We start from the raw sequence: 68,962 nt of genomic DNA on the forward strand, positions 1-68,962 counted from the left end.
AGCATCTTCAATGGAAACTCAACCTCTAAATTCGAATAGAGTACATGTAGGATTCTTACAGTTTTTGTTGAAAAATCATCTCTGATGAGGTACAACAATTTGAACTCGAGACAATTATTTTAAAGATTTTTAAGACACTCTAAAAAGTACTAGTATTTACTAAAATAATCATGTCACTTAAATAAACGCAAAAATTAGAAGATTTTTATTTTGTCACTTACGAATGATAATCTATAGGAGACGTGACACTTGAAACAAATAGTAAATTTTTCTTGACTTTTGAATAAGAGACTATGGAAGTAGTAGTTACAATACAAAATTAGAAAGATTACAATCTCACCAAGATCCAAACTTAAAACTGAGTAATCATTGAGTTGGCTGGGTCTTCAATCCCCCCATCCTTTACAATATGCATAACAAGCTCAGATAACAAGGACTACAACATACCTGAGATTATTCCCCATTAATCTTCTTTTATTTGAATCTTCAAGAAGAATAGATCCTTAGAATCTGGTTAATCTTGGCACGACAAATAGGGCAACCGTCTCCTTGGCTTTGATTTCATTCAAACAAGACATACATCCAGCCATGTGACCACATGGATCACAGGCTCCTTCAACAGGCGCATCCAAACATATCTTACGCAAAGAAGAATCATCAACATCCTCTTCTTTTCTCATACCGATATTTGTTGACTTAGTTTCAGCATTGGCTTCTCTAGGTGCGTTACTAGAGCTTATATTGGCCGACGGGTAGTGAATTGGACCATAATCTGCACTTTCTGGAATAGGTGGAGCTGACGGAACAGGAAACGACCCCTCACTTGAACTACCAAAACAACCCTCGTGCTGTGGGTTATCCGTCGGATTACCCCAACTAGCTGTGTCGTTTGAACTAGAGCCTAGATGAGAATCATCTGGTTGAATTGATGCACTTACTGCAGTTCCTGAAACAACTTGAGGTACCACATTGTGTCGTCGCCACCCATGATTAACCTGAGAAATCCAATGACTTAATACTGAAAAATGAAGGAGATATAGTAGTGGTTTACTTCACATAATCTTATATTTAACCTACAGTTTTGGCTGAAAACAGTTCCTTTTTCCGTTTTAAAAATTCTGGTAGTCTTAGTTTTATGACATCAGAAATTCATGGCACTGAAGTCATATTAGAGTATAAAAGACTTAATTCTATATTGTACCTGTGGGCGTGCTTTGCATGCATCGTGAAACCTCTCAAGTTGTTGCTTGTCACCTTCGTTTGCAGATGCAAACATGTACCCATTTGTCACGTAAGTGCCACACAAATCTGAGGTATCACTAAAAAACTTTTAGAACAATATCATTAACAAAACAAGTTGTGGCTCAAGATTGAAGTTTCTTTTAGCCGTATTTTAGTTCTGTGGTTGAAGTACAACGAAGATCACACCTTATTCTTGTCAAGATATCTAGATGCACAAGTATGAAAACTCAAGTCCTAAATATGCCAATTAGGGTACGTTTTAAGAAATCAGAGGATTACACAAGTCCCACAGATATATTTCAGACGAAAATTTCTATTATCAAGTCTACCGAAGTAGTTTTTCTTTTCAAAAGAGCGAGGATACTGTTTTATAGTAGTGGTACTATGAGAAAAGCCCACATGGGAAAAGGGTGATTTATAATGTCTAGGTACTCTCCGCTCATTGGCAATTAGTTTGAGTTGGATGCCACAAATTTTAATGTGGTATCAGATGCCTGCACATGATAAGTTAAACAACCACATGTGCCCCATGTCAGCCACAAAGAAAAAAATAGAAGCGTGTTAGGCTCAATGAACGCCACACATGAGGAGGTGCATGAGAATAGGCGCACAAGGTAAAAGGGTGATCTAGCAACCAAGAGTATAATGTCTAAGTCCTCTTTACTCATTACTAGTTAGTTTTGAGTCGGGTGACCCCAAATTTAACAGGTAAATCCAATAATCTTCAGCGAAAATGTTGAACTTGGGACATACCCGTAAACTTCTTGTAAGAAAGGATTAACACTGGATCTGGTTCGTCAAACTTTGGCTCCTCAACCGTGACCTTTGGAAGTGAAACAACAATAGAAGGCCTGGCATCCTGTGAATTCAACAGGATGATCTTCATTAATCATCTTAAGCTATTTCAAAGGAAACAAAAATAGTGTGGTTCACATTTCCCGAAGTACAGAAGAGGACAGCCATAGACTCGTAAGCAATTCAATAGTGAAGATATAATGATAAAACTGGCATCTGCAATACCTGGGTGCTAGAATATATAGCAAGCGCAGACGTGGTAGGCTTCTCAATACACCTAAGCCCATAAGGACAAGGCGAAACCACAACCCAACTGCAAATAAAGCTACATTATCAGGTGAAACACCTAACCCCTGAGAAGAATAACTCTAAATAAATCTGCAGAAACAGATTTTAGTACAGTAAGGTAAATAGCATTGAGGATTAAGAAGGATGCATAAAGTACAAGCTCGGAGTACTAGATATACCACAATTTTCGAGATAAACATTCAGGAGCTAATGCTTCAAGTGGACCATGTAGTTCACGCAGCCAACCAGAGAAAAGGCATGTCTGGCTCTAATAGAACACCAATGAAAACATCGCTTTAGCTAAAGATCAATCTTCAAGGATGCATGAGAAAAAGTATAGTAATAAGCACACGACACTAGTAGAGTAATAACTTAATTAATTCTGCAAAAATCAAGAATACCTCAATTGTACGAACAACATTGGTATAACCCTCTGTTCTCGCAACATCAAGAGGGGTATCACCATCGCGATTTATTAAAAACGCATTTGCTGAGACAATGAATAGTTCATTCTTGGGACACTATCACGAAACAATCACATGAAAGAGTACATTTGAGCGAGCAACTTAAGGTTGACGCGCAAAAGTAGTTGAAAGACAAACCTCTGTGGGAGAGGAGTAACTTGACAGTCTGGTCAAGGCCTCTCTTCGCCGCTTGATGTAAAGGAGTGTTACCAAGATGATCTAAAGTACGAAGGAAGAAAATTAAACACCAAACATACTGTCCATGGGATTCGGTGCTATACAGTGATCAAGACAGAGGGAAGAAGAAATAACTTAGACGTGCGTAACTCAACAAAGAGGCAACCTAATAATGACACGAAGCGTAAGCTAAATAACGTCAATGTAAACAACTTTAAGCAATAAAATATTACTAAGGAAACTCCGCAATGGGGGTTGGGGGAGCGTCGTCTGGGCCATTAAGAGGGTCAAGGTCCTCATGAGATGGGTCCTCATCACAATACATGAAGAATTAGATGCAGAGATATAACGACTAAACCATTTCATGGCATAAAAGACTAGAAAAGATAAGCTGAATCAGGGTTTTGGGAGCATAGATACAAAATGCGGTTTCTTACCAGTCAACTCCAGAAGGACACCGAGCTCGATGAGAGTTCTGGCAACATTAATTAGTTCAGGTTTCATACATGCAACAGTCAAGGGATACCTTTCTTCTCTGTCCCTCCACTGCAGAAGCGATTAGCATAGGACATAACTTATTCCATAGTTCCATGCTTTGAAATTAAGGTAGTGTTTTTTGTCAGATCTGAAATCTTACTCGAGAAGATTTCGGAGTGTTTGTTTTAATCTGACTAGTCTAACTGTCTAAGTGACTGATTTGGGTTAGTTTTGGGTCCATTGTAGTAAGAAGATTCAGACAAGTTAGAGTCAAACATAGAAAAATAAAAAAGAACAAGAGTACCTAATTTCCGATTAGTAACAGAATTACAAGAAGAAAAAAAATCCATCGAACCCATAGAGATAAGGAGCAACTAAAATTTTTCAATACCGACAAGGCTGCTCCTTCATCATATAGATCTCTGATGCCTTGGATGTTTCCGCGGATAACCTGTGTGTAGAGTTTCTCGCCTTTTGATTGTTGTAGCCCCATCTCCTTTGCACCCGAATCCCAGCCCTCCCAGTCCTGCTTGAACAAAGATGAGATTCAGTCCTTCAAAATCCAAAATGAAGAAATTTCTACTTTTTGAAGATCCTGAAACTGTTGAAGAGTGAAGGAGCTTCCTCTCTCTCATGGAAACTTTTTAGGCTACTTTAAGTCTTTAAAGCTTAAATTTAAGAACTCCAATGATTTCTTATTGGAGAAGTCAACCTTTGAGCTAACTGCTACTGCCTATTGGTTCCACCAATGTACAAAACGAACAACAACCCTTTGACTTTTTCCATACTGACATACTCTTTATATGAAAAAAAAAAAAACAAGATATTTGAACAATAGAAGTAAATTACTCCTAAGGTCCTAAATTTGTCTAAATTGGAGTTTGCCTATATAGGCAAGTCAAAAATTAGGAAAAAGAACAGCGACAACGGGTTCTTGTTTCATTCAATACCCAAACAAAGGCTTTGGCCAGTATCCATCCAGACGTCGAGTAGTTCTAATGGCTGATCTATATTGCCTCCACTTGTGGTCAAAGTAGCATTTCTGAACCTAAATAATGTTACAAAATTTACAACCAATCCAAAAATGAAAATGATCTGTCACAACATCATTTCAGCTCTAGATCTTAACATGATACTGGGGAAAACAATATACTTTACCATATTCTGTGAAAATCTACAGTGTTATCCTTAGAGCTCAAATTATGTTGTGAGCTCCAACTTACTTAATTACAGCTCACTTAACACACGCATATATATATATATATATATATTCGATCACACGAAGTACACTCCGATGCCCCGAAAGTGATAAACTATTCATATGTAAAGTTGAAACTAACCACAAGAATAAACATATATATATAGAGCTTAATCAATTATTACAACAAACACTAGTCAATAATCAAAGGACATCACAAGGACTTCAACATACTCAGCACAAACGTAACTCCCCAAGATCATTCCCCATTTATCTGATTACCTGATATATAACTATAAACAATTGAACATTAACAATTACCTGATATAGAAGATATTATGCTTACCAAACCCCTGACTCTAAAACCAAGGCGATAACACCTCTAAATCATTTTTGTCGTCCATCAATCATCTGTACTATTTTCTTGTTTTGGATCTTCAAACAGCATATATCCTTACAATTTGGTTTATCTCGGCGCGACAAACAGGGCAACCCCACTTCTTGGCTTTGATACCATTCAAACATGACATACATCCAGCCATGTGACCACATGGAATGCAAGCCCCCTCGACAGGGGCGTCCAAACATATCACGCACGAAGAAGAATCAACTACCTCTTCTTTTCTGGCACCAGTTATTGCTGGTTTAGCTTCAGTGCTGTATTTTGTGGGAACATCAATAGGGCTTATGTCGATCGATGGGTAATGAATTGGACCATCATCTGCACCTTCTGGAATATGTGGAGCTGATGGAATTGATTCAGGAATTTCAGTACTCATAGGGACAACAGAGGGAAGGTTTTCTGAAATGGGCTTGCTACTTGAACTCAACCCACCTTCAGATGCACTCCAACCATTTTGTGAATCCTCAGGTGGTTTATCTAACCATCCACTGCTATTAGACTTTGAAGGAGGAAGATGAGAAGATCCTGTGGGTGAACTTGATTCACCCCAACCATTGTGTGAATTCTCTGGTGGTTTATCTAGCCATCCAGTGCTACTAGCTTTTGAAGGAGGGAGAGGAGACGACCCAGCAACTGAACTTGATGCACCCCAACCACTGTATGTATCCTTGGGTGGTTTATCGATCCATCCACTGCTACTTGCTTTTGAAGGAGGAACAGGAGAAGACTCTGCAACTGAACTACCCCATCGATTATAGGCCGGATTATCCGTCGAATTACCCCAACCAGCTGTGTTGCTTGAGCCAGAGCTAAGGTTAGAATGAGCAGATTGAATTGAGGCACTTAGAGCCATAGCTAAGTCTACATCTTCTGTAGTAGCTGATGGTGCAGTTGCTGAGACAACTTGTGGTGCGACATTATCTGGTGGTGGGGGATGCCTTACCTGCGAAATTCAATTAAGTTGATACTTATGCATCTGTGTATGTTAAGGGTACTTCACATAATCAACATTTGACCTATGCTTTTGGCTGAAACATTTTTCTTTTTGGCAGTCCTAGTAATCTTTGTTTATGACATAAGAAATTCATGCGCACTAAACGACAAGGTCAAATTAGAATCTGGAACACTGCAATCTATATAGTACCTGGGGAATTCCTCTGCATGCATCGAGAAACCCCTTAAGTTGTTGCTTGTCACCTTCGTTCGCAGATGCAAATTTGTACTTCTCTGTCATGTAAGCACCCGGTAGAGTTGCATAAGAACTTTTAGCAAAAAATCTTTAACAAAATAAAGGCAAACAAAAGCTGGATATTAACACCTCCAGAGCACGGTTTTGTTAAGAATATTGTCTAAGAGAAACATGTTTTCTTTCATATATTTCAATTGTCTATGCCCCCATGGTTAAAGAAAGAATAATTACCATTACATGCACCACAAAAATGGGATTCATGGACTTCTCACTAAAAGTTTGTATAAAAGAACGTACATTATTATGTCAGATTAGTATAAAAGAACGTACATTATTATGTCAGATTAGTAGTATCTATTGAGAAAATAGGGTATCAATGAAAGTAACTCTGGGTACATATGTCCATTTCATAAGACCCTTCTTTTAGAAAAGAAAAATGTTATCTTTGAAGGTCTCCAACTGTTCAAAATCAAATTAACCCAAATTTCGAAATCGACATGGTACATTAAACGTTTAAGTCAGAGAGTGATCCTTGTTATCGATATATTGAGATGCATACATATGAACTAACCCCAGGTTGCAAATTCATGTACTTGTCCAAAACCAAGAAAAATTACAGTAAAAACAGTTACTTCTTTTGCTTTTGTCTTTTATATAGAGTATATCATCTATACATTCCCTATATAACGTGGGCAAAGATATATCCTAGAAAGAAACTTTTCATTATTTTAACTCAGGAAAAGTAGTGTTTTTTCATCAGAGTAGGATCTTGTATAGAGTGTATTCAGTATGTTCATTAGAAATAAAAAAAAAAAAACTGTGGACATACTCGTAGCCTTGTCAATAAGGACTAATACTGGATCTGGTTGGTGAAATTTTGGCTCTTCAACTTTAGCCTTTGGAAGTGCAATAACAACAGAAGGTCTGGCATCCTGAGAATTTAGCATGATAATCTTCGTTAAGCATCATAAGCTACCTCAAAAGGAGACAAAAATATTATATTTCACACTTCATGAACATAAGACATTGAATACCACCAAACAAGAGCACCAGCTCAGATTACGTATGGTCCGTGTAAGATAGTAATATTTTCTAAGTTAACCAGCTCTAGAATACCTGTGGACTAGAATATATAGCAAGGTCCAACTTGGCAGGCTTCATATAATCACGAGAACCACAAGGTATAACCACAACCCAACTGCAGAGAGAACAACAGTATCAGGTGACAGACCTAGACCTTGAGAAAATACAGCTCCAAATTACCACGCAGAAAAAACTTGATTTAAAGAAAAAAAAAGGTATATAGCAATGGGCGATGAATAAGGAATGGAAAGAGGTGTAAACCTTATACTCACATTTTTCGAGATAACCATTGAGAAGCTAATGCTTCAAGGAAGCCTGGACCATGTAGTTCACGGAGCCAACCAGAGAAAAGACATATATGACTCTGAAAAAGAACCAATTAGGAACAAGGCTTTAGCTAAAGATCAATCCTCAAAGATGCAAGACAAAAGCTATCTATCTATCTATATAAGTATATATATATATATATATATATATATATATATATATTCAGAAGCAAACAACACTTGTAATCTAGTATTCAATTGACCCGCAAACATTAAGACTACCTCAATTGTACGAACGACATTGCTAAACCCCTTCGCTCTCGCAACATCAAGTGGTGTGTCACAATCATCATTTACCACAAAAACATTGGCTGAGACAATCAAAAGTTCATTCTTTAGGAACACTAACACAAAAAAGATCACATTGAAGAGTATATTTTAGCAAAGAACTTAAGGTTCAAGCTCGAAAGTAGTTAAAATACAAACCTCCATGTGACAGCAGTAACTTAACAGTCTGGTCAAGGCCTCTCTTTGCCGCATGATGTAAAGGAGTACCGGCATGACTTCCTAAAGTCCAACAGAAAAAAATTTAAACCATAAGTACACATACTGCTAATTCAAATCAAGTGACACGACAAAGGGAAGAAGAATGAGATTAGACAATAATAACTCAACAAAGAGATAATCCATGATGATTTTGGTGCGGAGATATTAAAAATAAATTTGGATACAGTAAGATTCGAACCCTGGTCTCACCATTAGAGAGACACAGGTTACCACCCAACTAAAGTGGGTTTCACAAGATATCATGACTTTAAAACAGTCCATGGGAATAAAGACTAGAAAAGGTAGAGCATTAGCATTTTCAAAAGATTAATAATAAAAAAAATCCATCTCATTTCATGCAAATAACTAATTGTAGATGCAAAATCATCTTACACAGGCAATAAATTTCAAAACTTGAAATGGGTAATCAAGTAGTAACATCAAATTGAGTAAGGGTTTTTGACAACATTGAAGAAGAAGAAGAAGAATATCTTACCAGGTCTATAAGCATTAACATCAGCCCCAAGCTCAATGAGAGTTTTAGCAACATTAATTAGTTCAGGATTCATACAAGCAACAATCAAAGGAGTTTTTCCTTCTCTATCAATCCACTACAAAATCAATCCCCCCAAAAAAAAGTAAAAAATTCATCAGAAATAGAACAAATAGAGAAAATTTAAACTGATTAAAAACAATTTGATCAGTTGGGTACCTCGAGGCCAGCTCCTTCATTACGAAGAGCTTTGATTCCTTCGATGTTAGCGTAATTGACTTGCTGAAAAAGGATCTCATCTTTTGATTGTTGTTGCCCCATTTTTCCTTTATAAAACCCTAATTGAATCTAAGTTGCCCAATAAGATGAAATTCAGCCCTTTAGAATCAAGAAAAAATCGTGCTTTATGAAGATCCTCAAAGCGTTCTAGACTATAAAAGGGATTTGAAAGCTGAAATTGAAGAAGAATTTCTTATGATTCCTTAATCGGAAAGTAAAATAATATCTGAGTCACTAATTTATTGGTACCACCTTGTTTACAAAATGAATCCCGCTCCGACACTAATTTTTCATTTTTCCTTGAACTGAAAGATTTCTCTGCACGTGACCGAATATGAGAAAAGAGACTGCACGTGACCGAATATGAGAAAAGAAATGGCATGGTTTTCAAGTAGGAGTCCAAAAAGAGGATTAAAGAGGATTGTCTTTACTTTTGTTTTATTTTAGTGGCCAGAATCTTATGTCTTTCTTGGTTTTTGTAGTTTCTTAATTTGACTCATCGACGTAGTAATGTACATGTATTTTACAAGGAGTGAGGTGGTAGAAGAAGCTTCAAGGAATAAATGTAATGATTGGAAGAAAATAAGTCAATACTCAACAACCATTCAAGTTGGATTATGGAGTTTTGAATATATTCAAACGTCCGACAAGACGTGTATTCTATTAGGTTAAGAAAAATATATATTCAAACATATAGTCCTTGTGGGCTTTATAGTACTTGGAATAAATGTTTCCAGGAGATGATTAACGTAATAAACGAAACAAATTTTACACTAACCCCAAAAGAGTGAAAGGCAAAAACTTTTAGGTGAAAACTTACAAGATCACATAACACCAAAATCGTTCAAAATCCCAAAGTACAAACAACATTTGTTTGATTTCTCAACCCTGGGAAAGTGAAAAGCATCAGCTACTGAAGATCTAAGACAAGGTAGTTGAGTTTTGAGATGTGAAATCTGGATAACAAAAAGATGTGAAAGTGAAAGTGAAAGAACAAATCAAACTCTAGCTTTGTTGATGAAGGAGGCGAGAACATCATTCTACCCTCTGCTGCTTCATGTGAATATGTAATCTTAGTCTCTGCCTAATAACGCGACCAGATCAGCTTTCTTCAACTTCGAGTACCCTTTCAGACCCCGTGATTTTGCAAGCTCCCTCAACTCTACGAGTTTTAGTTCACTCAAGTCGATGTGTTGAACCGATGACTCTGCTGCATCTACCATTTCATCAACATAAGCTTCATCAATATCCAAGGATTCAGACTCTAATATCTCAGGAATTACTTCATCATAAGTGGTAGAGGAAACCGCGAGTGACTCTAACTCAGATTCAAGCTCGATTTCAGGTTCAGGGGCAGGTTCAAAGTCTGGCTCTGGCTCATTCTTTTTTCTTCTTCCGTGCACCTTAGAGGATGAGACAGAACTGGTAGTGTCCTCCGGAGAATAAACAGGCTCGTACTTAACTCTTGGAATTGGAGATTTACGCCTGAAGTTTGATACTGGTCTTCTAAAAGGATTTGAATTTGGTTCTTGGGCTTCTTCTTGTCTCAAATTGTGATTTGGGTTTAAGTAGCTACTGCTTTGATCTTCAACGTACGTATTATTCTGTTCTGGTTCTAAACCGAAGTCTCTTGGACTGCTGTTGCTTCTTCTCTTTCCTTGATCAGTTGAGTGTTTTCTTAACAGTTTAAGAAGGGAATCAACTGTTTCAGTCTCCTTACCTTGTTCTTGTGAGGCTTCCATCTTCTGTTCTTCCTTTGCTTTTCCCCGTTCTCGGAGCTGGGCTTGAACCTTTCTGAATAGTTCGACGATCTCCTTTTCTCTTGGACCAGGTGCTGCAGTTGTCTGAAACCTCGGGCTAGTGGAGAGAGAAAGTAAAGGTCCATTTTTGGAGGACAATATCTCAGAGTCTTCAGGGTTTTCAGAGTTATCTCTGTCTACATTTTGTCTATTCCTGTTTCTGGGGAAAACATTATTTTGTTTGTTCTGCCTAGAGAAATCCGGGTTTCTTCTGTGATTGTTCGAGCTTGTAGCACAGACAAAAGGCAGACCTCTCTTTGAGGATATCACTGGGCTTTTCTTCAAAAGGACCTTGACATGGGGTAAGGGTTTGATTCCACCATGGCCAGAAAACGACGATGTAGTGACTGCTCTTCTTGGAACTCCTGAAGAAAGGAGACATTTACCTTCAACTGGTCCATAACCTTCACGAAAGTCAAAATCCGTAGCAGATATCAAGATATAGCAAAATCTATTTTTGGAAAAGAAAGTCATAACATTATTCAAGTATTTGGCAATAACCAAAAGCTTCAACACATGGAAACCAGATTAAGCTTTGAAGTTCTGTACCTGTCTACTTTGATTTTCCTTAAATCATGATATGCAAGTAAAACAGTATCAACTAGTCCTAGCCGAAAATTAGGTTCAATAAGTACATCATTTTAACAATTCCATCACCACATTGGAGACGAAAAAAGTGTCGGCCCTGCATCCTAGGAGAGGGTATTAGTTTAGTCGAAAATGATTCTTTACCATTTCCTATTTATAGCATTATCCAAGTTCAAAAACAAGTCAAGGGAAGTAGACTATTCATTGTTCAAATGATTCATATGTAAGATTTGGGCACTAACATCAAATAAAAACAGTTCTTAGCAACTAGGTGTATCAAATATTTCGCACGAAGTGCAAATTGCTCGATATCTTCCTTGGATTATAGGTAAATGTGTTTACCAATTCGGAAATTCCTGCAGCCAACTTAGAAGTTTCTACTGGAACTTGTAACCCAAACACATAAAAATTAAGAAAGTAAGGAACTCCAAGAAATGCATATCCAACTTAACAGCCGAGTAACAAAATACAGACAAATTGAAATACCTGCAAAGAAACATCTAAACCCTAATATCAAAGTATCAACAACATTGAACTCCTACAAAAACAAAACTACTAAAACTCTAAAACCCAACTTTATCTTCATCTCCAATAAGAATGGACATCAAAATAACCCTTATCTCTACTCTCTATGGTATCCACCTAAACGAGGTTTTTCTGGTGTCTAATCTCACAAAAAAAAACCTAAAATTTTCAACCACAGAACCCACTAAAAACTTACAGAAACAGGAAACCAATACCCACACAAGAGAACACAATCAAACTCCTCATGGCTCATTTGAGGGTGAAACCCACCATTAAAAAACCCTACTTTATTAAAAACCATTAAAATCTTCACGACCCGTATCAACAAAAACAGGCTATCCTCAATTCCTTATCGTTATCAAAGAAAAATTCAGTAAAAGAAACCCTAGACTGTGAAACACAAATTTAGAGAAGATAAAACGAAAAGAAGAAAAATGTGTACCTGGGATGTTACTAGAAACGAAATGAGACATTGCTCAGAGCATCAAAGTTGGTATTAATGGCGGTTACTTTGCATTTCTATATGGTATTTTCAGTTTTCGCTCCAACTTTCAGCTTTGTTTATGGGGTTTTTGATTTCACAAGTCTGTACCAGCTGAGGAGGGCACGTGTAGTGGTGTTTTTAGGGTTATGAATTTGTGATTAGGAAGGGGTACCTGTGTAAATTGGATGGTGTTACAAAGGTGTCAATGTAAACATCTGAAAATTTGATTCTTCACTTGCTCTCTCAGCCTTTCCTTTACCTTCATATTTATTCTTACACTTGACTTACACCTCTTTGTACGCCATAGATAGGGGTGAGAAATGGGCCGGCCTCAGCGAAGCAGCGGTTTAGAGGACGTTACATGCCGAACACCATAAACTACATTATTTGACGTTACAAGCCGAAAACCATAAACTACATTGAATGCAAACTAACGTGTTCAAGCGAATCAGATTAGATTTTGGTAATAGCGTTTCATTCTTTCGCACCAAACATGACCTTTATAGCTTAAAAGACAGAACGAAAATAAATATAACTATAATTTGTTCTCATGATAACAAATTTGACTCTCCGAGTGGCGATCTTCCCTTAAACGAAAGAAAAACGAAAACAAGATAAGACTTCATATCCCACAATCATTAGTCACAATTTACATATATCTATAGAACATCCAAAATGTATTTGAAGAAACTACAGTTTGTCTTTATTTCAGAAACCCTGAGAACATAAACTTTGAAAAAGAAATGAGAATTTCAAATTGGAAGGAATAGATTAAGATCGAAGTTGTCTAAGCCTTGTGATTCTTTGCCATCTCGTCGACATCCAATTCAACTGCAATCACTGGAGAATCCTTCTGCATACTTACTTGGCTGCAACAGATCAATAGCCAAAAAAAAAAAAGAACAGTTCTTTAGCTGTGATGTATCAATTTAAATCTCACAATGAGATGGGTCGTGAATCCAGTGATCAATCCGATCCGATGTGGTTTTCACTACTCACCTGTTTTGGATGGGGCCATGGTCTATGGCTGTTCGTAAACAATATATAACTCGGCCAACGATGTCTGTCATGGAAACAGGGCCGAATGTTCTACTGTCTTTGGCTTCCTGCAGAAGAGAAAAATTTAGTGGAGAAAAGACCAATAAATTGGACACCGAACAACTGGCACCAGCTCGAATGTGTCTAGTAGGTCGTTGGGCTAGCATGCAAGTCACAGGCCTGGAGTCGAGTTTCGTCGAGTTTTGGGAACTAGGCTAAGTCCCCACACTCTCGCCCTCTCCCCACCTTTCATTTTCTTTGTTTCTATGCCAAAGAAGTGGGCACATATGAACCTAATAGCTCATCAATGTGGGCCATTTATGAGGATTGAAAAAATGCTCAATCTATTGGATAAAAGATTAAGGAAGTTGGAACTGAAATCTCAACCAACTCGGGTTCCTGACAAAACCCGTCCGGTGATAAATAAATAAATTAAATTCACCTCAGGTTTCAGAGCTTCATTGTCAGATAGTACCCAACACTGATCCTGCTCAAGAAGGAAAGGTTCCTCTTTCTCGGCGGTGGACACCATTTCATAACCTTCTACTGCTGCCAGTCTTCTAACTAGATAGTTGTCTGAATTTACCGGGTCCTTAACGACGACAACATCTCCAACAAATACATGCCTGTAGAAGAAACGGCACGTATATTACGAAGACTTGAATATGGTATGATAAGCTCACAATTTATCTATAGACAGGCAACGGCAAAAGTTCCAAAGAACCCTAAATATCGAACTATGATTTATAACAAGACTCCACAGTAGAAAATTAGGGCTTCTCAATATACTTGTTAGGACGAGTCTGCAAGAAGAAGTGCTACAATCACTTAGAATTTTACTCAGACTCTTGCTTAATTCATTGATGGCACAATCTGTACATTTGATTTTAAAGCACTGAGATCTAAAAACAGTTTTCGAAAGTACGTGATTAAGAAAATGTTACATCAGCTTCTAAGGTTAAACTCAACAAACTAATAGACAATGCAAGCTAAATTACGTTGGATTTACAGTGGCTAGTTTCCGAACAAGAAGAGTCCCTCCTTGCTCCCATATTGTTGGGGCCATCTCATGTCCTTTATTCCAATGCAAGTATGTCAATTTCCCATGAAACACGTTCTTCCAAACGGCATCACTCACTTCTTTGTCACTGATTTGACCTATTTTATAGCTCTGCATCATAAAAATACTTGGTCAACATATCGCCCAAGTAAATGATCTTGTGACACCACATTTTGAATACTTCAAAAATAGACATAAATTCATCAACTCATCATCCGAACTTGCTAGAGGAGCAAAATAAAGAGTACACTTTACCTACACCAAACAGTCAAACACAGATGAAGGTGATACGAATCTAATTAACAACCTATTCTTTTGAACCACAAAATCACCCATAAATAACAAGTAGTGAACTAATTAAGGGTCTGGAAGCTTTATATGTATAGCTATAAGAATTACGAAAAGCTAAGGGAAAAGATTTGCGGCCCCAAAATCAAGAGTTTAAAATTGTGAATGAATGTGCAAGGAGTGCAAGATCCAAATGGTACTAAGGGTGGCAGAATTCCTGCTCTTCCAAGTAAAGGCAAGCAAAGCGGTGGTTGTGGTGGTGACGTGGGGGAGAGGTGGTGGTTCTCGGTTGAACCTGGCGGTTTGGGGTGATACTTTGAATAAGTTAACTCCCGTCACTCGTGGTTGCTACGAAAATTTACTACAAAAGTTGATTGATAAAGAATTTCCATATGAATTAAAAAAATGACAAATGTAGTTATTGACAAAATTAGTCACTTCTTGTGGACTTTCAAATACCCTTCAAGGGGTAGACGGTTTCTTGGATCTTGTGATCTTCCTAAGTCATGACGTCCATCTATGACATACGACAAAGCATGACGAGTGAGACTGGAACGGAATAGGAAAGGAATTTTATCATAAAATTCAATAGTACTTATTTTACACCCAGTTTCTCTAGGATTTTCTGTTTAGACGATCTTAACGAGATCGTCAACGTCAATTACCTGATTGATATAAATGATATAAATGATAAGTTTACACATAGATGGAGTAAGTTCCTATCCTAAACCCTCAATCTCAATACTACAGTGCCTGAGAATCTTATTCGGTTATCTCATATCGGCTCATTTTGGTCACTTCAAGCTACTTTTCAAGCAAAGTAAAGTGCAACCTAACCTGATTGGTACTTCAATTTTGGGGAATTTGAGAAGCTAAATCCTATAAACATAAAAAACTTCCAAGGACAGAATATCAGAAATAAAAATCTAACTGAACCCATCAAAATAAGACCAAACAATTCTAGGAGAAAATTTAAGTAACAAGACCAAGACAACTAGGTGAACAGATGATCCATTAATATGTTAGCAAAATATACCTGAAACATTGCCCATTTCGGAACTCAACCAAGTTCATAGAAACAACTCAACAAGAACATGTAGAGGAAATATGGAAAACTTAAAAGAGAGAGAAATTGCATTAGCCCAATTCACCCTATCCCACATCAACAAAAACCCTAAAACAGTTCAAATCAACAATACCCAGAGGCGAAATAAAAATTATTATTCATCAAAATCTACAAGAAATCCTAAAAAAAATTAAAACTTTTAGCCTTCATATCATGAAAAAAATCAACTATCAATCAAACCCCAGACGGGGGTTTAGAGAGAGAGAGGGAGGGGACTGACTAACCTTCCAAGTTGTTGAGAGAGAGTACTCGAACTTGTGTGCTATGTAACGAAACCACATCGACAGGGAAGCCATGGAAATTTGCAGAGAAAGTAGTAACACCGCCCGTTGCTGTGGGCAGATCTATTTCCCGCAAATGTATTGGGGCTGATAAAGGGAAAGCATACCAATTTGAGAGACCAACCACAAATTATTTGGTGGTCTTTTCACTACCCTTTCAAATGGCACTTTTGCCCACACTTTAATCAAAGCTTTTATTGCTTTTGGTCACATTTTTGTACCTTGACCACGCTTTCAGTGTTACCTTTTTTTTTTTTGTTGAACAAACTAAATACACAAAGGACTAAGAGACTAAATAGTTGGAGAGATCTTGAATGGAGTGTCAAGTGCGCCGGTTTCTCCTTCCCCATTTCCCTAGTTTATCTGCTTGCGCGTTGTTTTGCCTAGGAGTATACGTGAAGATGATGGTCTCGAATTTGTCCCTGAGACTCGAGATATGGTACATAAGTTTCTCGGATTGTCATTGGATTGATGTGTTGTTGTTGTGGAGGAATCGAATCAAGTTCTGATTATCGCTCTCGATGTGGATGTGGTGGATCTTTAACTCTACTGCTTATTGTATTGCACATATTATAGTCTGGCATTCGCATTCTTCTGCATTTTGTCCTCTGATGGTTTCTACTAATGCAGCTATGAAAAATGCTTAGTCATCATACAACCAATACCTGCCGGATCTGAGAGTGGCGTGAAGGAGGCATCAACATTAATTTTGATGAACGGGGCTTCTGGTGGTTTCCAACTGATCAGGTTGTTGTTATTTGTGTTGGTCTTTTTCGGATTAATTTGAGCTGGTTGTGGTCCCTTTTATTCAGGTAATAACCTACATGGGGGTTTGTTCCTTCGTAGAAAAATATTTTTCACATCTTGCTTTCCAAATAAACCATAAAATCTTTGCATAGAGTGCGATTATTTCCGTATCTAGATCTTTCCATTGGAGAATCCAATATCTGAGACTGGTGATATTATCTGTCATAAGATTAAAGTGAAATTAAATAGGGTGAGCATAACAACAGTGAGAAGTACATGAATAATCATTTCAATATTTTCGCAGTACACACAATTGTGGACGTTACCAATAAATTTTTCAATTTTGTCTCGTACGGGTAGACTATTCGTACAATATATCCATAAGAATAGTTTGATTCTCGGTGTAGTGGTTATAGTCCAAATAAAGTTTCATTCCATCGTCTCATATGTATAGTTGTTGGTTCTCAAATAATGATACTTAGATCGGATAGTGAAATTACCTGATTTGGTTAAGGTCCACGTATTGTATCTTCCTTATGTACCTGGAGATTAATACTAAGGATAGCTGATGTGACACGAAAATGTCACATTTGGAGAGCCTAACTTAGACTAATTAGTCATTTTCGAGTGTTATCAGTAATATTTTATGTGTTTTTCTTGTTTAGGTACCATATTTGGAGCTAAACATGGAATTCGGAATAAAGAGGGCGAATATCACTATCATTTCATGTGCCCAAAATGAGAGAAAAAGACTTCAAGCAAATCATATGAGAAGAGGAGTCAAAGACGAGCCCAACGGTGAAAACGGAAGTCAATTCCGAGTTCGGACGGAGAAGTTGTGAAAGAAAGAAGTCGAGGTTCGGTCTTAAAACAAGGATTCTATGAAGGCACCCTCCTTTGGTTATAATTCTAGAAGGCACCCTCTTGATTTCCAAGTGAAGTCTAAAACCCAAGCCCAAAGAAGATGAAAGAAGGAAGAGATTTTGGAGGTACCCAATGGACTCAAGTTTGAGTCAAAGTCAAGGTTGACTAAGTCTAGGGTTTGAGTCAAATACACTATTCATCTTCTTCTTCATTCATCTTCTAGCTTGGGAAAAGAAAAGAGAGAGAGAGAAAGGGTGTTCTTGAGCTCTAAGCTTTTAGGGTTTGGTGTTCTTGAGAGTTTCTTGCAAAGAGAGTTTGAGCTAGAGAGAAGAAAGAGAGGAAGGAGAAGGAGGGGAGCCGGCCAAGCTTGGCCGGCCATCACTAGGCCGGCCAAAGCTTTGGCCGGCTCGGGAGAAGCTGCTGCAAGCTGCTCGGTAGCAGCAGCAGCTCGGTAGCAGCAGCAGCTCGGTAGCAGCAGCAGCTCGGGTGCTGCTCGGTAGCAACAGCAGGACGCACCCGCAGCAGCTTCCATGAAACCAGCCGGCATAGCAGCAGCAGCACGGGAAGATGCTGGACGGGACAGCAGCTACCGGAGCTCGGGGATGCACATACACTTCACGGGACGCGGCCACAGCGAGCTTCTCGGCACGGGACAGCAGCAGCGGCTCGGAGCAAGCTCCCTTTGGCCCGGATCTAGCTATTTTGGCCGGGAACTCCATGATTTTGGCCGGATCTTGAAGCTTCTTTGGCCGGATTTTTCTATGGTTTCCGGCCATAATCTTGGCCGGAAACCATAGGGCTTTTACTCCCCATGTCTTGATCTATCTTCTCATGTAGTTTGATTTGATTTTGGGTGAAAAATCTCTAGAGAGAGAAAGCTTGATGAAGCTTTAATGGTGGATGTTCTTGAGATGGAGAAGATGATGATGAGTGCTATGGGGAATCTGATTTTTACTCGGGGATACCCGAAGTTCACTATTAAAGGAAAATCCAGAAAATTGCTACGGGGAGATCGACTACACCTAGAGACTCATTTTTCTCGACGAACCTAGCCTCGAGCCACATCGAAAAAGGGGGATTTCTCATCATCTTCTTTTCATTTATTATTCAATCACCATGTTAGCTAAATCAAGTGTGTCGAATATATGAGATGAAATGTGATGAATTCGTGATTATGTTTAATATGATTTGATGTTTTGATTATGAGTTGATGTTCATTTGATTCGATTATCGTTTTGATCATAATTTCATGTGTCTTGTCATGCACTTCACATAGTTAGGCGACTAGACGACACTTTCGACGACTCGGGATTAACGTATTTAGGACGTTTGTTTGACTAAGTATGATCTCCGGATATACGTAGTACTTATAGACATCACCTTAGGAGTCGAACATCGGTTGTATTTTGATACATTAAATCAGACAATACATAGTCGTAGATTTATCATTATAGATTCCCAGATTTCGATACATGAACTCTCGTATTCGGATACCCTTGAAGCATGATTTGAATGTGATGATTGGCTTATTATTTGTTTACATGTGAGTTTAATTGTCTTCGTCTAGTTTTATAAACTAGAAGCCTTGATCGTAATCGTCTATTGACACGAACTTTGATAATGCGTACTTAGTTTGATAATCGATGTTTAGTGACGTTTGATCGATTATACTTAGTTTGACGTATTATGCTTATTAGTGTCATACTTGTTCATTCTCAATTCATTAGATGGTGTGTGTAAGTTTGATAGTCGATGCTTAGTGACGTTTGATCGGTTATGCTCAGTTAGACACATGATGCTTAGGATTGTCAATGTGGGTGAAGTTAATTACACTTTCATGTGAATAGATACATAGTATTTGTCATTGTCAATCTTGTGGATCGAAGTATTCGTCTAAATTAACTTTTACCCGAATCAACTCTTACCGTCTCCCGACTCTTGTTTCTCCGACTCTTCTCTCGAATCTCTCTCGCCCATTTACTTTGTTGTTTAGTTTAGTTTTACTTGTTTTATTCTCTTCTTGTTGCTTACTCAATCATAAACCTCCCACTTTTATCTTGTTCTTTCCTTTTTAGTCTAAGTTAGTGAGTGACTCGTAGACCGGTGGGCTAGACTCTCCCGATAACCGGACTACCAACCTATCCTTGGATCGACTCCGGTTTTACCGGTTACTACTTGATACCTCCGCTTGGGTGTGCAACCTTTTCGGGTGCATCAATAGCCCTGCATATATCACTGTTAAAGCAGTGAGATATAATATTCATATTCCACTCGTTATAACTAATCAGTTGTGCCATTGTAGTTAGGGGCAATTTCTATCGTTACTAATGGGTTGTGAGTGGTTCGGAATCCAGTAATCATGCCAGATATTAATGTCAGTACCTTTATTAACATCCCAAAAGATAAGGCTGGACACAGGGTCAAAATGTTTAACTGTAGACTTCCAGAGCCAAGAGTGGTTAGGTTTGGCAGAACGGGCCTTGAACTCCTTAGGAAAATATTAAACTTTAAGGATTTTGGCCCAAGGAGTCTCGGGGGCCAGACTAGTTTACTTAGAAAGACTTGGTTATCAAGGGTTGAGAGCCTGAAACCCAGACCACCTAATTTACGGGGGAGGCAGATGGTGGACCAGTTTATTGTATGGATAGATTTGGATTTTCCCCACTAGAAAGACCGTTGAATAGCCTCAATGCGGTTACTTATGCCTTTGGGGATGGCAAAACATTGCATTTGGTATCGGGGAACGGGCACTGCAATTGTAGAAATTACAATGGAGCGACCAACTTGAGAAAGGAGGTTGGTTTGCCATTTGGAGAGTTTATTCTGGATTTGCATAAGGAAGGTGGAGAAAGCTAGTTCTTTAATGGCGCCTATAAAAAGATGAGTACCCAAATATTTGTCAAGAGAAGAGGAATGGTGAACTTTCAGGTTTCGGATAATCATTTTTTTAAACTTAGGATGGGTGTTCTTCGAAAAGAAGATGGTAGATTTAGTATAGTTAATCATTTGGCCGGAAGCCGCAATGAAGGTTTTGAGGATTTGCTTCAGATTGCTAATGTTATCTAGAGAATTCTGGTCAAAGATGATGCAATCATCTGCAAAGAGAAGGTGTTTGATGGTGAGGTTAGACTTGGGGATGGTAAAGCCGATGAAGTGATTAGGATCCTCGTTAGATTCTAGAAGTCTACTGAGACCTTACATAGCGATAGTAAAGAGGAAAGGAGATAAGGGATCCCCTTGACGAATCCCCCTAGTGACGTTGAAGGTGGGCCCCGGACGACCATTGGTGAGGACCTCCATGGAAGAGGTGGTGATGCAGGAATGAATGAGTTGAATCCACTGACTAGAGAAACCAAGCTGAGACATGATGTTCTCTAAGAAGGACCACTCGATCCGATCAAAAACTTTGGACATGTCCAGTTTGAGGCAGAAAAAAGCTTTTGGAGCCGCGCATAGTTTTGAAGTAATGGGTTAGTTCCTGACTTATGATGATGTTATCTGTTATCTGTCTTCCAGATACATAAGCAGCTTGGAAATGAGAGATAATATGAGGGAGAGTTCTTTTGAGACGATTAGCCAGGATTTGGTTATGATTTTATAAGTGGTATTCAGAAGACTGATGGGTCGGTAATCCGTTGTGGTTTGAGGAGATTTGGTTTTAGGAATCATGCAGATGTGGGTGTGGTTAGGCAGGGGGTGTGAAGTGCTGAAAATTCGGTGACCATATCTGTCACATCATTTTTTTTACTGTGTCCCAAGTGGACTGGTAGAAGAAAGGATGGTATCCATCTGGGCCCGAGGCTGCCTCCGGTTTTAAAGAGAAGACCGCACTCTTGATCTCCTCTTCGATAGGGGTAACTGTAAGCGAGAAGTTCTGGACATCAGTAATCTGAGGAGGAAAAATGGCGAGCAACTCGTCCGGAACTTGAGTGCCCACAGAGAAGGAGATATTAACGAGGTTGGAAGAAAAAATGTTGGCTATCTCTGTGACATCGTTGGGCCAAGAGTTATCATCTCTCTTGATGGAAGAAATTTGATTTTTTTCTGTGACGGTTGATAGCTTTAGATTGGAAATACAGTCTCTGATAGGTGTCTTGGTTGGGAACATTTTGAATGGTAGAAGTAAGATGTTTGATTTTGGTTTCAAGATGACCGAAAACAGACTTGTTCCATCTAGAGAGTTTGATGGCAAGGGAATTCAGTTTGGTATGGATTTGAATGGAAGAGGTGAGCCAGTTGGTGTTGATGAAAGGACCACAATCATGATGGGACATCCAAGTACGGATGAATTTGAATGGTTTCTGACCTAGGCTAGATTTGATTTTGGTGGTGAGAAGAATAGGAACATGATCCGAGCCAATGCCAGGGAGGTGAGTGAGGGTGGAAGCCGGGTAGTCAACAAGCCACTGGTGGTTAGTCAAAGCCCGGTCAAGTCTCTCTTGAATAAGCTTGCCAGAGAATTTTCTGTTTGACCAGGTGAAGGGTGGTCCACTAAAGCCCATGTCATGGAGTCCCAGATTATTAATGGCTAATTTGATTTTCATAGCATGGGTCGGGAGGGCCTCCTTCCCTCCAACTTTATCCGTCGGGTGAAGGATCGTGTTAAGATCCCCTATAATCACCCACAGTTGCACTAGTTGAACATGTTTTTTTCGTGACACTTTTGATGTGACGCTTTTGATAGGGCGGGTGATTTGAGGAAATAAGAAAAGTATCCGTGGTGTAAAATTTTAAAGGGTATAAAACAAAAAAAATGGCAAACACACCCTACCCTCCCTTGTTGCTAGAGAGAGTCGCCAGACGGCTCTTCGCCGACGACGGCCAGCAACAACTCTCTCTCTCCCTCCTCTTTCTATCTCTCTCTCTCTCCATCCCTCTCCCTACTTCTCTTTCTAAGTTCCGGCGAAGGAGAGGTCCCCTTCGCCGGAACTTACAGAGCACGAAGAAGAAAGAGAGAAAAAGAAAAGGGAAGAAAAGAGAGAGAGGAAGAGGAGACGAACTTGGTGGTGGAAATCGCCGGCGTTAATTGTGGATGTCCCGGAATATGGTGGGGGTCGCCTGAATTTTTGGCTGAGGAAGAATAAGCTGAAAGGTTGAAATGTTTGGAGGAAACAAAATGTGTCAAATTTGTTTGTTTCCACTCAAAACTTTGTAATCCGGATAATTTTCTTATTTTCCCAAATCATGCATCTTTTGATAGCTCTTTAAGCCATGCTTTCTTGGGGTTCCTGTTGCCATGCTTTATGACACTTTTGCCATTCTTTTAAGCCTCACCTTAGATTTTTGTCGTGCTTCTGACAGCTTTTAACTACTGTAGTACGATACTTTTGTCAGCACAGTAAACAATTCAGAATCGTTAACCTTTATAAAAAAATATTCTTAATTATAATGGTTGTATTGACTTTGTGTTAACAAAAAGGTTTCCAGTGACAGAAAATACATTAAAGATGAAGAATAGTTACTGGGCATTATAACACCATCTCTTTTTTAAAAAATCTCGTAAAAGAATTCAAGATCAATGGTGGACAAACTTACTTGATTTCTTGAATTAGCTAATGTCAAATGGTTGGCTTGGCTGCTTATTAGTTTTTCTATTTTTAAACTAACCCTTTTTCCCTCAAAAACATCAATAATTCATTTATCTCACAAATTGCCAGATTACCCATTGGAATGTTTCAACTACTTTTCAAACTTCTAGAACCCCAACGGTTATTATTATCTCTACCATCAGATCCTGAAATTCTATTGGCGCCAATTCATCCAACGGCTGGAATTTGAATTCAATCCCCATTTTTTCTGACCTCATAAAAGTGAAAAGGAAACGAAGAAAGGAAGAAAGAACAAATTGTTTCTAAAGATTGAACGTCCCTTAGCTCCATAGAATCTGACAACCTCCTTGGGTCGGGTTTCCGGCAACCACCGCCACCACCACCGGAGTCCTGATCTAAGGAGACCTACCTCTAATTTTGCTAACCATAATGAAGAATGACCACCATACCGGCGGAGAAATCTTAACGAAAAGCGATGAAATTCTTCTACAATATAATGATCTTGCGGATGAATTTGAAGAAGAGACAATTATGAATTCTCCTAAGAAACTAAAATCCTCAGAGAAGAAAGCATTGTTAGAATTTCGCTCAAAGTTAGAAAAGGCAATCCTCTCAAACAATCTTTTCGATAATTTAGAACCCGAAAAGAATCATTCAAATTCAAATTCATTAGAGGAATACTCAATTCTAGTGGAAGACATTAGGGACATTTCTCTCTGGGGTGTCCCTCTTCTTCCTAGTAAAGGTCATGAAGGTACAGATATTATCCTATTGAAACTTTTACGAGCTCGAGACTTCAAAGTTTCAGAGGCTTTCGAGATGCTTAAAAAGACGTTAAAATGGCGAAAAAAGTTCAATATAGATGACATTTTAGAAGAAGATTTTGATTCTGAATTGGAAAATGTGACTTATTTGGATGGCACAGATAAGGAAGGGCACCCATTGTGTTACATTGTTTATGGAGCTTTCAAGGATAAAGATTTGTATCAAAATATGTTCGGGGGCGAGAATAAAATGGATAAGTTTATCCGATGGAGGATTCAATCCATGGAAAAAGCTATCCAAAATTTGAGTTTCAAAGATGGAGGAGTTCATTCTATGGTTCATATTACAGATTTGAAGTCATCGCCTGGCCCAGGAATGAAAGAATTACGTACCGCTAGTAAGAAAGCTATCTCTCTACTTCAAGAGAAATATCCCGAAATCATTCTTCGAAATGTAAGTGTTTAATCTTCTTGTTCTTCATCTTATGATCATCTTGATTATCCAAACTTCAACTTCTTTTTTTAGGGCATGCCTTACTCATTTCTTATTTCGAAAATGAGATTGGTTTGAGTCATTTCCTTTTCTTTAATCATCTCCAAATGATTGTCTTGTTGAATGAACAAAAAATGCAGATAATTGTGAATGTTCCATTTTGGTATTATGCATACCACGCGGTTTCGTCTAAGATGTTAAGTCAAAGAACAAGAAAGAAGTATGTTTTCGCCCGTTCGTCTAGAGTAGCCAAGACTCTTCTAAAGTAAGAAACTTTGCTGAACTTGTCTAACATTGATATCTCCATTGCTATCTCTTTTCTTTTTCTTGATAGGAGTTCGCCTTTGAATTAGGTTTATAGCACCGGAAAATATTCCGGTTCAATACGGTGGCCTAAAAAGAGAGAACGACGATGAGTTTTCAGTAGACGATCAAGTTTTAGAGGTACCTGTGAAAGGAGGAACAGTGGAGACCATTCATATACCTGTTATTGAGGTAGGCTTTGCCATTATGGATTAGTTATTGAACTAGTTCACACTGGAACCAACACAATAAGTTGGTTTTGGTTTTCTTTAGGTTATTCCATTACTCTTATATAGTTGTTTCCATTCGAGTCAAATTCATCTTTATATGTTGTTTTCTTGTTTGTCAAATAAGCAGCCGGGCGTGACTATGGTTTGGGATGTAGCTGTTATCGGATGGGACATAACCTACAAAGAAGAATTTGTGCCAGACGACGAAGGGTCATATAGAATAGTAATCCAAAGTGAAAAGAAAATGGTAGAAAGTGTTAGAAGTACATTTTATGTTCACGAACCGGGGAAGATAGAGATCACAATAGCAAATAGTACCTACAAGAAGAAGAAAATACTGTATAGATATAAAATTAAACCTACTCCTATGTATGCTTACATCAACTAACTCTTATAACATTTTTTTTTGTTTTACTTTTCTTTAATTCATTGGTAATTAGTATGTAAATCTAATGAGATTTATAAGTTAAATGCCTCATGGTGCAAAATTAACTATCTTAAGTTAAATGCCTCATGGTGCAAGATTACCTAAGGGGTTTTCACCTTATTTATCAGAGGCCCAAAATACTCAACCAAACTCAACCAGTATGTAAGAGTGTAAGACAATGTGTTATGTAAGGCCAGCGCTTTGGGGAAAGCAAAATAGTTTCCGGGGTATGAAGACTTGGTCAAAAATTGGTCAATTTTGTTTGACAATTTTATTTAGGGGGAAAGCAAAATAACTTCTCCACCTCAACTCTCTCTCTTCCACCTCACTTCTCTCTCTCTGCCACCTCATCGTCTTCACCGGTGGAGGTCACCGGTCGGCCAATTTCCAGTCGGCGACCTTCAACCATAAAAAAAAAAAAAAAAATTTCCTTCTCCTCTCTCTAGATCAGATCTAGAGAGAGAAGGAAAAAAAAAAATTTATGGTTGAAGGTCGCCGGCCGGCCAATTTCCGGCCGGCGACCTTCACCGGTGAAGAAGATGAGGTGGCGAATACATGAGGTGTTAGAAAATATTCCCCATAAAATATATTTCCCCGGAAAATTTTCAAAATTCTACATATTCCCTTTAAAATTTCATACCCCGGAAATTATTTAGCTTTCCCCAAAGCGCTGGCCGTTATGTAATAATCCAGGAGATTTTCTTAAGCGAGCACCTTTAAACATGAAAGCTTTTATTTTGAATCAAATTATTAGATGAAAAGTTATAATCGACAATATCGAAAAACTTACACTGAAGTACTACTAGTGAAAGTTGAGCTTGTTCGACCGTCTCATTCTATAACAAACACGGAGGTACTACTGGTGGAAGTTGAACTTGTTCGACCATCTCATTCTATAACAAACACTGAGGTACTACTGGTAGAAGTTTAACTTGTTCGACCGTCTCATTCTATAACAAATTGAAGCATAAAAAAAGAATCATGTTAAGATCATGGTGTTTTTTTCACTGTCTGAATCTGCCTCGGCTGAGTCTGAATTTCTTACCATATTTTAACTGTTATAAAGTAATTTCCGAGTTACTTGCCATTAGCTGTTCGCGTGGCCTAATGGATAAGGCGCTCGCCTCCGGAGCGGGAGATTGTGGGTTCGAGTCCCACCGTGAACGTTGTTACTTTTTTTTTTCTTCATCCCCTGTTTATGCTGTACCAACAAAACGCCCCTAGGTTTTAAAAAGAGAGAGTGATGAATGAGAAGCATGAATGAATAATAATCATCTTCTAGGGTTCACTTATCCACTGAAACAAATCATCCATAAACAGACACAGAAGTTTTGTATTCTTCTATTAAAGTAAAAGAGACACACGCCATTTCTAATCCATGCAAGGTGAAAAATGGCTGAAACAATTCATCTTTTCTCACCAACCCAACCACTTCCATTTCCTGTACTCAAACCCTCTTAACCTTATTACCCTTCCTTTGTACTATAAATAACACACACTTTCATTTCTCCACTTCACACCAACACACTCTCAATCTAAGTAGTACTAGTTTTGAGAGCTCTTCCGATCATTAATGGCGAAAGCTTTGTTCTTTTTTACTGTTTTCTTGTTTTTTCAGGGTTGTGTTTTAAGTCAGTTAGAACAACAACAACAACAATCATGGCAAGGAAGTACCCAGCAGCAACAACAACAACCATATGGTCCATATCAACAACAACAAGGGTCACGACGTTACCAGCAGACTGCGTTTGATGAGTGTAGGATTCAGAATATTCAAGCTGTTGAACCATCTCGAACTATTAAATCCGAAGCTGGTATCACCGAGCACTGGGATCAGAATCAACAACAGTTTAGATGCGCTGGTGTTGCCATTACTCGTCATGTCATTGAAGCTAGAGGCCTTCTTTTGCCTCAATTCTCCAATGCTCCTAAGCTTACCTATGTTGTCCAAGGCTAGTAGTCTCTCTCTCTCTCTCGGCCGGCCCAAGCGTTTGGGGTGCCAAATCTAGGCCGACTCAAACTTGTGTTTAAGACCCTAATTATGGGGCCTTAATTACCCCTGAGGCCCCTAAAGACCCGATTTGGTTGCTTTGGGCCTGGGCCAACCCGGCTTTATGTCTCTATCTCTTCCTCTCTAATGAGCTAATGGTTGATACTTGCATGCAGGTAGAGGTATGAAAGGAGCTGTTCTTCCTGGTTGCCCAGAAACATATCAATCCATTCAGCAAGTGGTAGGAGGAAGACTCGGAGCGCAATCAAGGTCAAGGTCCAGTGATCAGCATCAGAAGATCAGAGAAGTTAACCAAGGCGATGTTTTGGCTTTGCCCACTGGTATTCCTCATTGGTTCTACAATGATGGTGAGACCCCTCTTGTTCTAGTCACACTTCTTGACACAGGCAACAACGCCAACCAACTCGATCAGAACGCCAGGGTAAGGAAAAATTTACATTTGGCCACTGTTTTAACTTTAACCACGTTACAAACCGTGGTTGAAACTTCTTTTCTTCCATGAGATTGATGATGCACACTTATATTTATTTAACTAATTATCCACCTACATTTATATATTAGAGATTCTTCCTAGCTGGGAACCCACAAACACAAGGCCAAGGGCAACGTTCTTTCCAGGCAAGGCACCAGACTGAGCAAGAGAGACAGGAAACAGGCGACAACGTTTTCAGCGGTTTTGATGTCGAGATCTTGGCAGAAGCTTTTGGAGTGAGCCGAGAAACTGCGAGGAGTCTACAAAGCCGAAACGACCAGAGAGGCAACATTGTCCTAGTCAAGCAGGGACTTGGTGTGGTTAGGCCACCACTAAGTGAAGAAGAGGAAGAAAGAGAACAAGGACAGCAAAGCAGAGCTAATGGTTTGGAGGAAACTCTTTGCGCCGCCAGGCTTGTTCACAACATAGGAGATCCAACAAGTTCTGACGTCTACAACCCAAATGCCGGACGAATCACCAGCCTCAACAGTCAGAAGCTACCTATCCTCAGTTACCTCCAGTTGAGTGCTGAGAGAGGAGTTTTATACAGGGTAAGATAAGTTCAAATACCATAATTTAAGACTTTGAAGCTTTTGTTTTCCGATTAAATTTTGATAGGTTTATAAGTCGATTATTTTGGTGAACTCATGCAGAATGCTATAATGGCACCACACTGGAACTTAAATGCCCACAGTATCATATATATCACAAGAGGAAGCGGTAGAATCCAGATTGTCGGAAACCAAAGACAACCTGTATTCGATGGACAAGTAGCGATGGGTCAAGTATTGACAGTTCCACAGAATTTCGCCGTCGTTAAACAAGCCGGAAACGAAGGTCTAGAATGGATTGCATTCAAGACCAATGACAATGCAATGATGAGTCCTATAGTTGGAAGAACTTCAGCTCTTAGGGCAATTCCAGAGGAAGTGCTAATGAACTCATACAGAATTTCAAGGGAAGAGGCAAGAAGGTTGAAGTTCAACAGAGATCAAGAAATGTATGTGTTTCAGCCAAGATCAGGATCCCAGCAGCAGCAGGAAACTGCTTCTCCATGAACATGTAACAGTATAGAACAGGTCTTATGTTGTACTTAGGTCAAATAAAGCCTTTATGGAAGGCAAAGAGGTTGGCTGTCTTGAGGTCTAAAATGTAGTACATGAGTTTAAATAACACTTCAAAAAACCTTTTTGGATCTTTAATAAAGAGTACTACTTTTAAATTGTGTCCATCTTCAATTGATAATCCCACGTCTCTTAGGAGAGCATCCAAAGCTAGACTACAGGTGTGAGCTCAAGCTTAGCAAGCGATAAAGCTCTTTAAGGTGGACATAAAGTCTTAACTTGGGCCCATTGTACTTGGGTCTAGACTACAAAAGCAGAGAGAACATCCCAAACTATTGGGCTCGAGTAACCACACTCATAGTCGGTTTGGTTGCTAATACGACATCAAATCTTAGAAAAATATTCTATGTGACATTCACTTTGAATCGTATTGGCGAACTGGAAGATTGTTTCAATATATGTGAAAATCCTCTATTGAGACGGTATACAAGGTGATTTTTAGAGTTGGAACCTTTTCACAAATTTAACTCTTACCATACAATTTGGTCTATATCATAGTTTGAGGTCGAGATCAAGTGAATAAAAAACTAGATTTGCTAGTCATCAAGCACGATAAAATGAAAAGGACAAAAGTTAGTAGCAAAATTTAATCTACCATAAATCAAAGAAAGGAGACATAAAAAACCAAGTTGTCTCATTATACATGAGGATGATACAAATTAAAATAAAGATAAGCATATTCTCTCTTTCTCACACACATTATCTTTTCCCCTAGGAAGTCCAAATGTGATCCTTTTTTTACCCTACTCTTTTATTGGAAACCATAGCTGCTACATATAAAATGAGGTTCAGCTACTAATACTCAAACAAGAATTGAGTATTAGAATCTAAGAGAGACAAGAGTAAGCCAAAGCCTTTTCTTCACTTAGTTCCTCTGCAGTCTTGTCCAATTTGTTCCTTGAGAACTCGTCAACCGAAAGTCCTGCACCAAGATAGAGAGAGAGAGCACAATAAGATATCTTCCTAGTTTGACTAAAAGAAGAATCAATCAATAACTATAATATCCGTATTGCTTCAAGAGTGTCTGAAGACTGGGTCATACGTGCGAGCTCAAGAATAGAAAGTATCGAGGCATTTTAGGTGAGCTCTTGGTCAAGAACGAAAACCTGATACCCATTGGGTCTGGGTGGCAAAGAAGGAGATTATATCGGTAATTCCTAGAGTTTGGGTCATTATTGTTACTATACATCATGAATATTTGATGTTTTTACCTTGTACGACAGACCATTCTCCATTTCGACAAGTCACGGGGAAGGAATAGATGAGACCGGCTGGGACGTTGTATGATCCATCAGAGTATACTCCCATTGAAACCCAAGTGCCCTACAAGTCACAAACGGAAAGACCAAAAAACTAGTAAATATTATATATTTCTAAACTCTCTCTCATAGCCAAAAACAGCTAAAAACAATAACTACCTCTGGAGTTCCAAGAACCCAATCACGAATGTGGTCACAAGCAGAGCTAGCAGCAGATAATGCGCTAGAGAGCTTTCGTGCTTTGATGATTGCAGCACCACGTTGTTGTACAGTTGAGATAAATTCTCCGTGCAACCTTCAAGAGATAAAAGATCTTATAAGCTTAAGCTAACTTGCATAATCCGTATACATCTATACATGTATATAAGTATATAACTATATGTAGTAAGATATGTAATATATTTTCGTAGTACCATGAATCATCACCAACGAGCTCTTTGACAGACTTTTCTCCAGCTGATGTTTTGACAGTGGCGTGGTTGACATCGGGGTATTGAGTTGAAGAGTGGTTTCCCCAGATGATTACGTTCTTAACATCGGAAACCTGAACATTCAATCTCTCTGAAATTTGACCAAGAGCCCTGTTATGGTCTAGACGGGTAAGGCAAGTAATGTTTTTCTCGGGGATAGATGGAGCGAACTCCTTCAAGATCAAAGCATTGGTGTTTGCTGGGTTAGCAACAACCAAAACCTGGAAGTAATACAAACAAATGGGCAAAATTAACATGAGTTAAGACAAGTACTTTTAGAAACAATATTTTCTATGATTTGATATTTCGTGGCATATTTTCACAAGAGAGATGAACCTTGCAGTTAGCAGCTGCATGCTTTTCCAAAGCGGATGCTTGAGACTTGTAGATAGACACATTTTTTGACATAACGTCTTTCCTTTCCATCCCCTCTTTCCTTGGGAAACCACCAACCATGACGGCAATGTTGACTCCGGTGCATGCCTCAACGACATCAGTGGTGGCAACAACACCTAATAGGAGTGGTAATAAAATGAAGTACTTTTAGATTCACCGACAAGGGTTTAAGCGAGTACGTAAATGATGCATTATGCACCAATATGAAAAAAGAAGAATGAGTATATACCTTTAAGAAGAGGAAAAGCAGCATCAACTAGCTCCATTTTCACTCCGTTCAAGGCCTCTGCAGCTGGTGGGATATCAAGCATGTGCAAAATCACAGGTTGGTCAGGACCCAACATCACTCCTCTAGCAACCATTGGCACAAGAGCATATCCAATTTGTCCTGCAAATAACCAATTTCCGAATTAGAAATGTATGAGATTAGTTTACCTAAGATCAAGAGCCAAAACGAGTCAAAGCTCAAAACCACTTCCTCGAAAAGGCTTAAACTGCTTGACTAAATTGATATAAGATATTGATCTTTGTTTTCTGAATAGTTGAAGTTTTGGACTGAAAGCTGCTAATTACTTGGATAAATGAATCTAATCTGATCGACTTATTTTAAACTAAATACATAATTGAATCTGATCGACTTATTCCAAACTAAATACATAATTAAATCTGATCTTATCTACTTGTTCAGAACAAAATAAATATTTGAATCAGATCACAAAAAAATGACATGATCAATCAGTTTTCCACATCCAAATTCAGTCACAACAATATCCAATATAGTAGTATCACTAAGCTTGTTATGAACGTCAGAGACATAAAATTCAACATTTTAATGATCAATCGAAGTCAGATCTTTAATTTATAGTACTTTAAAATGTAGTAAAATCATCTGGTCCTAACAATCAATCGTCACTTAAAGCCGGCGCCGCTATGAAGATTATGAATTTATCTCCCAAAATCTATGATCCTGGAGTTCAGTAACAACTACTGGATCTCACAAATTAAAGATCGGATTTTTTTAGCCGATCCTTACTATAAATCTTTACTAAAGCTTAAATCACACTAAAAGATAAGAAATTTAGACGGTTTTTACGACTTGATTAGCTGATTTCGATAAGATTGATTATATTAAGGAAGATAAGATCAAAATTATAATAAAATTAGCTTCTTGACTTGAATCAATCAAATCTATTAAGAAATGAAGTTAAATAACTTATGTGAACAAACCTGCAGCTCCAGTAACAAGAACACGAATTGGATCCTTCGCCATTGATGAAGAATCGGAGATCAGGAGATAAGGCTAAGCCGTCAAATTGGATAACAGGTAGAAAAAATGAACGAAGGGCGAAAAAACTTTGATGGGGATCGATAGGAGAGGAAGATGATTATATAGGAGGAAAAACGTAAGGGAAGTAGTCTATAATGCGCCAGGTGCGTTTTCTCTTATCCGAATATTCATCCACACTATCCTATCATTGAGATTTGTGCCAACTCTAACGGAAAGGATGGGTCTATAGGCCCCCCCCCCCCCCCAAATTTTGCCCTAGTCCAGCACCTCTCGTACTACTCTCCGTTGGCCGTGGACTGACCAGTCTGAAACCCATGCATATGACAATTTGAGACACTCATACTGGCCCGAGTCTGCCCTATCGAAACTCATCAGTCATCACGAACCATGCTCAATTCGAATGCCTTCAGACTACCTTGCCTGAAGAGCGCTAATAGAGAGGGCAGGCCTATTGTTAATTCTAGGAGCGCCCCTAGACAATGTGGTCTAGAGCGTCAGAAATACAAAAGTCGGGATATTTACATCGTGTTATCTGAGTCTAATGATATTACTTTAGTAAAAAATTGTTGTTTGGCAGAGGTAGACCTCTTACTATTAGTTCGTACATATAAATTGGTTGTCTCTTCGTGTAGTTGAAGGTAGAATAGAACGGTATTATCCGCTAAATATGTATTGGAATATAATTACAAACTCGGACAAGTCATGACCCAAGTTGGAATACGGATGATGAAAAAAATCCTATGGTTCCAAATACTTCAAGATAAAATGAAAGCAAAAGCAATTAATAATTGTAATGATTAATCTTCTCCTTCAAGAAATGAAATAATAAATCTGGGGTGCCCCGTGCTGTTAAGAAAGATTAAAGAAGTAAGCTTAGATCGCGATAATTATTATTAGTATTTATTATTATTGTTGTTGTTGTTATTTGGAGTAGCATTATTCTGTTCATATGTGGTTTGAGGAATGCCCTTTTCTTGTGATCAAATTTGCACTTCTTGGGCTTGATCTAGTACAAGTCAAATATTGGTCTTGGAAGTCTGAGGTTCCTGCAATTTATTGTTATGAGATAACTTCCAATTCTCTTGAGGTTTCAGTGTGCGCCTCTAGTAACCTTGTAAGCCAAGTAAAAAATCAGAGTGTGGGTCATTTTCCATTCGAACCGAGAAAACATCTAGTGTGCCCATAATACACCCCCTCAAGCCGAAAGGATGTTATTAAAAGCCAATGAAGATTGTTTCTAGGTCGTATTGGATTTGTCGGTAGGCCTATTTTCGGGTAGTTGGGTACCAATATTGTTTTAAGATTTTCTAATGGTGTTGAGATATGGTAAAAGAGAAATGACCTTCTGCCCGGGACATCTCCTGATTGCCGCAGAGCGACGTGACCAGGCATGATAAACGCTTTATCTCTCTAAATCCTGTCTGCGCACGTCACCTGGCCGGGATTCAGCCGGGAAATAAGTTGCGCAGTCGGCGACTATCAGAGTTGATGGTAGAATGTCATATTGGTAGCCGTACGGCAAGTGTATGATGCCAGAGGAATAAGGTGTTGCCACTGCAAGGTGTCTTAAGTTAGTTAACATCGAGACAAAGTCCCTTAACGCAAAAGAACCCAACTGAACCCATTTCGCCTACTTTTTACCCATAATATTCCAACCTCTCCACATTGTAAATATGAGCCACCAGGCCTATCTCTACTCGCTTCTAACTTGAGTACTCCTTTCATCTTGATTACCTCACTTTGAGTAGTAATACTAGTCATCACCAAAGCCTTTTTTCTTTTAGTTATACTAGTATTCTTCGTCATCGTTTGGGTTGTTGCTAGTAGAACTGGATATACAAGTCAACCTGAACAAACACGGTTGCAGGAGGCAAGACAATGTCGTATTCAACGTCTATCAGCAAGTCCACCACGTCAACGAACCCAGTCAGAAGGTGGTTTTGCCGAAAATGGAATGAATTGGAAGACCAGTTCCAATGTGTTGGTGTTGCTGCAGTTAGACTTGTCCTCAGGCCTAATTCCCTCTCACTCCCCAATTTCTCCCCTTCTCCACGTCTTGTATACATTCAACAAGGTTTGCATTCATATTCATGTTGATCAGTTGATGACCATAGCATTATTGGGGTAAAAAGCCTTCCAACGACGGTAGTAAGAAAACTGTTGTCGAAAATATTCCTAAAGAAAAATTCATCCAATAATAACAGCTTCCTTCTTTTATACAGGTCAAGCTTTGCTAGGACTGGCAATGCCAGGTTGTCTCGAAACATATTAATCTGGCCAGTAATACTCGTCGGCACGTAGAGTGGGAAGCCCTCAAGGACAACAAGGAGGAGAACAAGCCGAGAGAGATCAACACCAGAAAGTACACAGGATTCGACAAGGAGACATTGTTGCCCTTCCTGCTGATGTTACCCATTGGTACCATAACGATGGAAATGAACAACTCATCCGGTGTGTCATTCTCTCTCTCTCTTTGTGTGTAACCTGTTTGCACATACGACCCTCTCATATGGTTGTCGGGGATTTGCCATGTGTTATTAAACACTTGATCAACCCACTGACAGTCCTCTCATGTGACGGGGGAGTACGTACAGACACACGACTCATTTGTACACTAAACCGTCGTCTTATATATTTGTGTATGTTACGGACATTTTGGCGATCTATTGACACATGATGTATGTTGCAGAATGCAGTGCACGCGCCTAATTGGTCGATGAACGCTCACAGCATTGTCTACGTGATACGCGGTGATGCTCCTATTGAAGTAGTTGGTAGCAATGGTCAGACAATGCGTGATGAGAGACTGAATAAATTAAGGAGATTTCTTTGTTATTCCATAATACTTTGTATCAACAATGAGAGCAGGAAATGAAGGGTTTGAATATGTAGCTTTCAAGACATCAGGCAACCCAATGAAGATCTCATTAGTGGGAAAAACTTCAGTTTTGAAAGCAATGCCTATTCAAGTACTAACTAACTCTTACCAAATTTCCACTCAGGAAGCTCAAAGGCTCAAATACAACAGAGAAGAACAAACCATGTTTTTACCTCCTAGAACTATTGGTTCTTCTTCCTAGACGACTTTGGTTTTGTATGCATGAGATCGGATATTTATATATAGAGAGAGAAAAAAAGTCTCTATTGTATATGGATTATGAATGGTTAGGAAAATGGTAAGTGTACAGCCTTGACTCGACGAGTCACACAGGTAAAAGAACGGTCCAGGTCAAAGCTAAATTTTGAAAAAACTTTGTCTTTTAGTGAAAATGAGTCATTAAATAAAAGAATTTGTCAAAGATTTTTTCATTGTAGCACTACGATGGTTTTGTTTACCTTAAATAACAAACTGACGCTGATTAGCGACCCTCATTGGAACGGTCAATTTGAAAGAGAAAAAACCTTGAGCAATGTGGGTCGGACACATTAGTGTTGGTATGTATCTAACCCTCTTTGTTCCGGTCATTTGCATAAATTGCATTGATCTCGGGTCCCTAAATCCCGTTGACAATTTCAAATAAAAAATTGCATTGATCTTATTGTGGGGGTTGGGAAACGGGCTAGTCTTGGTGGAGCATTTTTAAGCTAAATTTTGATCTTTCAACGCATCTGGGGCTTTCGAATGGGCTTGGACTGGGGGTCAACCAAAATAGTTGTGGTGCTTATTATCTGGGCCAAATGGGTTTTTGGCTAAGGAGGATTGGGTACTTACAAATTAAAAATTAATAACACAAAGGTAATTCAAGACCAAAATGTTAAACTTGGAAGCTACATAATATGGTCTGCTCTTTCCATTGGATGGGTGATTTATGATTAAGTGTAGGAACAAAAGTACTCCTTCCGTCCCAAATTAAGAGTCTCACTTTGAAAATGTAATTTTTTTATCATAAATTTTACTTTTCCATTTTTAACTGCATTGATATGAATAATGAAAAGAGAAGTTCACAACAATACTAGGTTGGACCATTGGAGTGTTAAGAGGTTTAGTTTTCCAGTTTAGAGGTCAAGAGTTCGAGGACGCTGTTGACAATTCAAAAAAACGAAAAGGGAAGTTTTATAGGGTCCTCATTTTTGTTAAAAGGTCTCCCTATGAACTTATTGACTTGGTCAAATTTCATTGACCAAGTTTGATTAAAGGCTCCCCATAAAAAACCCACCTTTTAGGGTATGTATGACCCACATTAGCAATCTACTTACCTCAACCCTAAATATCTCCAAAATACAAATCTCTATACATTCCTCCTCTTCCCTCCGGATTGTGATCTCTCGCCGACACGACCATTACCAACGGGTTAAGTTCACTGGAATTGTACACCATCTCACATTGTTGCCGCAACGCCAAGAGGCACCTTCATTGTCGCAAGCCACCATAGATGGAGCAATTTCCAAAAAAATAATGGAGAAATAGCAAAAGACTCAAAAAAAATTAATTTCTGGACAAGATTCGGTCTCTAAGAGGTACATGAACATCACCTAACACATATTTACATGTTTTATGATTTATTACTTGGTTTTATGAAGAATGCAACACGAAGGTCGTTTCGGTCTGGTTCCACCGAATGGTGTGTAAATATTCTGGTCAGGCCATACCGAATAGAACTCTTCAAGTAAAAAAGGTAGACTCGGTGAGGACATACCATAGTTCTTTTAGATCAATTTATCCTATGCTCGTATCGGAAAGTAGTTACCCATATCGGCATTAGATGACGGAAATGAAGACTTCCATATAGAATGTTATTATAGCAAAAATTGGTCGGCTAATACCGTTTTTGTATAAGCCTTACCGGGTGGCGCGTGCCGTATATGTAAGGACTAGCACAGTATAGGTCCACTGATTGGTTAATAAATCTATATTTTCTTTGTATTCCTTTAGGGTTTATCCGAAATAATTAGGGGTTCTCTTCTTCTCTTGATTTATACCCACTTCCAGACGAATTCGAATAAGGTCAGAAAATCTTTTTCTTTGTGTTTGTAAACAGTAGATTGAAGTATTCAAGCAGTGTTGCTTCAAAAAATCGAAAATAACTAAACCAAGAGTTTTACTATTTGAAACATACAAATAGATAGATATAGAGAGAGAGAGAGAGAGAGAGAGAGAGAGAGAGAGAGAGAGAGAGAGAGAGAGAGAGAGGGAGGGAGGGGGAGATGCACACAGTTGCTCGTTGTGAGGGTGAGAGAGAGAAAAAAAGAAGAAGAAGAAGAAGAAGAAGAAGAAAGGGTTTGAGAAGATGAAATGAGGAAAAAAAAGGTTTGAAAAGGAGATGGATCGATCAAAGGGAGGAAATGATCTTTTAGACCTTAAATTTGACATAACGGCGTTACCGTTAGGTCAATCTAAAGAAGAGGAGTGCTGATTTGTGGCGAGACCCTTCTAGCGAAAATGCCTAATTCGGGGGACGCTTCTAAAGGAGGAGCCCTTTTAACAAAATGAAAGCCCTATAAAACTTCCCTAACCAAAAGGAAAAGCCAAATTTTAAATGCACTCATCGGATTTGTTGGTCACACTCACATCAGAGGTATTTCTTGTTCAACATCAAAGGAGATGTTAGTGCATATAACATTTCCCGAAAATGAAACTATAAATAAAAATTATTTCCAACTTGCTTAGTTGTTGTCATGTTACTACTGATAGTGCGCCTTATATTATATTTCTTTAGCGTTAGATTTCTCAAACTCATGACCTCAACTGAAAATTCCACCTATAACCTATTTGTTTTTATTATTATGACAAGCTTAATAATAATTGTGTTGAATACTCAACAAAAAAAATTGTGTTGAATTCTTGTCTTAGGAGGTGAAACTATAAATTTTAAAGACGCACACCAGGCCCGACATATCCCATGCTCCTTATGAAGTTGGCAAATTTATTTATTTACTATAGATATTATCGGATTGGCATTCATTAGTCAGCATCACGCCTTAGTATTTTGAAATGAGATCAATATATTAAAGTTTTCTTAGTTATATTTTATATATATTGGGTTGAAACTTGCTAATAATTAACAATTTAAAAAAGAGAAGAGATTCAGAGTTGAAATTTTTATTTAAAAAATAAGAAAATGTAAGAGAAGAAAACACTTAAAATATTTCTTTGAAAATGGTTGATGTCATGCATCATGTAATTAGGTGGTTTTTAACTTTAAAATACACTAATCATGTTAATATACTTTAAAATATTTCAACCATTTTTATAATAAAACACAACTAGCAATCTAACGTTCTTAAAATACATCAAGTTGTTTTTTTTTTTTGATGAAGAATACATCAAGTTGTTGGGAAGTTCATATGGTGCAGGTGTAAAAAATAACCATAGAAAGAAGCCAAAAAACAGACAGAAAGAAAGATACTACAAATTATATTGGGTTTTGGTATAGGAAGAACATTTTTTAGCAAAGGCAGTGCATTAGGTAGGGAGAGCACTCTTTTTAGAATAGGGAGGGATAAACATTTTTTTTAAATATCCCAAATTTATACTTTCGTCCCTCCCATCAAACTATTTTGGACCAAAAGAGAGAGAAGAGAGTATCCTCCTGTTCGACTAAAAACCTTCGAGAGAGAAGAAAAAATCTTGTTCGACCTAAAACCTTCGATCAAATCAAAGAGAGAGAAGAGAGATGAACATCCTGAAAAGGAGAAAAGCCCTAAATCTGTTTGATTCTATCAAACATAGAGATATAGAGATAGAAACCTAAACCCTAGAAACACCCATTTCCATAGAGAGTTTGTAATTCTTGTTATTGCTTGATTTCTTCATAGATTTTAGAGTTTTAACATAAGTAACTTTTGAAGATTTCAAGTATCAATATTGCAATGAAGAATACAAACAAGGATGTAACTCGAAAAATATATAATCGACATTTACATAAAAGAAATTTCGCTTAGCATAAATAAAAATTCATGAATACCAACTGAAAATTTTAAAAAAATTCGACCAGAGCGGTTGAAAAAACAGACTAATTTCAGCCATATCAGCCGAAATTTATTACTATTTTCAGCGGGATCGGCCGAAATTTGTTATCTTTTTCAATCGACCCAACCGAAATTTGTCATCTTTTTTAGCCGTTACGACCGAAATTTGTTGTCTTTTCTAGCCGCCCTACCGAAGTTCGTTGTCATTTTCCGTCGATCCAACTGAAAATTCTTTACGAAAAAAACAACCTAAAATCCTAAAACGTTTGTACAATCATAGAGGAAGACAAGAAAATGATATTTCTTTACATGAGACATATTATCTTCATTATAAATGTCTTTGTTTAAGTCGATAACTTCGTTTAAGTCGATGCCCTTGTTTAAGTCGATGGTTTCGTTTAAGTCGATGTCTCCGTTTTAGTCAAAGGAATCTTCTTTCTTGATGTAGGTTGCCTCCTTCATTAACGGTGGTTCCTCATCCATGAGATCGTGAGGCACCATTAAAAGCTCGAAACTAAGACTATAGTGATGGTAAACTTTGCAAGTTTTTTAATACTAATGGTGATGTTGATAGTAATGACGATATTAGGGTTTTGGTTGTTTATGTGAGAGAAACTACAAGTGAATAAAATATTAGATTTATTATTAATTTTTGTCTAAGTCCTTCTATTTTGGCACTATTTATTAAATGATCCTTATAACGCCCTCCTTAAACTAATTTGGTAAGGGAAGAGCAAATACATAAATTGACCTTTCAAGCGCACTGCCTTTACTAAATAGTGCTCTTCCTGTACCAAAAGCCATTATATTTAGTTCAACAATGGTTCCTCCTCTCACACGATGCCGTGTGGATTTTAAGTCGGAAGCATGCAGTCACATGACTGGTTGTTGTACTAAAACATATAAAAAGAAACAAATTGGTAGGGTATGAGTAATTGCCCCTCAAACCACACAAAAGTCACACTCCCATTTCTTTCAGAGTGTTTTAGTTCCAATTTTGAAATAGTTTACTTCTAGAATCATCTTAATTAGGAACGTTAAGGTTGAGCAATTTTTTGTTTTTTTTTTTTAAGATTGGACTAGAGTCATTACATTTGAATAGTAATATTTGATGAATCATGACTATTATGTACAGTAAATCATGAATTTGGTTGAGTAATATACCGTCAGTTAAGATATTTTAGATCTTTTTAGCCCATACAAAAAGTATACTCAATCTGCCTTCTAGGACTTCCACTTTAACCGTCTGTGAGAGAAACAAGGGTTTCTCTCTCATCTCACGTGCAGAGAGAAATTCTTGTTTCTCTCACAGGCAGTCCAAGTGGAAGTCCAAAGAGGCGGGTTACGTAGACTTTTTGTAAGTCATATAACGACTTTTTGAACTATGTCAGGGGTCTAAAAGCTCATCTATTCCTAGATGTCCAATTACCGAGACTCGATCCTAAGATTTCATGGACTTAAGAGGGAATGTCCAACTAACGATGGTGGACAGTGTTGAGCTTTCAACGGATCTAAAGCCCAACTAATTTTATTTTCTTCTAGATTAGGAACCTTGGAACTGAGTATTAAAGGAACTTAAAGGCCAGCTAATTCAATTCTATTTTATTTAGACTTAAATTTAATAAATTCTTGATTTGCACTTCTACGTGATTGAACATGGAATCTTCGTGTTGCAGAGTGTATTTTCTAACCACTACACTAAAATAGAAAATAGTTGTTTAGGTCTAAAAAATTATTATAATAACTAAAAAAGCCTAGACTTTTTTCTATTAGGTAGAAGTTACCACAATATTATGTGTAATAATAGGTGAAGTTTAAAATAATATTGATAATTATTATTAAGGTCATTTTTTTTCTTTATCATTCCCACAATACCCTTACTTAATAAAACTCTCCCTCTCTCTCTCTAAAAACACATTTAGGTTTTTTTTTCTTTCTTCTACTCGTTCTTCTTCTTCTACCCGTTCTTCTTCTTCTTCAAATCATCTTATTCTTCTTCGAATCATCTTCTTCTTCTTAGAATCATCTTCTTCTTGACTCGACCTAAGTTTGAGGTTCCTGTTCTTCATCTTCTTCATCCAAAGATGATGAGTTTGATGTTCCATATGGTGGTCCTCTTGGATCAAACTATGGTGGTAAGAAGAAGAGAAATTTGATAATTATAATTGTAGCTGGTGTTTTGGGTGTTGTTGTTTCATTGTTGTTAGGGTTTGCTATTTGGTGGTGGTTCTTCTTAAGAACTGGTCAATTTGATAATCAATTAGAACAAGGGCATCAATCAATTCTCACTTTGCTTTCTTTATATAAGTCAATCTTTATACCTCCAAATCTCTTACTTGCTTTCACACAGACTCTTCCTACTTTCATAATGTGATCAATATATGAACCAAGCCAACAGATATACGAGAGATATTTTACCCAATTCAAAGGTATGAACTATGAAGTCTCAAAAGTGAAAACAACTCAATTTGCATTGTCGCACATGCAAACACATGTTTGCAAAATCGCAAATGCAAACACATGTTTGCAATATCGCAAATGCAAACACTTGTTTGCAATATCGCAAATGCAAACACTTGTTTGCAAACGTTTGTTTGCAGAACAGATTGCTACAAACAGTTGTTTGCATAACAGATTGTGCAAACACGTGTTTGCAGAAAAACGTAAGCGAAAAAACACCGTATTTTTCTGTTTTTTTTTTTTGAAAAAAAAATATTGAAAGTGGATCTTGTTAGAAAGCTAATGAAAAATCATTTCTAAATACATAAATTTTATTGAAATCCGACATCTCAAACAAAAGTTATATCGATTTAAAGTTTAAAGAAAAATAAAAGAATTTAGTTACACAAAAAGACAAAAAAAAATAATTTAGTCTTTGTATACTTTTTGACCTGAATAATAATTTTCAAATGTTTTGTGCTTTTCTACTCATTTTCAATATTATTTTGACCTTTCTAGTTATTACCCCACACTAAAAAGTGGTGATCTCCGTAACAATATATTTTACCAATTAACCTTTAATGGTAATCTAGTAATTTTTCACAAATTGTGGGGTAAATCCAAACACGTAAAAGATGTCATTAGTACATTCCGTATGACTTAACAACTTTTTCTACTTTCCCAAACGGACACGTTAACTTCCTTCTACGGTGGCAAATTCCGTAATTTCATTCAAACTAGAACTCTTTTTCTTATAAAACCAACCACTCATATTGAACCGTTTCAAGTTTGGTTTGGTAAAACTCCCCAAAACGAATATTCCCCTCAAACATTCCGAAATCCCCCCAAAACTAAAAACCTCTTCTCTCTCTCTCCCTTTATAAATACTCCAAAACCAACACCTACACCAACAAACCTCACCAGTTAGATAGAGAGAGAAACAAAGTACCGATGAGCGAAAGTCTGAAAAGAGATTACCAAATTGGTGAAGAGATCGGCCGGGGAAGATTCGGTACCGTATACCGATGCTTTTCTTTAATTTCCGGTAAATCTTTTGCTTGTAAATCAATTGAGAAAAAACTTTTATCTGATTCAATTGATCGTGAATGTTTAGAGAAAGAAACTAAAATCATGCAAATCGTTAGCGGAAACCCTAATATCGTTCAGATCTTTGATGTTTATGAAGACGAAGATTATCTTCACATGGTTATTGAACTTTGTGAAGGTTCAGATCTTTATAATCGTGTTTCAAAAAGAATTTTCACTGAAACTGAAGCGGCATCAGTTATGTCTCAATTAATGGAATCAATTGCTCATTGTCATCGTCGTGGTGTTTCTCATAGAGATATTAAACCTGATAATATACTATTTGATGGAAGAAATCGATTAAAACTTGCTGATTTTGGATCTGCTGATTGTTTTCATGATGGATTTATGAGAGGAATCGTCGGAACACCGTATTATGTTGCGCCGGAGGTGATTTCCGGTAGAGATTATAATGAAAAGATTGATGTTTGGAGTGCTGGTGTTATTTTGTATATAATGTTGGCTGGAACTCCTCCTTTTTATGGTGAATCGGCTGCTGAAATTTTCGAATCGGTTCTTAGAGGAAATTTAAGGTTTCCGACTCGGATCTTTCATTCCGTTTCATCTTCTGCTAAAGATCTATTGAGAAGAATGATTTGTAAAGATGTTTCGAAGAGATTCACAGCGGAACAAGTTTTAGGGCATCCTTGGATTACAAATGGAGGAGAGACAAGATCAATGACTGATCTAACTTGAAGAATCAAATTCTTGACGGAGACAGAGGACAAGAACGGAAACTCGCCAGAATCATAATCATCTTCAGATGAAGTGTTGAATGTGGAGTAGTAGCAGCTGAGAAGGATTGATGAAGCTGTTATTTTCTTTGTTTTCTTTTTTAGGTTTTTTTTAATTCTGGGATTGTGGATTCAGAAAAGAAAAAAATAACAGAAAAGTATGTAAATAGATAGGGGAGCGATTTTATAGAGCTCTGAGGCTCAAATAGAGACACTAGTGAGGGAATAGCTAATAAATACATCATCATCTATGAGACTATGATCACTGTTTTTTTTTTTTTCGGTTTTCATATTAATGTTACATTTCTTTGTTCGATGTTATATTAATTCTGCGTGACGAATTTTATCTGGCCCGTGATTGAACTAGGTTTGTTTTTGCGGAAATAATCGGGTTAGGTTTAATTAACAATAAGATGTGGAAAGATCTTTCATAAAGCAATACGCACTTAAATAAGTATCTCGTGTTATTTATTGTTGCATGAAGAATAAGAGAATCAGGATATCCCTCTTTGATCCGATTTCCATCTTCTTCACTGGTTAGCTTTCTGCCTCAACTTTGGCTTGGTAGACCCCTATTCGCTAAACTTGGCCCATCTGCCCAACCATTACTTGTCCGACTGGTCTATTATAATTAGTGTTTGTGTTTTACTCTTCACCGCTACAATCTCCTCTAATTTCTAGTCCAAAATAATGTGGTTTTTCTTTTTGTGTAAATTGTGTGGGATCATATAAGCCAATGGAAGTCAGCTAGGATTGCGGTTTTCTTTTCGTAGTTTGAATATCGCTCGGCTTAGTTTCATTAGGTTTGATTTTTTACGAGTAGAATAATTGTTTTTTATCTTCCAAACAAAAGCACAAACTAGATAAGAGAAAAGAAAACTAAAAACGAAAAATGCTACTACATCAATCGTCCAAATTTCTATGTCAAATTTTCAAAAGAAACCCAATCAAATACTCCAACTAACTAGATACGTGTCTCGACATGTCTTATGTTATGTTAATGTAGTATTTTTGAAATTCGTGTTTCAGAAAAAACAAAGACCACCAACAAAGGTGTCATTCTTCAACCAAAAAAAAAATAAGGGTGTCATTGCGTTTAGTTAGGGTCATTGAATTTGTTCAGACTTTTTTTTTTGTTGAAGAAATTTGTTCAGACTTGAGACTATTTGATGTCAAATTTACCCCAAATAAAGGGTAAATGGAGGAGAAGAAGAGGATAGAACATTGAAATAATGAGCTTATTTTTGTCATTGGATGAAAATAAGACAACAAGAATCTAATTAGAGGCCATGTGAAGTCATATATACGAAACAGAAGCCCATGTGAGGGGTTGGTTTGAAAACAAAAATCAGAGTTTGAAAAATTCATTTATCAAGATATTGACCCTTGAAATTTGATAAAAAGAATCATATATTATTTGTCACTTATCAATTTATTTTTATAAGTGGTTTGTACGTTTCAAAATGGGTGGTATGATAAGTAGTCCAAGTTTTCTTCTTCCCCACTCCATACCGGCACATGTGAAAGTGATGGAGAAAATTAGAGAGGAATTCTCTCTCTCTCTCTCTCATGACTTTTGTTCTTTTCTTAGCAACTTCAACCTCTCCGTCTAAATATTCCAATTATGTGTTTGGTTGAGTAGATTTTTAAATTATTCCTTCTAGATTGTTCATTTCTTTGTTAAGAAAAATAATAAAAGCAAAATAATACTACAAACTTAGATATACTTCAGATTTAAATAGAATGGATCTTTCATCTAGAGTGAAAATACCATCAAGAAAGAAAGGAAGAGTTGATTAAAAAACGGGATTGTAATTTCGTTTCGTTCTCAAATAGACTTTAACTTGTAGTCTCTTCTAATACTCAGTAGCGTAACTGAGAATTTGAAGATCCGGTGCGGAAAAAATTGGGGGCTCTTTCTCCGATACAATTAAAACGCAATTTTTTTTTCCAAATGTAACGCATTAAGTAAAAATTCAAAATATAAACTAAGTTGAGAATTTTTTTTTTCGTATCTCATATTGCTCCAACAAATTTGTTTAAGCAAGAAGCACACACATTGATCTAAACTTATTCTATGAAAAGTCAACAACCTTGAATGGAGTGGTAAGAGGTATAGTCTACCATCCTAGAGGTCAAGGGTTCGAGACATGCTGACCAATTAAAAAAAAACTTATTCTATGAAAAAAATTAAACAATAAGTATTACACTTCACAATTAATCTTTAAGTATGCATATTTACCTAAACCTAGTTTTTTTTTTTGTTGAAAGTACCTAAGCCTAGTTGATTATCTATACTTAATAGTTGTTGGTACTACTGATCGTTCGATATAATAGTGCACTGAAAAATAAACGAAAATTTGACAAGTGAGAGTATCAAACTAGTGACTTCATGCTAATTATGTAAGATGTTTACCAACTAAACTACATTCCTTAATTGAATCATTTTACTTTGCCTAGTTATTAGATTTAATTCGAGATTTTGGGAACCCACGGTCTTTAAGAATATTTAGTAGTTTGGGGGGAGCCGGCATGATCGCACCGGTCGCACTCCCTCAAACACGTCCCTGCTAATATTGCTCTAACGGTAACTACCAAAGCAAACATGAACTGACCTAAAACTCAACTAAACTATGACCTTAAGCTCAACTAACTATGACCTAAAGCTCATCTACATTATTTATGCCCTAATAATCTCAAGTTCAATGATCCATAAATTCCACTTTTTCGGAGGATCGAAGCCGGGACTTCCATAAACTTTTGGAATATATTTTAATACTTTAACCACTTGGACAACCAAGTGTTATTTTATAATATGTAATGTGAGGGTTCTAAGATAACCCGTGTATAGATAATATTCCCAAAAGAGACAAAGTAAGAATTAAATGTAGTAGGCCCGAACATGAATGACAAATGGTGGATACCAAGTGAATTTGTTCAAATTTCAACAAAAAAAAAGTGAATTTGTTCAAGGGAGTTTATACCTGTAATATCCTATCAAGTGGTTAAGAGTTTATACTTGTAATATCCTAGGCTCATATCAAAAGTGGATTAGACCTTCCCAAATGAAATGACTTTTGGCTTAGCCATTAGCCATTTCTAGGGTGGTACATATAAGAGACAATCTTGGGATTCTAGTAGATTGATTTTGTGGGTAAATCCACAATTAGATGGGGTCTGAGGCATTTCTCTTTTGTGTCATTTAGGTTAAGTTTTTGGGCAGTGGACCATTATGGGTACTACTTGATAAAACAATTTAGACTTGAAAGTGATATCAAAATGAATCATGAGGCTCTTAAGTATATGGCTTTTGAGTGAGATTTAGAGGCAGGTATATTGACAAGAGAAGGACGTAAACTCGTAACCCAAGTACAAAGTTTGGGTAAACGATAACTTGTTTCCTCTTCCCACGTCGTGAACTATAAACCTCTTATATCTCTAGAGATGAGGAAAAATGTGAGTGAGATTACATATGGAATCCACTATTGTTCCCCACTTTCAAAGTTAGTTAATATTGGTTCTTGAAAATATCACACATTTGATAGTGATGTGTTGTATTATGTTTCCCACTTCAAAAACAATATCAAAATTATAGAAACCCTTAGATTAAAATGTATATTTTACCTAAAAAATTTATTGATAAAATTTATAATTTAGTTGTGTATTATGTAAGTAAATCACCAACATTGGTATAATATTTGTTTGGACATTAAAAAAAATTGTTTAGCTGGTATCCCAAAAATAAAGATAAAAATTGTACATCTCATCGTCTTTTTTTATAAGCTTTTTATTCATGCGCATTATCGGTTTCTACTTATACTTGTATGACCCCTTGGACTTGGACATTAAGAATGAAGAAAAGTTCTATACCGGCTCTCATTATTGTTATAGGCACCACCTGCAACCACAGCTGTGGGGATTCATATGGAAAAAGAGCCCCTTTAACAATTATTGGATGCCTGTAAAACTTCTCAAGAATGAAGAGGGAGTTTAAGGGTATCCCCATCTTTTTTGTTAAAGTTTGTAATGAGGCGTCTTTAGATAAAAAGAATAGGGAGTGCATTTAATTTTTCATTATTGGAATATTCATTTTGCTATAAGCACTTTTGGTGATTTAGCAAAATGCTCCAAGGAGGAAGAGAAAGAGGTTTTTGGGAAGATTTATTTTAGGTGCTGTATACGACCCAACTAGTCGCGCATTATTCCTAATCGGATGTCAAACTAAATCTTCGTTCGTTGCTCTAAAGGCCGAAAGAACTAATCAAGATGATAATCAAAAGTTGAGGCTAGAGAGAACGGCGAAGAAACTAGATAATCGAAATAAACACTAGAAGAATACATATAATAGTTTGTAATAGTACACTTTATTTTTTTAACTTCAACTCATGCTCAATTGCCCTTCATTCTCATATATTGTTCTTACCAAACAAAGCAAAAAATCATTCACACCTAGAAAACCATCAAAAGCAAAAAAAAAATGTAGTTTTTTGTTTTTACCTGAGTCAGATCTAAAATTCGACTCGAGGTCCGAATTGACTCGAGTCAGATTTCAGACGGCTTGCTTTTGTTTGACTTGGGTTGATTCTGGGTCTAGTCCATTCAGACCCCCAAGCAAGTCAAATTCAAACAAAGAGGAAAAAACAACAACAACCTTATTTTCAAAAAGCATGAAACCAGAATCAGATCAAACAGGAAAACTCCTCCTACTAAAAACCAACAACCCGATCCTCGGGTAAAGTCACACCACCTTCATATTGTTCTTCATTTTCGCCTGACATTTCTTCGAGTGATTTCCCATTAGATTCTGGAACAAGAAATGTAAACAGCATTCCAAGAAAACTAATACAACCAAGCAAGATTAATGTATTTTTAATTCCTATACCAGGAGGATACCCTGAATTAGGAGCTGGATTTGGTGGCTCTGATGCATATAAGAACCCAAATGCACCAACTATGGCACCAGCTTTCCCAGCAGCAGCTGATATCCCATGACAAGTCGAACGTAATCTGGCCGGAAATATCTCAGCCGGAACAACAAAAGTAGTACTGTTCGGTCCAAAATTTGCAAAAAAGAAAGTTAAAGCGTACATAATAATGAACCCGATTCTATAATTCGGTAAAGTCCAGTGATTATATGGAAATGCTAAAGCAAACAAGAAAACTGTCATGAAAAAGAAACCCATTAACTGAATTGCAAATCTCCCAATTCGGTCGATAAAAGCGACTGTAAACCAATACCCAGGAATAGTCCCACATAGAGCAATTATGGTTTGAGCTCTAGCTATTATATAAACTTCTTCAATAGCACTCATTGTTTGTCGTGGCGGAGTCCATCCTATATTCTGAAATATAGTCTTTTGAAACAAACCTTGACTATAAAAAGCTATGTCAAGTAAGAACCAAGTACTAGTTGTTCCAAGTAAATGAAGTCCATGTCTCTTAAGAAATTGAACCGAAAACAACCCAAATGAATTCTTTTCTCGATCCATTATAATTGTCTTCTCATCAAACTTTTCTTGTTCTTCTTGAACTTGTACTTGTAATTGCACTTGTAAAACTTTCGACATATCGGCAGCTGCCTGTTTAGCATTTTTGGCTACAAGAGCAGTATATCGTGCAGTTTCGGGCATTTTCATACGCCAATAATACGTTAAAGCAGCTGGAATACCACCAAACATTAAAATGATTCTCCAAACATAATCAGCTTGAGGAACGGTCGAACCAACCGGGTCAAACTGATAAGCAGGAGAAGGAAAAGCAGCTTTAAAAGCAGAAGAAACTATAATCGAGACGATTCCACCAGCCAAAATCCCAAACCCTTGCATAGCAAAAACAGCAGCAATGAAAGCGCCTCGAGTTTTCTTGTTAGCATATTCAGACATGATCGTTGCTGAAAGTGGGTAGTCACCACCAATACCAAAACCAAGCCAGAATCTAAAGAAACAAAGTGTTGTCATAACTATTTTTGGACTACTACCAAAAGATAAACCAGAAGTGATAGAACAAACTATCATGATCATAAGAGTTAGCCCGTAAACTCTTTTACGACCCATTTTGTCACCCAACCAGCCGAAAAAGAGTTGACCAGCAAGAGTACCACAAAGAGCAACTCCGTTAACAGCAGAATTGACATTTAATGGTAAAGAACCAGGAGTTTTCGATCCTTCTTTGTAGTAGTAGATTCGTCCGAGTAAGTTTGTGACTATTGCAATGCTAAAGAGATCGTAAGCGTCTGTGAAAAAACCCATACCAGCAATAACTATGGCAGTGAAATGATATAGTTGTGTTTTTGCAACATCAAGTGCATTTAGCACTTCTAGATTTTCTCTAGCCATGACTAATTTCTTGATCAATTTCGTGTACTTCCTTTCTTAATACTACTTAAATATCTCGGCGAGCGAGAGGGACCAAAAACATGATATAGTGATTAAAAAGAGTTTCAAAATTATCTTCCAATGATGAAGAGGAAACATAGGATTGTGTGTATAAGAGGAGAGCTAGGATTGACTACCCAAGATAGGTACTTCACTAGTATCTCTATTATCCAATTAAAAACAACTAAAGAAAGTCAAAAACTACAAAAACAAAGTCAAATTTTGAATTCATTTCTTTCTTAGTTAAGAGGAAAAGAAAGTCAAAACCCATAAAAGCAACTAAAGAGTAAATATTTGTAACTCACTATTTTCAAAATTCAATTGTCTAAAGAGGCATATTTTATGCCAAATTAATGAGATTTATCTGTACCTATATGTTTTTATTTAAGAATTAAATATCAGATTATGTTGGGTAGAAACATCTAGCCCAGTTTCTAACATGGTTCATGTTGTGACAGAAAGGATTAAGATGTTTGTAATAGGGAATTAAATATCAGATTTTTAACACAAAGGTATTCAAATAAACATCGAGGGTACACGCAATTATCTTATTCTATTTGTTGAAAGTGCCGTGAATATGATGTCTAACCCTAGCACTCAGCCGGTTGGCAATTGTGTGTGTGATTGTACTTTCATTATTGTTCTGGAAATCGAACATGGGATGTTCAGGATTTTGGAATTGATGTCAACACTTTCTACTAGTTGGGCAACCAAGTGTTAACCATTATTGTTTTTCTTTTATTTGCTTGTTGTAAGTTATAACACTATTTAACTCTGTTATTATAGCTTCATGAAGCGCGGCCGACAGAGCATTTGAGGTGGTGCCTGTAAACTTTCCTACGCATTTCGGCCGACCAGTTTTCACAGATCTAAAAGTCCCGGCTAAGATTTCCCCAGCTTAAGAGGGCAATGCCTATACTAACCTGTTAATATGCTTAGGGTCTAGCATAGCGACCCGACACGATTTGAAGTAATGGTAGATGAGTCTCACGTAAGTCTAGTTGGATCGGGCTTGGCGTTCCCATCTCAGGACGATGACTATTTTCATTAATAGTATGACCTAACTAAGCCTGTTTTCCCAACCAAGCCACCTTACAGCAAGCAAGGCTGGACCGGTCCATTCGACACCACTGAGTATCAGGCACGAGTCGGTTTAAAGGCTCAGCAAGCGAGGCTAATGTAAGCCAGGCCGGGTTAGGCGTGACCCCCCGAGCTCGGGGGGACAACTATTTTTGTTAAAAGAACCAAGCCAAGCCCGTTGGCCCAACCAAGCTACCTGATAGCAAGCAAGGTTGGGCCGGTCCAATCAACACCACTAATATCAGGCTCAAGTCAGTTAAAGACATGGCAGGCGAAGCTCATGTAAGCCAGGCTAGGTCGGGCTTGACATCCCCAGCATGGCCAACGACTAGTTTCATTAAAAGTATGATTTAGTCAAGCCCATTGATAGAGGTTCTTACAGAGCTACCTAATAGCAGGCAAGGCCGGGGCGGCCCAATCAACAGCATTAGTAGTTATAGAACTTTTCAACTGCATAATCCACAGTAAAGAAACTTAGAAACATAACATGAAAGTTTTATATTCCTCTTATAATTAAGTGAAATTTAAACATTAAAACCCAAACAGAAAACACAAATTTAAAATAAAAGATCGCAGCAACAACACTAAAAAGAAGAAAATCTCTTAACTACACATAGATTTATATACTTTGGACTTGATCATAAGAAACCCTACTTCAACTTCAATTTAAACAGGAACTGTCCTGCTATTGTAACCAGCTTGATTCTCTTGAGGTACTGATCGAACACCCATTTCGTCTCCATCGTCTTCGTTCTCACCCGACATTTCTTCTAGTGATTTTCCATTAGATTCAGGCACCAAAAACGTAAATACCATTCCTAAAAAGTTAACAACGCCAAGCATTATAAGTGAATTTTTCACTCCAATTCCTGCAGGATATCCAGCATCTGTCTTACTCTTATCTTGATTTTGAGCTGCATATAAGAACCCAAATGCACCAATAATGGCACCAGCTTTTCCAGCAGCAGCCGAAATCCCATGACAAGTCGATCTTAATCTAGCAGGGAATATCTCAGCTGGAACAACGAAAGTAGTACTGTTTGGCCCAAAGTTTGCGAAGAAGAAAGTTAATGCATACATGACGACAAACCCTATCCTGTTTTCCTTCAAAGTCCAATGGTGATATGGGATTGCCAAAGCAAACATGAAAACTGTCATGAAGAAGAAACCCATTAATTGAATAGCAAATCTCCCGATTTTATCGATAAAAAATACTGTGAACCAGTACCCAGGAACAGTACTACATAAAGCAATTAGGGTTTGTGCTCTTGCAATTCGATAAACTTCTTCGGTTGCATTCATGGTTTTTGCTGCTGGAATCCAACCAATTGCACTAAAAACATCTTTTTGGAACAAATTCTGACTGTAAAAAGCTATGTCAAGTAAGAACCAAGTACTAGTTGTTCCAAGTAAATGAAGTCCATGTCTTTTCATAAAAGCTTTAGAAAACAAACCGAATGAGTTTCTCTCTTCTCCAGTGATTTTCTCGACCATTTCTTGTTCTTCGTGAATTTCGACTTGTAACACTTTCGACATATCGGCAGCTGCTTGTTTAGCATTCTTGGCTACTAGTGCTGTATAACGAGCAGTTTCGGGCATTTTCATACGCCAATAATAGGTTAAAGCAGCAGGAAGTGCCCCAAACATTAGTATGAGTCGCCAAACATAATCTGCTTCAGGAACAGTTGAACCGATCGGGTCTTGTTCATAAGTTGGTGCATTGAATTTAGCTTTAAAAGCGGCGGAAATGATAATTCCAACCATTCCACCAGCTAAAATTCCGAAACCTTGCATAGCGAAAACTGCAGCTATAAAAGCACCTCGAGTTTTCTTGTTTGCATATTCAGACATGATAGTTGCAGAAAGTGGGTAATCACCACCAATACCAAAACCAAGCCAAAATCGAAAGAAACAAAGAGTAGCCATTGTTGATTTTGGACTATGTCCAAAAGATAAACCAGAAGCTACAGAACAAATAACCATGATCATAAGAGTCATCCCATAGACTTTTTTTCGACCCATTTTATCACCGAGCCAACCGAAGAAAAGCTGACCAGTTAGAGTACCAATTAGAGCAACACCATTAACAGACATTGCTACACCAGGTGGTAGACTTCCAGGAGTCTTGGAACCATTGACGTGGTAGTAAATACGACCGAGTAATTTAGTGACGAGGGAGATGCAGAAAAGATCGTAAGCGTCGGTAAAGAATCCCATACCAGCTATAACTATTGCTGTGAAATGGTACAGTTGTGTTTTTGCAACATCAAGTGCACTTAGCACTTCTAGTTGTTCTCTACCCATGGCTACTCACTATGGGTAAAACAATATCCTGCAAGATTTGAAGGAAGTCTTAGAATTGAACAACTTGTCTAAGAATTTCTATAAGAAAACAAGAAATCAAAACCCAATTCCCAACCTAATGGTAACATACTAACATATACTATAAGTATCTCTCTGCTAGAAAGATCAGAATTCAAATCTTACTGTTTGCGAAAAAAATAATTATGGTCAGGGCCTGGACCCGAATTTCATGAAACCCAACAAAAAAGAACCCGTCCATCGCTTACGAAAAAATTATAATTGAATTCAGAAAAGAACTAAAGATAGTTACTATTTTCGAAAGAATTCTTTATTTAACCACATAGTTGTTAGTAAAGATATTTTTCACCTTTTTTTATACTATACATAGAATAAACCCTTAACCCAAAATTTCCTATTTTTCAACCATTGGCAAGCTAGGTTAGATCCCAATTTTTCTCAACAAAAAAAAAAAAAAAAGGTTAGATCCCAATTATTGAAGCATAAACTTGGTGGTTCTCATTCTAGGTCAAGAATATATATAAAACATAGAACCCAAACAAATTGGTTCTAAGAAGGTCCCACAATGAGGTGATTAAGGAAAAAAACAAACTTGACTTATATGATGATAATGAAGTTGACTGGTCAACTAAATGACAAATTGAGACATTAGAGGTCAAAATATTAGTATGACCCACGTAAAGACTAGTTGGTCAATGAAATCCCAATTATTGAGGAGAATTTTCTGATCGGATCTGATCAGATTCCAGTGAGATTTACTCTGTTTGATCGAAAAATTAGGAAGAAGAAGATGATGAAGATTGTGGGTAAGAGAGAGAAGAAAACCTTAAAATGAAAAGAATACAGGGGAAAGTAAAAGTGAAGATCTACTTTAAAAAGAGAAAAGAATTTCCGTGAGTTCTGGAAAAAGTAGAAGAAAACAAGAAAAAAAACCCCTCTCAAAAAAGTATATAAAAAGGTATAAAGAGAAATCTAGAAATTTTATCAAACAAACCCTAGAAACAGCTAAATCTTGATTGGAAGGAAACCCAAAAAACAGGGGACAAGGAAACTTCCTGGGGAAGTTGGGAATTCTAGTTTAGATGAGATTTGGGTAGAAATGGGTAAGCAAAAAAACTTGATTTTTAAGGGTTTCTTGATCAAACAGGAAGAATCTGAAGTCTGAACTAACTGAACCAAAAAGCTAATAAATTTTGGAAATATATGATGAAAAAGTCAAAGTGATAGTACAAAATGTCATATTAAACCCTAGTAATTTAATGACGTCTGGCTATTGATCATTGTCTGAATTTGAATATTATGGGGTCTTGAAGTATATACAAAAATAGAAGTAATATAATCAAAATGATTTAGCTCAAGCAGCAAAAGCAAGAACAGAAAGAAAAACAGAGAGAGAAAATGGGGGTGGAGGGTTATTACCTTTGTTCTTTAAAATGGGAAAAAACTAATCTTCAGAAGCTTGATGAATGATTCTACACAACCTATTATAATGAAAACACAAACATTAGTACTATTTATTAATAATAAAATTGATTAAGGAAGCTAAAGGGTTTTTTAGATAGAGAAAGAGAAACAGAATTTTAGGGTTCTAGAGAGAGGGAGAGAGAAGTAATTGTTTGAGTAAAGACTCTACCTTTTCTTCTTCTTCTTGTGAATGAAGTAATGGGTTGGTGGTGGTGGTGGTGGTGGTGGAGTTCATGAGATGAGGAGAAGTGGAAGATGGTGGTGTGGATATTTAAAGGGAAGATTCATAAGTAAGGGGGAAAATTGTAAAAAGTCTATTGAAAATGGGGTATGGGTATCTTTATAAGGAATATACCCACCTAAGCCAGCCTACTTTTTTCTATTACAGTCAAACTACCCTTTCCTATGGCTCTCTCTCTTCTTTCTTCCTTCCTCTCATTTCTCCAACTAATTTTTGTTTTCTTTTTTACACTCTTTTTCTTTATCTTAAATTTCTTGTTCATTCCTTTGAGGTTGCTAGTTGTATATGCTTCTCTAAATAAGCTTACACCAAAAATAGATAATAACAACTTAGAGTCTTTGTGTGTTTCTACATGTATAAAGCTTTTTGTAAATAAAACCTATAGTTTGATCATGCCTCGAATTATCGACCATATCATATGTAGACATGTATTTTTGTTGCATGTATGGTACACATGATAGAGTAGTTGTTGCACAATATTGTTTACGATTGATAATTAGGTGAATATTAATGTTGCGTAAAAAAAAATCAGGGTAAATATTTTTCGGGTGGAAAAATCTTATATCATTTCTTCTCCTCCCCTCCTTTCTATCTCTTCTATCTATTCCGCGAAAGGAGAGGAACCCCTTGGTCAGAAAGACATATCTGATTTTTTTATGGGTCGCCCATGAAGTGGCATTTTGGCACCCCTGCCAACCAGGAGATTGGTGGTCAAGGGGCCAGTTCGGGGAACCCAAAAAAAGAACAAAATTTCACCCAAAATTTTGCATCCATAAATATACTTTTAATGGGCTAAGATTATTTGATATAACAAAAAAAAAGATTATTTGATATACAAAATTCTGATAATATTATTTATTATATTGAAGATATCTGTAAATTGCATTTGTGGTTAATGTGAATAAGAAATAAATGATTGACATATAGAATTAGCAAGTTTGACATTATACAAATATCAATCTCAATTTGGAACAATGTGATTATTTTCAATATACATATGTAAACAGCTAAAATTAGTTGTATCACCCATCTTATAAGAGCCCCAAAAGGAAACAAATAAAATAAGTAAAGGAGTGAATTGTGTTTAAGCTTCCCCACTTGCAAGTATCCAAATATTGACTTTGGATAAATAAGGAATCAATATTGCCAGACTTTTTATTTAAAAATAAAAAAACTAATAAAGTAGTAATAAATAACTCTTTGAGTGATCTTTCATTTGACTTTCTATTTGATTAGTCATCTTATTGTCAGTGCAACTAGTTTTTAGTTTTGGCTATGATTCAAATGAATAGAGTAGAAAATCAAGTGGAGAATAGAGTTTAGATGACTATAACTTTGGATGCTTGAACTTTTGGTATTTAACTAGTATTTGACTTTTAAACCCTTAAAAGTTAAAACTAGATTAGCTCATTCTGTTCATAAGGTTTAAAACTACCCATTTTCATGTACAATATAGAAAAATACCATAATTAATCTCCGATCAAGCTCGTCTATAATCAAGAATTTGATTGAGTAAACAAAGATTACGAACACAAATTCCACTTAGAAGACTATATCTAGTTGTTGTTTTTTTGAAAGCTACCATATCTAGTTGAGTAGCATACATATTTTTCTTTTAAGTATCTAGGTTTCGTTTTGGTCATTTTTTTGTAGGAAAGTTTATTCATTACAATTACTGTTATTTCATAGAGACTTGTACGACTGTCTTAAATACATTCAATAAATAACTAAGCAAATGCGGAAGAATTGAACTAGCCTTACTGTACTGAAAATATTTTATAATTTTCAGATGCATAAGACCTGATGTATTAACAGATAATTTGGAAATTTTGTCAAATAAAGTAGAAAAAACCTTTCAACAAAAAAAAAAAAAAAAAAAAAAAAAAAAAAAAAAAAAAAAAAAAAAAAAAAAAAAAGTAGAAAAAACCAATAGTCAATAACCATGGTTTATCAATTATAAGGTTGGTGTCACAAGACACATCCAATTGAATCCAACCCTACTTACAACTTGAGCAGTAAATGTCATACCTAGACTCGGGACATAAGGCTTGACTTGACTTTGACTTTGACTTGTGCGACTGATTGAGTTTCCTTCCACATTGAAAACACAACATATTTCAAGCCAAAACGAAATTACTTCTCTAGTATTCTAAGTTAGTTAAGTCAAATAATCCCTAACAAAAGTTTATAAATTCATAATTACGTGTTTAGGGGTGAGCAACGGTCGGTTTTTTTCGGTTTTGGCTCGAGCCGAAGCCGAACCAATAAGTCACGGTTTGACTAAATCGTCGGCCAAAGTCGAGCCGATCATTCGGCCGGCCGACATGGTTCGACTCGGTTTGGTTCGGCTCGGTTGAGTTCGATTGATCGGTTTAACCGATCACAATGTAGAGAAAATTGTAAACTAATGTCATTCATTTCATTGCATACATCGAAAATAAAATTTAAGAACTCATCATACTTTTCCACCATTACATATGCTAAAAATAAAAATTAAAAATTCATCGTACTTTTCCAAGATTACAAAATAAATAAATAAATAAATAGAAGTACGAATACAAATCTATAATTTTAAGTTATTAACTAAGAATAGGTTGTGGTAAATAGAAAATCAGTGAAGACTTACCTTTAAAACCTTTCAATCAAGTTGAATAGGTGGTTGATGAAGCCGACAACAACAACTAGGGAGGAGGACGGATAGTAGTATGGAAGATTCGATTAGGGGTTTTCTAATTTTTTTACTTTTTAGTTTAGCACTTTCTAACTTTACAAAATTATTATTTCATTTTTCCTTAGGGTTCGGTCGGTTCGGTTTGGGCGGTTTCTAGAAACTCAAGTCGAGGCCAAACCAAGCCGAATTTGGATTGTTCGGTTTTTCGGCCGAACCGAGTCGAACGGTGATCGGTTCGGCCCAAAAATCGGTCGGTGCGGTTCGACTTGGTTTGGTTCGGCCAATTGGTTCGGTTTTTGCTCACCCCTATACGTGTTGATAACCTTAGATATTTCCGGACTAAGTTGATTTTTTTAGATCTTTGCCATGAAGTTCTTATTCTTCTACAAAAACAAAATAAGAGAAGATGTAAATTTCTTATTAGGTTATTTCCCTAATGGCCCCCAACTTTGTGACCAGCTTCCTGCCTAGCCCCCTACTTTACGAGAAATGTCCATATGGCCCCCTCCCGTTATAACACCATTACTCTCTCTCTTCCATTTCTTTTCTCTCTCCTCCAACATGTTTTCTCTCTCTGCCACCTCGTTAAAACCTGCCAACTCATCATCTTCTCCGGGAAGGTCGCCGGCCGACCAATTTTCCGGCCGGCGACCTTTAAACCTAAAATAAAAAAAAAAAAATTTTTTTTTTAAAAGGTTTAAAAGTCGTCGGCCGGAAAATTGGTCGGCCGGCGACTTTCCCGGAGAAGATGATGAGTTGGCAGGTTTTAACGAGGTGGAAGAGAGAGAAAAGAAATGGAAGAGAGAGAGTAACGGTGTTATAACGGGAAGGAGCCATATGAGCATTTCTCGTAAAGTAGGGGGCTAGGCAGGAAGCTGGTCACAAAGTTGGGGGCCATTAGGGAAATAACCCTTTCTTATTTCACCAAAATTGTTTAATTAGTAGATCTTAACCTTAATAATATTTGTCATGATGCACACGTTAACATGAACATTCCTTATATTTTTCTTATTTAAGGCGAGAAAATTTTAGATGTTGAATTTTTCACACTTCATATGTCATGTATATTTCATTTTTCGATATTAAATTACAGATGATAAGTCAATTGTCTTACTCATCTTATACTGCTTATTCAACCAAAGTGACAACTATTTTGTTTTATTAAGAGAAAATACAAATGTAACAATAGGAATAAAGAGAATAACCAGAGAGAGGATATTAAAAACAAAAATATCAATATATTTAAAAATTTACAGCGTCGAGCTAACACAAATATCGTACGTGGGCACATCATACGAACTCTAAAGTTGAACTTGAATTTGAAATATAAAGGTGTGAAACTCTAGATTCCTTTGGTCTAAAATAACAAAAGAAGAAAAACTAGAAAAAAATATTTCATTATCATACAAGTTTTTTTTATGGAATTCTAACTTTTCGGCAAGAAAGTCAAATTTCGGCAAACCCAATCCATGGTGGGGACGAATAAGCAATTCTTTAAAAGGTTGACAAAGTTGGAAATTATTTCAAAAAAATTGAAATTGGACTAGTCGGAAAAGTGACTTTCTTTGATTTTTTTTATTAGACCAATATATAGTTTTGGATTAAAATATTAACAAATTATTGAAAATATGTCTCACAAAAAAATTAGTTATGCTTTGTGGATAAAATGCTACTTACTAGAAGCTTAATATTAAAAAGAGCATCTTCGCTTCTTGATTACTTGATTAGAGATGATAATGACAATTACAGAGTTTTCATAATTTCGTTTTATTATTATTATTATTATTATTAATTTGATAGTAGTTGGAGACATAGGAACGGAAATTCCGCTCGTTGTTCATGAACCTAATTATTAAAAAGAAAAAAAATATTTGTGTGGATGCCATTTGTCTTTCATCAGTTAATTTCGTAAAATTATCAGTATATATCAACAATTAATTATTAATTTTGCAAACTATGTTAACGGATCTTTGTATATATGGAGTAATTACTAACTTGGTTACCACAGATGTAATGTTGAACTTTGATATTAACTCAATATAAAAGCGAAATTTTTTGAGGATATGTTTTCATTTCATTCGTATTCAACATTTCTTATGTTTAAAGTTTTGCGAGAGTACAAGAAGAAATAGACAGATTCAGAATATAATTTCTTTGTCGCTTGATGTGTTTCGTGCTTCTAATAATTCTGATCTATTGAATCGCGAATCACGATATTCCACATAAAATTTCTACCAAAGTCTACTTATTTTTTTCCCCTAACATTACGTGTAAATATCTTTATATTTGTATATGGATTGAAGATAGCTACCTATCAATAGAGCAACAAAATATCCAACAGATTAAAGACATCAAGGACAAATTCTCAGGAATAATCTTCTCTCATGTGTCTAGAAATTGCAATACTCGTGCAGATGCTTTAGCTAAATGGGGTCGTACATATTGTCAAAAGAAAATTTGGAATGATGTTCCCTTTTTATTTATGATGTTTAGTTGGTCTGTAATTGACGCTCTTTTTTAATGGTATTTCTCTTCATCAAAAAAAAAAAAACAAAATATCCAATTAGGTGTGGACAAATAATGAGACATCAATAAATATATTTGAAGATTAAACGTAAAAGTAATGATAGGGAAACAGAAAAGCTAGACAGACTTTGAGTAGGAATCCATGTGACTTGTCGTGATTCGATTTTGTGATTGTCATTTTATAAATTGCTCCTATCTTCGGGAGATTTTTCATCTTTTTCTTGTTTCAGTTTGTCGAAAAAAAGAGCAAATTTTGTTTTTATTAAAGTAATAAGGAATATAATAATAATTGTTGACTACCATGATGTACCTCTAACGTTTCTCATGTAAATGAAAAATCAAAATATTAATAAAATTGAACCTCAACTATCTATAAGTTCTCTCATCAGAAAAAAAAAATCTATAAGTCTATACTATCTTATGACATTAAACCATTTTTCTGTCAATCGTGTAGGCACACTAACCTGTATCGACATTGGGTCGGTGTGTCTATCCGGCCAACACTCAATCTATTATATAAAACAGAAGGGAAAACGATGACTGGGACAAACATCCTTTTTTAATAAAGGATATTGTCTAGAAGCCCTTCTCAAAATTTAAAATATAGTCCTTCGTAGAAATAAAGTTACCTATTTAAAAAACAATAATTTTTTCTTTCTTAAAAATAAAATAACTAATTTAAGAAAAAAACAAAATAAATTTCAAAGGTTAAAAAAAGAAATTAAAATCCCTCTCTCTCTCTCAATAAAATAATAATTAATTTAAGAGAAAAGAAACAAAAAAATAATCTATTATATAAAACAGAAGGGAAAACGATGACTGGGACAAACATCCTTTTTTAATAAAGGATATTGTTCAGAAGCCCTTCTCAAAATTTAAAATATAGTCCTTCGTAGAAATAAAGTTACCTATTTAAAAAACAATAATCATTTCCTTCTTAAAAATAAAAATTCTAATTTAAGAAAAAAAGAAACAAAATAAATTTCAAGGATTAAAAGAAGAAATTAAAATCTCTCTCAATAAAATAATAACTAATTTAAGAGAAAATAAACAAAAAAATAATAACTAATAAAAATCTTTCTCTCAATAAAATAATAACTAATTAAAATCTCTCTCTCAAGTGTCCGTGCCCTAGGGCACGGGATATACCCTAGTAACTAATAAAAATCTCTCTCTCTCAATAAAATATGGTTGCCAATACGTGGACAACCAAATTAGTTACGCGGACAAAACTTTTTGGTGGGTGTAAATATAATATATTAATTTAAGTGGACAACCAAATTTCTTTCTCTCTCTCTATACTTCCTAGCCTTTACCGCCATCATCACCATGAGTGCGAGGAACAAAAACCCTTTGTAGAACATCATTCATGTCTATTAGATTACCTATTCCTTCTCCTATCTGTTTATGTGAAACAACTTGGTGGGGATATAAGGATTTAGATATTTTGGGATGTCTTCTTCCTATTTACTTGGTATATGGGGTTTGAAAATCAAATCAAACATATTTACTTACGATAAGAAAACCGATTAATTTGTGGAAGTGTAGTTTGTCTCTCTACATTATATCATGATTTGTTCCTCCACTGGTTTACTAGGCAGAAAACTATAAAAGAAGCAAAACAATAAGATGAACGGATGAAGAATGAGTTATTATTCTTAGTAGGGTTTTAATAGATTTTTGATTCATCAAATTATAGGAACAAATATATAAGATAATTAGGGTTTCTGTTGTTAGGCAGTCCTGATTCATCAAGAGAAATACCATCAAGGAGATGGTTGTTGGGTGGAGAAAGCATCTGTGAATTATGTGGAAGAAATTTACAAGAAATAAATTGTCCTCTTTAAAATTAGTTATATTTCAACCCAATATATTTGTCCACAGAAGAAATATGTTTGTCCATATATTGTCCACCTAAAATATAACAATAAATTTCGTAACATTTGATTGATACAACTGTTCGTGCCCTAAGGCGCGGGATATACCCTAGTTTCTATATAAAATAGCAAGAGGCTTATTAGAAAGGTGAGAGGCTGACTAATATCACAATTCAATTTATTGCTAAATTATGAGATGATTTAATTAATTAATCTTTAGAAATAGTTACTGCTAGGTTTGGTGATTTAGCTGTGCATTATATATAATTACATATATGTTATACATCTTCTGAAACTATCTCTCTCAGGCATTTTAGGTTATTTGAATTTTTTTTTTTAAGAGAGTTAGATGAGACATTCAAAAATTTTATGTCGTACTCAACCATAGTATTAATATAACATTGTATTGTGCATTAAGAAACATTTTGTTGCTTGTGAGCCTACATTCATTGATTTTCAAAGGTCAAGTGAAGTGACTAGTATAGAGCAATCTTTGAAAATTTATCTTATTTTCAAAATTTTATGATCATCAAAAATCACCTCATGAAAATAGCTTAGATGATTTTTGTCTGTTTTAAGATGTTGGACAAGCCTTCAATCACTCATGAGTCACGATAATGAAAGCAATTTTTGGTAAAGATAACGACGACCCTTATTGGCCAATAAAATGTTATTCTCTTCTAGTTATACATACATGATACATGGATATTTTAACATGTCTAACACAAAAAATACTAGACATGCTAAATTTAAATAATTCAAGACATGATAGGTGGATATGACTTGTTTACATGCTTGTTGTATCTACATTTGAGATGTTGAGAATCTAACATGTCATGAATACACCACTTAAACAATATATTATTTCGTGGTTGACAAACAAACTATATTGAATAAAACAATAAACTATATATGCCATTTAGTTAAGTATTAGTATTTTCAATGTTTCAAACTATAACTATTTGGAATAGGATTAGATTGTAAAACTACTCTATCTCCTATCTCTAATAAAAAAATGTATAGATTGACAAATAAATCTTACCAATTATTGACAAAGACTTCTTCCAACAACAAAGAAAAGTTTCAAAAGAAAAACAAAAGAAAAAAAATTATTGAGGAGGAGCAAATAACCCAAGTTGCTTACAGAGGCAGGGACAAATATTTTTCGATTTTTTGTAAAATGTTAAAATTCATAACTCTGGAATTTCGGTTACAAATACATATATGTTACCACTTAACATTTTTCGAATTTGTTTCTCATATGTATATGTAACCTAGATGTGTTTAAAATTGTTGAGAACGTCGATAAATTTTGCTCAGTTAGAAATTTCCAGTTACACTTTCTATCGAAGAAACTCAAAAGTGAAAAAGAAAATGATGAAACAAGGGTTCGAGACACGCTGAACAATTTAAAAAAAATAATAATGAAACAAATCAAAATCGAATTTTGTTTCATCTTTGAAAATGCCTAAAGGAGACATTGTTTTCTCTAAAATTGAAACTCTCTGTAATTGATAAACAATTCCAATTGAAAAGAGTTATAAGCTTCTATGTGTTTTTATATTGTAAATATAAATCTTACTTTTATTTTCTAAAAGTTTTAAACCTTAAAATAAAATGGAAACCCTTTTTAATCTTTTATTAAAAGAAAAGTGGAGTTGTATTTTATACATTTTCAAATTGTATTTGACTTCTAAAACAATTATTAATAGAAACATCTAATTTTTAAATGGAAAACGATATCTTCATTTGTAGTCCAAATCCTCATACACCATCCTATTAAGTCTTTCGATGTGAAGGGAGGACCACAAGAACTAAATGAGGAAAGCACGTAATATTAGGATTACCCCACTATGTCCTTAAGTTCAAGATTCTTTTTCATCAGTGTGTAAACGTAATACAGTAGGACAAATGAGACCACACCACGCGCAAATTTATACTGTAATACTAGAATTAAAATTATCTCCATTTGAAGATTGTGTGCTACAGTCATTTAAAGCTGAAAAAAAAAATTAATTTCCTAGAGGTCAAAGATATCATGGAAGGATTACAAAGTAAAAATAGAAAGAGTTAATTCCTATATGGCCCCCTACTTTGTGACCAGCTTCCTTTATGGCCCCTTTTTTTCGTAAATTCAAATATAGCCCCCTATTTTCAAGTAAATGTCATTACTACCCTTCTTAATTCTAAATTTAAAACATTTAAAAAAAGTTATTTCCACCTCACCCCTCTCTCTCTTTCCAACTCACCTCTCTCTCTCCAACTCACCCCCCTCTCTCTCTCCAACTCACCCCTCTTTCTCTCTCTCTCCAACTCACCCCTCTCTCTCTCTCTCCAACTCACCTTCATCTTCTCCGATTGAAGTCGCCGGCCGGAAAAATTTCCGGCCGGCGACTTCAAAAAAAAAAAAAAAAAAATTTCTCTCATCTCTCTCTCTCTAAAAATCCGGCGAAGGGGGTTTCCCTTCGCCGGAGCCGTGAACAGACCGATCTGGTCTGTTCACGAACAGACCTTCGAAGGTCTGTTCACGGCCAGGCCTTCGAAGGTCTGCCGTGAACTCACCCCTCTCTCTCCAGATCGGTCTGTTCACGGCTCCGGCGAAGGGAAACCCCCTTCGCCGGATTTTTAGAGAGAGAGAGAGAGAGAGAGAGAGAGAGAGAGAGAGATGAGAGAAATATTTTTTTTTTTTTTTGGAAGTCGCCGGCCGGAAAAATCTCCGGCCGGCGACTTCAATCGGAGAAGATGAAGGTGACTTGGAGAGAGAGAGGGGTGAGTTGGAGAGAGAGAGAGGTGAGTTGGAAAGAGAGGTGATGTGGAGAGAGAGAGTTGACATGGAGAGAGATGTGTGGTGGAGAGGAAATGAGGTGGAATTATAGTTTTATTTTTATTTTTAATTTTGAAAAAAGATTTAAAGGAAGGGTAGTTAGGACAATTACATCAAAAAAGGGGGCCATATTTGAATTTACGAAAAAAAGGGGGCCATAAAGGAAGCTGGTCACAAAGTAGGGGGCCATATAGGAATTAACTCAAAAGAAAATATCTCTCAACAAAAAAAAAAAGTAAAAAAGAAAATATCTAACTATTTTGTCAGCTATGGAAAAATAGGGGTCAAAGTCAATAATTTGGATAAAAGGAAGTAATGGGTTAAGGGTTCGATGTCTCTTTTCATACCCAGTACTCAACTGGGATGTGTGGGGGGCCTTTCATTTATGTCTGTATAGGAATTTTCAGAGTTTCAGTGATTCAAAGTGAGGACCATAACCCTCAAAAAGTCAAGGTCTTCCTGTCTTACTCTCACATTAATATGTACATTTTCATTGGGGCTTTGTAAATATATCTACACTTTTCCTCTATACTGTTACATTCCTCAACTCTCTCTAATCCAAATTGTGGGCTTTGTGAAAATATGTTCAATTATGCCAAGCCATGAACAGGTGTGAATCCCCTAGTGTTCTTGATATATTGGGCCCCCGGAAATGCCCAGACCGAGGCCTTATGTACCCATAGGTACCGTACCCAGGCCAGACCGACTTTCACCTCAAATTGGTTTTGGATTCAAGTCTTGTTAGCAGAACTTCGAGGATTCAAAACCAGAATTTAGACAATGAAAAATATGGGCACAAGATATATATAACAGCAGAACAAAATATTCAGGGAGATAGTGATACTACATGAAACAACCTTTTGTTAAACTTAATAACATGTTCAAACTAAGTACTCCTATTTTTTTCCCAGTCAAATAGGCTGTTTCCGATTTTAGTTTTCCCTAGTGCTGAAATTGATTTTCGACCCATTTTGTGTATCGAGACGTCTGTGATGTCCGTAAATCAGTTGGAAAGAGACATCTCCTCTTTCAATCATCGTCTAACTCTATACTTTTGCACTTCGGATAGTCTGCACACGAGAAAGGAAAAGTGTAAGCATTTAGTAAACAAAGAAAAATGGTGCAGTTATCTTGAGGAAAAGAAACCAAGATAAGATACCTTGATTCCTGCTGGTGGAGTTCCAGGCTTTGTCGTAGTGGTGCTACCAAAGAACTTAGGTTTCTTTTCTGCAGGTTTTAGTATCTGGAAAGAACACATCAGAGTTTCATCCACACTCATCATAGCACCTGCATTATCGAACTCCCCACAATAATTAGGTGCTGAAAATATTGTTACAAGTTGGCGATTAGCAAAGAACTCGTACCCATCCTCCACAACCTGCACCAACAAAAAAAGCTTTGATAAGTTCTAGGTGGTCAAAGACTCAAACAATTTAGGTTTACAGTCATATACATTGAAATTTGTAAAAGTTCTCCTGGCCTAATTTTCCTTCGAAACAAGGTTGTGAGGAAGGATTGTCCAAGACCTATATATTACGCAAATTCTAATGCCCACGCACTGTGAAATAATACTAATACCTCCCTCAACGACAGGGCCGGAGGCATTCGACACTCACCTTCCATGCAGAGGTTACAAAGTCCTGACTCATCCTTCAAACACTAGCTCCAATACCATGTTAAAGTCCACGAGCCTAACTTGTTGGAGTTATCGCAGATTGGTTGTAGGATGCGGAGGTGGTCAACCTGAGTCCGAGGGAAGCCTCACCACCTGATCTAGTTTTTTGGGGTAATAGAGGAACAAAACCACTTGGAGGCAAGGCAGGCCCAAGACTACAGCCACATAACTCTCATTGAAAAGCGGCTAGCAAGGGAAGGATTGTCCATTATTTTATTTATCTTACTAATTCTAATGCCCAGATGTGGGAAATGCTATTAATATTAACATTTATACCTGATGAGCACGACAAATAAGATCAAGATCATGTTTCTGAAGAAACTCTGAAACCGTTTCAGCACCAAAGGTGTATGAAACTCCTCTATCATTCATCCCCCAACCTTGCACATCTTTACTAGGATCTGACCAGAGAAGATCACAGAGATAACCAGTGTCTGGTACATCAGTTGGACGTTGAAGTTTTCGAATTTGATCCAAATTATGCAAGTCAGGAGAAAGACCTCCGTGCATGCAAATAATCTTTTCGTCAATGAGAGCAGCCACGGGTAAGCAGTTAAAACAATCTGTGAAGATTTTCCATAGCCTAACGTTGAACCTTCGCTTACACTCATCATAAAATCCGTAGATGCGGTTTATAGATGCACATTCATGGTTGCCCCTTAAGAGGAAAAAGTTCTCCGGATACTTTATTTTATATGCAAGGAGGAGGCATATTGTTTCTAGGCTTTGCTTGCCTCTATCAACATAATCCCCCAAGAATAAGTAATTAGACTTAGGAGGTAGTCCACCATATTCGAATAGCCTCAAAAGATCAGAGTACTGACCGTGTATGTCACCTGAGTGAGAGATAAAGTACATTGTCAGTTAAATACTTAAATGAAGTGAAAAAAAATCTTATTGAATACTAAGTTTCAATCCTGGATACAAATTGGACTGCAAACTTAACAGAAGAAAAGTAGAAGTTGCTTTACTTAAAAAACAGTAAGCTCAGAACAAAATTTTGATTAACTCTAGTAACAGTAAGGAGTGTCACAACCTATTCAAAATGGTTTCTCGCAGATTTTAAACCTAGTAAGAGGAACTATTTGTAAAATCTTAATCATTCGCAAAATATTCTTCGTATTTTAAAGGATTGTTGTGTTCCTCATGGCCCGGATAGGCCTTGTATTCGTTACCAGAAAAAAATCATCGTGCAATTACTAAGGTTAAAATGTCGAATATAGGCACAAATGGGTATTTGAGGTTGTTATGCTTGTTCAAGAAGGTCTTTGGCACACTATACACCATACCTAAGAAAGGTTTGAAGTCATTAAAAACATCAAAACATACAATTTAGAATTACCAACTTAGCACATAAACGACTGACAGATAGAATAAGAGTATAATAACTACAATAGTCGAAAAGCTACTGGCCTCACTTCATCAACTAAAAAGGTACTTTTAACAGAGCTGGAATTTGAGTACTCGGTGCAAATCTCTTCTGATTCTACTCATTTATCTTGCCTACATCAAACACTTTCGCAAATTTGTCTTGTAATCTGAATATTTAAGTATTTACTTTCGTGAAGTGAAGGGTAATGAGCTTGAGTTATACTTTTGAACAAAAGTATAAGGTTTTTGAAACTTAATAATCCCAAGTAATGCACACATCAAGTGTGAGCATTTTACATAATATATGATATTAGGGTAGAGGGCTACATGCATAAAATCAATTTATGATCCAATTCAAACATAGATTGCATTATATAGAATATAACAAAATTTCTGTGGAACCCGTTATCTGTTACGAGGGGAAATTGATTCTTTACTTCATAACAAAAGAAGATTCTCAAAATCATAACATGCTAATTCACATATCAAACACAAATACTTAACTATAAAGGCCTTTAACAAATGAAAGCGATCACATTAACATAAAGTAGTATAATGGCCCAATCCTACTTGATCAAAAGCATAGAACACAACAAGAGCACATACAATCAATTGGGGGGCTTTTTCACAGATTCTTTACCCCACTCATATAACTACATATTAAGTAATTGATCTAGTTAAAACAGTTAACACGAGACTTTTTTAATAGTTCACAGGCACATGCATGATGTAAGCATCAGAAGGAAAGACCTGTAATGTCGATCTATCCAGCTAAAACTGATTCAACATTTAGTCAGGTAAAAGTCAAAAACTTAAAACCTAGAAAAAAAAGTGGCAATTGATAGAACTGAAAGTTTGCTTATCGAGCAACGACAACTGGATG

General features: G+C 36.6%; 8 protein-coding genes, 1 non-coding gene and 4 pseudogenes across 16 annotated transcripts in view; 5 read left to right on the forward strand and 8 right to left on the reverse strand.

Moving 5' to 3' along the window:
• Positions 1-257: 257 nt before the first annotated feature.
• Positions 258-3,963, reverse strand: LOC147551022 (putative E3 ubiquitin-protein ligase XBAT35). The gene is made up of 9 exons (XM_086672119.1): positions 3,835-3,963; positions 3,404-3,512; positions 2,928-3,008; positions 2,727-2,815; positions 2,505-2,593; positions 2,263-2,350; positions 1,996-2,101; positions 1,202-1,308; positions 258-995 (listed from the first exon to the last, which is right to left on the reverse strand). The coding sequence occupies exons 1-9, from the start codon at positions 3,934-3,936 to the stop codon at positions 504-506; spliced, it is 1,263 nt and encodes a 420-aa protein (XP_086528245.1). The 5' UTR covers positions 3,937-3,963; the 3' UTR covers positions 258-503.
• LOC147551023 (putative E3 ubiquitin-protein ligase XBAT35) lies at positions 3,835-9,230 on the reverse strand. 4 transcript variants are annotated; one of them, XR_015238746.1, is made up of 10 exons: positions 8,841-9,230; positions 8,625-8,739; positions 8,069-8,149; positions 7,865-7,953; positions 7,589-7,680; positions 7,350-7,431; positions 7,063-7,165; positions 6,189-6,271; positions 4,963-5,987; positions 3,835-3,969 (listed from the first exon to the last, which is right to left on the reverse strand). XR_015238746.1 is itself a non-coding variant. In XM_086672118.1 (9 exons), exons 1-9 carry the CDS (start codon positions 8,940-8,942, stop codon positions 5,079-5,081), a joined length of 1,656 nt encoding a protein of 551 aa, XP_086528244.1. In that variant the 5' UTR covers positions 8,943-9,230; the 3' UTR covers positions 4,791-5,078. The 4 variants fall into 4 exon arrangements, 1 of the variants encoding a protein (XP_086528244.1); XR_015238748.1 differs by lacking the exon at positions 3,835-3,969 and adding an exon at positions 4,394-4,491 and having other exon boundaries at positions 4,988-5,987; XR_015238747.1 differs by lacking the exon at positions 3,835-3,969 and adding an exon at positions 4,394-4,491.
• A 458-nt stretch (positions 9,231-9,688) lies between these two features.
• On the reverse strand, positions 9,689-12,537 carry RHON1 (Rho termination factor). Its single transcript, XM_086672120.1, has 2 exons — positions 12,255-12,537; positions 9,689-11,103 (listed from the first exon to the last, which is right to left on the reverse strand). The coding sequence occupies exons 1-2, from the start codon at positions 12,283-12,285 to the stop codon at positions 9,974-9,976; spliced, it is 1,161 nt and encodes a 386-aa protein (XP_086528246.1). The 5' UTR covers positions 12,286-12,537; the 3' UTR covers positions 9,689-9,973.
• A 365-nt stretch (positions 12,538-12,902) lies between these two features.
• Positions 12,903-16,244, reverse strand: LOC147551025 (mitochondrial ATP-independent inner membrane protease subunit 2-like). Its single transcript, XM_086672121.1, has 5 exons — positions 16,033-16,244; positions 14,333-14,505; positions 13,777-13,960; positions 13,296-13,402; positions 12,903-13,165 (listed from the first exon to the last, which is right to left on the reverse strand). The coding sequence occupies exons 1-5, from the start codon at positions 16,102-16,104 to the stop codon at positions 13,084-13,086; spliced, it is 618 nt and encodes a 205-aa protein (XP_086528247.1). The 5' UTR covers positions 16,105-16,244; the 3' UTR covers positions 12,903-13,083.
• A 7,108-nt stretch (positions 16,245-23,352) lies between these two features.
• On the forward strand, positions 23,353-25,453 carry LOC147551026 (patellin-4-like). 2 transcript variants are annotated; one of them, XM_086672474.1, is made up of 5 exons: positions 23,422-24,003; positions 24,175-24,467; positions 24,647-24,771; positions 24,860-25,001; positions 25,167-25,453. In XM_086672474.1, the coding sequence occupies exons 1-5, from the start codon at positions 23,679-23,681 to the stop codon at positions 25,425-25,427; spliced, it is 1,146 nt and encodes a 381-aa protein (XP_086528600.1). In that variant the 5' UTR covers positions 23,422-23,678; the 3' UTR covers positions 25,428-25,453. The 2 variants fall into 2 exon arrangements, with proteins under 2 accessions (XP_086528599.1, XP_086528600.1); XM_086672473.1 differs by having other exon boundaries at positions 23,353-24,467.
• Positions 25,454-26,559: 1,106 nt separating this feature from the next.
• On the forward strand, positions 26,560-26,632 carry TRNAR-CCG (transfer RNA arginine (anticodon CCG)). The gene has a single exon. It is a non-coding gene; the product is annotated as a tRNA-Arg (tRNA).
• A 132-nt stretch (positions 26,633-26,764) lies between these two features.
• Positions 26,765-29,171, forward strand: LOC147551028 (cocosin 1-like). Its single transcript, XM_086668867.1, has 4 exons — positions 26,765-27,418; positions 27,633-27,898; positions 28,039-28,500; positions 28,603-29,171. Exons 1-4 carry the CDS (start codon positions 27,040-27,042, stop codon positions 29,005-29,007), a joined length of 1,512 nt encoding a protein of 503 aa, XP_086524993.1. The 5' UTR covers positions 26,765-27,039; the 3' UTR covers positions 29,008-29,171.
• A 475-nt stretch (positions 29,172-29,646) lies between these two features.
• Positions 29,647-32,711, reverse strand: LOC147551029 (malate dehydrogenase). Of its 2 annotated transcripts, none has more exons than XM_086668862.1 (7): positions 32,426-32,711; positions 31,428-31,586; positions 31,139-31,314; positions 30,746-31,023; positions 30,492-30,627; positions 30,285-30,396; positions 29,647-29,995 (listed from the first exon to the last, which is right to left on the reverse strand). In XM_086668862.1, the coding sequence occupies exons 1-7, from the start codon at positions 32,466-32,468 to the stop codon at positions 29,901-29,903; spliced, it is 999 nt and encodes a 332-aa protein (XP_086524988.1). In that variant the 5' UTR covers positions 32,469-32,711; the 3' UTR covers positions 29,647-29,900. The 2 variants fall into 2 exon arrangements, with proteins under 2 accessions (XP_086524988.1, XP_086524989.1); XM_086668863.1 differs by lacking the exon at positions 32,426-32,711 and adding an exon at positions 32,181-32,400 and having other exon boundaries at positions 31,428-32,050.
• A 1,263-nt stretch (positions 32,712-33,974) lies between these two features.
• On the forward strand, positions 33,975-35,566 carry LOC147551030 (11S globulin seed storage protein 2-like; annotated as a pseudogene).
• Positions 35,567-42,523: 6,957 nt separating this feature from the next.
• Positions 42,524-43,975, forward strand: LOC147551031 (phosphoenolpyruvate carboxylase kinase 1 pseudogene; annotated as a pseudogene). Its single transcript, XR_015238572.1, has one exon. The product of XR_015238572.1 is annotated as a phosphoenolpyruvate carboxylase kinase 1 pseudogene (transcript).
• A 4,309-nt stretch (positions 43,976-48,284) lies between these two features.
• Positions 48,285-50,004, reverse strand: LOC147551032 (low affinity inorganic phosphate transporter 1 pseudogene; annotated as a pseudogene).
• Positions 50,005-51,585: 1,581 nt separating this feature from the next.
• LOC147551033 (inorganic phosphate transporter 1-4 pseudogene) lies at positions 51,586-55,738 on the reverse strand (annotated as a pseudogene). Its single transcript, XR_015237819.1, has 3 exons — positions 55,064-55,738; positions 54,850-54,911; positions 51,586-53,440 (listed from the first exon to the last, which is right to left on the reverse strand). The product of XR_015237819.1 is annotated as an inorganic phosphate transporter 1-4 pseudogene (transcript).
• Positions 55,739-65,821: 10,083 nt separating this feature from the next.
• LOC147551034 (serine/threonine-protein phosphatase PP1-like) overlaps positions 65,822-68,962 on the reverse strand; it is a 4,767-nt gene continuing 1,626 nt past the window's right edge. Inside the window, exons 2-4 of the mRNA XM_086669411.1 lie at positions 66,985-67,544; positions 66,193-66,411; positions 65,822-66,103 (exon numbers count right to left, since the gene is read on the reverse strand). Of these exons, the coding sequence (XP_086525537.1) occupies positions 66,080-66,103; positions 66,193-66,411; positions 66,985-67,544 (803 nt within the window). The 3' untranslated portion in view covers positions 65,822-66,079. The remainder of the gene's footprint in view (positions 66,104-66,192; positions 66,412-66,984; positions 67,545-68,962) is intronic.

The sequence above is a fragment of the Eschscholzia californica genome, unplaced genomic scaffold, assembly GCF_041429995.1.
Source record: "Eschscholzia californica isolate CP2 unplaced genomic scaffold, dmEscCali1.0.p SCAF_3, whole genome shotgun sequence".
In the NCBI taxonomy this organism is placed as follows: Eukaryota; Viridiplantae; Streptophyta; class Magnoliopsida; order Ranunculales; family Papaveraceae; genus Eschscholzia; species Eschscholzia californica.

Coding starts and splice junctions, on each gene's coding strand:
- LOC147551026 (XM_086672473.1), top strand. CDS start 23,679: ATGAAGAATGACCACCATACCGGCGGAGAAATCTTAACGAAAAGCGAT. Junction 24,468..24,646: donor CCGAAATCATTCTTCGAAAT/GTAAGTGTTTAA, acceptor CAAAAAATGCAG/ATAATTGTGAATGTTCCATT. Junction 24,772..24,859: donor GTAGCCAAGACTCTTCTAAA/GTAAGAAACTTT, acceptor CCTTTGAATTAG/GTTTATAGCACCGGAAAATA.
- LOC147551028 (XM_086668867.1), top strand. CDS start 27,040: ATGGCGAAAGCTTTGTTCTTTTTTACTGTTTTCTTGTTTTTTCAGGGT. Junction 27,419..27,632: donor GCTTACCTATGTTGTCCAAG/GCTAGTAGTCTC, acceptor ACTTGCATGCAG/GTAGAGGTATGAAAGGAGCT. Junction 27,899..28,038: donor AACTCGATCAGAACGCCAGG/GTAAGGAAAAAT, acceptor TTTATATATTAG/AGATTCTTCCTAGCTGGGAA.
- LOC147551022 (XM_086672119.1), bottom strand. CDS start 3,936: ATGGGGCTACAACAATCAAAAGGCGAGAAACTCTACACACAGGTTATC. Junction 3,009..3,403: donor TGTCCTTCTGGAGTTGACTG/GTAAGAAACCGC, acceptor TTCGTACTTTAG/ATCATCTTGGTAACACTCCT. Junction 2,816..2,927: donor GTTACTCCTCTCCCACAGAG/GTTTGTCTTTCA, acceptor TCATTGTCTCAG/CAAATGCGTTTTTAATAAAT.
- LOC147551029 (XM_086668862.1), bottom strand. CDS start 32,468: ATGGCGAAGGATCCAATTCGTGTTCTTGTTACTGGAGCTGCAG. Junction 30,628..30,745: donor CTCGTTGGTGATGATTCATG/GTACTACGAAAA, acceptor TATCTCTTGAAG/GTTGCACGGAGAATTTATCT. Junction 29,996..30,284: donor AGAATGGTCTGTCGTACAAG/GTAAAAACATCA, acceptor ATCTTGGTGCAG/GACTTTCGGTTGACGAGTTC.
- LOC147551023 (XM_086672118.1), bottom strand. CDS start 8,942: ATGGGGCAACAACAATCAAAAGATGAGATCCTTTTTCAGCAAGTCAAT. Junction 8,740..8,840: donor ATGAAGGAGCTGGCCTCGAG/GTACCCAACTGA, acceptor TTGATTTTGTAG/TGGATTGATAGAGAAGGAAA. Junction 7,166..7,349: donor CTATATATTCTAGTCCACAG/GTATTCTAGAGC, acceptor CTAAATTCTCAG/GATGCCAGACCTTCTGTTGT.
- RHON1 (XM_086672120.1), bottom strand. CDS start 12,285: ATGTCTCATTTCGTTTCTAGTAACATCCCAG. Junction 11,104..12,254: donor CGTTTCTAGTAACATCCCAG/GTACACATTTTT, acceptor ACTTTCGTGAAG/GTTATGGACCAGTTGAAGGT.
- LOC147551025 (XM_086672121.1), bottom strand. CDS start 16,104: ATGGCTTCCCTGTCGATGTGGTTTCGTTACATAGCACACAAGTTCGAG. Junction 13,403..13,776: donor ATGAAGCTCTGAAACCTGAG/GTGAATTTAATT, acceptor TCTCTTCTGCAG/GAAGCCAAAGACAGTAGAAC. Junction 13,166..13,295: donor CATGGCCCCATCCAAAACAG/GTGAGTAGTGAA, acceptor GATCTGTTGCAG/CCAAGTAAGTATGCAGAAGG.